This window comes from Aegilops tauschii, chromosome 7 (assembly GCF_002575655.3).
Source record: "Aegilops tauschii subsp. strangulata cultivar AL8/78 chromosome 7, Aet v6.0, whole genome shotgun sequence".
Taxonomy (NCBI): Eukaryota; Viridiplantae; Streptophyta; class Magnoliopsida; order Poales; family Poaceae; genus Aegilops; species Aegilops tauschii.
In genome coordinates, this window is record NC_053041.3 from 43,051,804 (window position 1) to 43,122,712 (window position 70,909).

The 70,909-nt window shown below is 43.8% G+C and overlaps 5 protein-coding genes and 1 pseudogene across 9 annotated transcripts; 4 read left to right on the top strand and 2 right to left on the bottom strand.

Moving 5' to 3' along the window:
• Positions 1-2,442: 2,442 nt before the first annotated feature.
• LOC109749072 (uncharacterized protein At4g22758-like) lies at positions 2,443-3,434 on the top strand. The gene is made up of 2 exons (XM_020308064.4): positions 2,443-2,931; positions 3,032-3,434. Exons 1-2 carry the CDS (start codon positions 2,637-2,639, stop codon positions 3,139-3,141), a joined length of 405 nt encoding a protein of 134 aa, XP_020163653.1. The 5' UTR covers positions 2,443-2,636; the 3' UTR covers positions 3,142-3,434.
• Positions 3,435-6,558: 3,124 nt separating this feature from the next.
• On the top strand, positions 6,559-8,734 carry LOC109749058 (uncharacterized). Its single transcript, XM_020308055.1, has 2 exons — positions 6,559-7,125; positions 8,432-8,734. The coding sequence occupies exons 1-2, from the start codon at positions 6,559-6,561 to the stop codon at positions 8,732-8,734; spliced, it is 870 nt and encodes a 289-aa protein (XP_020163644.1).
• Positions 8,735-20,825: 12,091 nt separating this feature from the next.
• On the top strand, positions 20,826-26,793 carry LOC109749074 (uncharacterized). Its single transcript, XM_073503575.1, has 9 exons — positions 20,826-20,846; positions 23,465-23,920; positions 24,431-24,495; positions 24,994-25,041; positions 25,164-25,267; positions 25,371-25,447; positions 25,561-25,641; positions 25,749-25,863; positions 26,462-26,793. The coding sequence occupies exons 1-5, from the start codon at positions 20,826-20,828 to the stop codon at positions 25,201-25,203; spliced, it is 630 nt and encodes a 209-aa protein (XP_073359676.1). The 3' UTR covers positions 25,204-25,267; positions 25,371-25,447; positions 25,561-25,641; positions 25,749-25,863; positions 26,462-26,793.
• A 25,138-nt stretch (positions 26,794-51,931) lies between these two features.
• Positions 51,932-54,233, bottom strand: LOC109749070 (uncharacterized). Of its 5 annotated transcripts, none has more exons than XM_045230592.2 (5): positions 53,875-54,225; positions 53,509-53,678; positions 52,831-52,950; positions 52,259-52,413; positions 51,932-52,012 (listed from the first exon to the last, which is right to left on the bottom strand). In XM_045230592.2, exons 1-4 carry the CDS (start codon positions 53,995-53,997, stop codon positions 52,371-52,373), a joined length of 456 nt encoding a protein of 151 aa, XP_045086527.1. In that variant the 5' UTR covers positions 53,998-54,225; the 3' UTR covers positions 51,932-52,012; positions 52,259-52,370. The 5 variants fall into 5 exon arrangements, 1 of the variants encoding a protein (XP_045086527.1); XR_006665921.2 differs by having other exon boundaries at positions 51,940-52,012; positions 52,831-52,954; positions 53,875-54,113; XR_002229520.4 differs by having other exon boundaries at positions 51,939-52,012; positions 52,831-52,954; positions 53,509-54,121.
• A 157-nt stretch (positions 54,234-54,390) lies between these two features.
• Positions 54,391-61,687, bottom strand: LOC123493477 (uncharacterized). The gene is made up of 7 exons (XM_073503576.1): positions 61,545-61,687; positions 57,310-57,747; positions 57,131-57,192; positions 55,934-56,057; positions 55,745-55,832; positions 55,169-55,626; positions 54,391-54,854 (listed from the first exon to the last, which is right to left on the bottom strand). The coding sequence occupies exons 1-4, from the start codon at positions 61,685-61,687 to the stop codon at positions 56,041-56,043; spliced, it is 660 nt and encodes a 219-aa protein (XP_073359677.1). The 3' UTR covers positions 54,391-54,854; positions 55,169-55,626; positions 55,745-55,832; positions 55,934-56,040.
• A 7,930-nt stretch (positions 61,688-69,617) lies between these two features.
• Positions 69,618-70,909, top strand: part of LOC109749060 (uncharacterized protein At4g22758-like) — a 1,469-nt pseudogene continuing 177 nt past the window's right edge.

A 70,909-nucleotide genomic window follows, 5' to 3' on the forward strand; every position in this document is an offset into this window, starting at 1 on the left:
TTATGATTTCTTGGAGGTGGACGAACACAGATACGAGTACGGGAAGCCTCTCGTCAAAGATGAAAAATCTCTAACAACGATGATGCGAAGATTGCATAATTGGTACATGAAAACCTGCAGAGAGTCTGGGGGGACGAATACTTTGTATCTGAGAGTTAAAGAGGAGCACGACCTCGTTGGAATTGATCTGTTGCATGTTCCATTTGAGGAGTTCTTCCAGTTCTTCAATCAAAAGGCCCTCGATAAATTAACGGTCACTTGCTACTGTCTGTAAGTACTACTTCTGTCATTAAGTCTCTATATATAGCTCAGCTCTTTCATTGCATGTATTTATAATTATCCTCACTATATTATGCAGATTGAAGATCGTCGAGTGCAGAAAAGCAGAAATGTGTGATATTGGGTTCATTAACACAAATCTCATAGATGAATTTCAGGTTAAAAAGAGCGCCGAAGAGGCCAAGGCCAACTTGCTCAAATCATTGTTAATAAATCAAACCAAAGATTTAATACTCTTTCCTTACAACTTCAAGTGAGTGTTACTGTCGTGTGCATATTCGGTTTCCCTTATTACTCGAGCGAGGTTATAGTAATGTAATTGATGAGTTATGCATGCGTGCGCAGCTTCCACTATATTCTTCTGGAGATTAAGCTTGAGCGGGGACTAGTAACCGTCTTAGACTCGGGACGAAAAGATCCCGAGACCTATGCGTACAGGACTAAAATTCTCAACAAGTAACTTCAATCGATCATTATCGCACCATATCGGCAACTTTTTGTTCATTTCCTAATATCTCAAATAATAATTATTTTCTTTGTCTTGCAGGGTTTGGAAACCGTTCACTGCAGAAGCTCCGGGACTGCCGAAGGAGCTGCGATATACATACCCGAAAGTAAGTACTACTAGCTAGCTAGTTGCGCGCATCTCCCGTTGATTCTAGCTACTTTCATCAATGCCATTTATAATGCTTCATTATCAGTTTGATTGACCTCTATTTCTCGTAAAGTGCTTGTGGCAGGAATAAGGTAATGATTACTGTGGACACTACGTGTGCGAGTTCATCTATAACGCGACTTGCAAAGGTAAGCGGGGCTACTCTAAAAGACAATATGAAGTGCGTAAGCAATAATATTCACAATTTCATTTTATTACACCATCATTTCTGTTGAGTTTCATTCATATATATGTATTAACCCCCTTCTTCAAATTAGACGTGGCAGATGCGGAATGAACTCCTACCACAAGATCGCATGAAAGCAATTCAAGAGGAATTGGCGGGATTCTTTCTTGACCACGTCATCAATAAAGCCGGAGAATACCATGTGGAAGTTGAGTTCAAATACTAGGGGATTGTAAGAGATCTTACATATTGTATATGTATGTAGCCAGTAGCGTCGGATAGATAATACGAAAACTTGTTGTTCGACCAATCTCTCGGAGAAGGGGAGGTCGATCACTTCCCTCGGTATGCATGACGAACTTCTGTACTTAATGGTTTCCTTCATTTTCTTACTAGCTAGCGTGTCGAGGGCCTCTCTATGTATAGTACGTAGCGTCGACCAAGCACGGAGATAAGAGAGGACACTTCTCTCTATTAATTAATTAGCTACCTAACACAATATATGAAACACCTTAATTAACCATACAAAACCCCCAAATCCACCCCTTTTCAGAAGAAAAAACAAAAACCCTAGCCCCTGAACAGCTAACGCGTGGATGCCTATTGGTCACGGTTGGTGCCACCAACCGGGACTAAAGGGCCTCCTGCCTGGGCTCGCAGCACCGGCCACGTGGAGGCCCATCTGTCCCAGTTAGTATAAGAACCGGGACTAAAGGCCTAGGCATTAGTAACGACCCTTTAGTCCAGGTTCCCCAACCGGGATAGATGGACCTTATGAACCGGGACAAATGACCCTTTTTCTACTAGTGACCGGTGCCTATTTCTACAGGAGAGACGCTTAGTTAAGCATCTATCCTGTACAAATAAGCACCAGTGCTTAAGGAAATTTTGATTTATTTCTCTAAGCACCTCCTCTAAGCACCTTTCATTATACAAGGTCTGAGTGTCCTGCGACAAGCTAGCCTACCCTGCCCATTTTGTCAGTTAGGCGATCCATCATGGGCCGTCACCATAGTGGATTCCGTTCGAGTCTTGGGGAAGACGTGGACGTACATTCGTCAACCCGGCCGCCCTGCTCGCGGGCATCCAGCACGTACCCACGATCGTAGCACGTTACAACAGCCGATCACCGCATAGCCAAAGTAAGCTAACGCCTCCCCCGGTTTAACTCCATCGACGCCGTCGTGCATTCCGTCATCCCCCGCCACGTGGCCTCGCATCGTTCGTACGTGCCGCTTCGCTCCCTCCACCTATCACTACCCAGCACCGGTTCAGTCGTCGTCTTCTACCCTGCGACCGCGACCAATGCCATATCGAATTTGCTCACTACCATTACCCAGCACTCAGCAAGCACACATAGTCTCTGTACATATATATAGGTTGCCAGATACAGTGCCAGTGCAAACATCAGTCAGTCAGACAACGGACCACTCTCTCGCGCCTTTAGAAGCCACGTATGTACGCACCGTCGATCGACCTTGATTGATTACTCTCTCTGTCCTGTCCTGGCCGGCCATGCGGAGCTCCGTGCACGTCCCGGCCGCGGTGGAGGCGCTGCTGGGCCACCCGGTGGCGGCGCTGTCGGAGAGGCCCGCGCCACGGCTGACGCGGCTGCTGGTGAACGTGATGGTGGAGCGGAGCCTGTGGCCGGTGCACGTGCTGCTGGGCGCTGACGCCACGGTGGCCGACCTGGCACGTGCCGCGGTCGACGCCTATGCCGCCGAGGGGCGCAGGCCGCCGCTCCCGGCCGATGGCGCGACCGACGCGGCCGCGCGGCTCGAGCTGCATCTCTCCAAGTATGCCCTTGACGGTAAGTAGTAAGATCCAGGCCGCGTTGCGTACGCCTTTCTTCCAGTTTCTCCTTTAAACCTCCCCGGCGGCCTGAATTGATCAAGCTTCCGTTGATGCAGCTCTGGACCCGGACGCAAAGGTGGTGGACCTGGGCTCTCGCAACTTCTTCCTCTGCGCCACCAGGTCGAGCCAGAGATCAGATCATCATCTGCTTGTTCAAGGAAAGTAGTGTGTGCCATGTAAAACGAGTTGGCATGTCGGCATATGTGGAGTATATATAACTGACGTTGGATCCTTCTTTGGTTGATCGGTCTGCGAGATCCTCTGGATGAATGTGTATGTGGTATTAGCTTAGGTATACGTACAGTTAGGCCAAGGAAGAATTTCCAGTTTAATTTGTATGAAAGAGTCCGTGACAAATGGTAAAAAAAATGTTTGATGGAAGCATGAAATTGTAATATTGGAAGTAAGCCGTCTACATGGTGGTTACATGATGCAAAATAAATTGTCATGTTGGACACAGATCACACAAAATTGAAACAACCACCAGTTGATATGGAAGCAAATTTGCTAGACATTAGAAGCAAAATGAATTGATATGATTTTCTATGTTACGAGAATATGCATCAGATCCTCGCAAAAAAAAAAACATGCATCCGATGTTCACAAGGATTGCCAGATGCACAATTTCCGCCATGCTGATTTTGAAGCACGAATGAAGCAGTAAGAACACAATTAGTGCTATTGGCGTGATTTGCTGAGAGTAATTGACAGAAACAAAACGTAGTAATTAGTACACTAGCACATGCAAACTACCAAGGCCCACGTCTCCAATCAGACGCCCAAGACTTCAATCCAACGATGCAGCACTAGTCTGATGAAAGCCAACTACCAGTAGTCTGATTGCTAGCGCTCCCCTTATATATTTAGGCGACATGAACTTTTCTATAGCTATCATATCAAATGGTCATGGGTGGAAAAGGCCAATATTAGAGTAAAAATCTAGATGAGACAAGCGGAAAGTGGATGCAATAGATAAGTTGTAGGGAATAGGAGACGTCAGGAGTCAGAGCATCTCTAGCAAACAGAGACATCCGGCAAAATAACCGCCGGTCCGACAAAAAAACTGCCACATTTTAATTTTCCTAGGCATCTCCAGGTTTTGCTGCATGGGGAGGGTTTTGCTTTGTCCATTGTATACGATTTCATGTCAATTCGTGTGCTTTGTCTTGTGGGGCCAACCATGGACCCTTCATATCTTCGGCTTTTTATTCCCCCACTTTCAAAGCACCAACTCCCAGCAAAATTGCCCCATCCAGCTCATGTTTGTCGAATGTAGCCATTATGTTTCGTGGTAAATGCGCCAATCTGTGTGGTTCAATCTAACTTATCAAAGTTGGACCTGCACGAAGAGAGCTCGAGCGATCAAATTAAACCAATCGCAAAGTTATTTTAAAACCGGTCATCTGCCTTTTTCAATGAAAACAACAAAAAAAAGTTACAAGATCGCAAAAGGACATGTTGAAAGGGAAAAACAGAATGCACCAAGAAATGGGAGTTTAATTGAAGTCCGGGACAAGCTAGGGAAAGGATTTGTGACACGCAGGTGCGGGGGCACCAAGCCCCTCAAGCGTGTTTTTCCTTTTGGCTTTCGATTTTCAACATTGCATATCTTTTGAATGAAAAATCCAAATTAAATTATGTTTTTATATTTGTGTTTCTCGTAACGAAGGCTTTCAAATAAAATCCAATTTGAATACCTTTTGATGACTTTTTAAAAATTCTGTTAAGTTCCAACTTTTAAAACTTAGTACGAGCGACCGCCAAAATCATAACTTTAGTACCCACGGCCGAAAAAACATGTTTAAAGTTTCAACTCTGAAACTTGATATGAGTGGCCGATAAAATTGTAAATTTCAGATGCAAAATTGCACGTCTCAAAAATTAAAACTTAAAATTTATCGTGCCCTCATGCAGGATCCAACTGCTTTAGGGATCAGACAATGGGGCAGCCACCAAGTGGTCAGCTTGATAAGTTATCAACAAAAATATTGCAATCAATCGGGAAGCCAGACTGGACTGGACAGGTTCTTCATGCTCCTAAAACTGCGTGTCCCATTTTGTCAGTTAGGCGATCCATCATGGGCAGTCTCCATATATAGTGGATTCTGTTCGAGTCTTGGGGAAGACGTGGACGTACATTCGTCGTCACGGCCGCCGTGCCCCCGGCCATCCAGCACGTACCCCGATCAATCATGGGCCATTTCCGTAATGAATTCCGTTCGAGTCTTGGGGAGGACGTGGACGTACATTCGCCGCCCCGGCCGCCGTGCCCCCGGCCGTCCAGCACGTACCCCAATCGAAGCACGCTACAACGACCGATCACCGCATAGCCAGAGTCAGCTAACGCCTCCCCCGGTTGAACTCCATCGACGCCGTCGTATTTGCCGTCATCCCGCGCCCCGTAGCCTCGTATCGTTCGTACGTGCCTCTTCGCTCCCTCCACCTATCACGACCCAGCACTGATTCAGTCGTCGTCTTCTACCCTGCGACCGCGACCAATACCATATCGAATTTGCTCACTATCACTACCCACCACGTAGCCACGTAGCCACGTACACAAAGCCTATACATGCATATATATAAGTTGTCAGTGTCAGTGCAAACAACAGTCAGGCAGACAACGGTCCACTCTCTCGCGCCTTTAGAACCCACGAGTACGTACGCACAATCTTAATTGATTTCTCTCTCCGTCCCGGCCGGCCATGAGGAGCTCAGTTGCACGTGCCAGCCGCGGTGGAGGCGCTGCTGGGCCACCCAGTGGCGGCCCTGTCGGAGAGGCCGGCCCCGCGGCTGACGCGGCTGCTGTTAAACGTCACGGTGGAGCGGAGCCTTTGGCCGGTGCACGTGCTGCTGGGCGCCGACGCCACCGTGGCCGACCTCGCGTGTGCCGCCGTCGCCGCCTATGCCGCCGAGGGCGCAGGCCGCCGCTCCCTGCCGATGACACCGCCACAGACGCGGCCGCACGGTTCGAGTTGCACCTCTCCAAATACGCCCTCCACGGTAAGTAAGATCCAGGCCGCGTTGCGTATGCTGTGGCAATAAGCCTCGGCTAGGGTTGGACACGGCGAGCGCGTGCCGCGTCGGGCTCGGGCCGGAGCGAACTTGGGTGCGTACGTGCGCGCCCAAGTGTAGGTGTGCGTGTGTGCGTGGGTTAGCGCGTGTGCGCGGGTTCAGTTAGCGAAGGACCAGGGTGTGGGCCGTGTAGGGCGCGTGGAGTGGCCACGGTAATCGCGTCAGAGCGCGATGGGCGGGCACGAGCCAGAGCGTGCAGGGCGCGGCGAGTGGGAGGTGGGTGAGTCGTGGAGCAGCTCGGGCATGTCCGTGCGCTTGGGTATAAAACCCTCTCCCCGCTGTGTGAGTCACTGAGGAGAACGAGTTCGTGCTCGTGGTGAAATACAGTGAAACCCGTATGTGCCGGGGGGGGGGGGGGGGGGGCGTTCGTGCGCCGGCAAATCCTGTGTGTTCCTTCTCCTCCCTGCCGAGCTTGTCTCCGGTGATCACCGTCGTGTGTCGTAGCCCGCTGCACCAACAATTGGTATCAGAGAGAGGTGATGGAGCGAGGTGAGGGAGATCGCCGGCGTCGATGGCTCTGGTTCCACATGGCAGAGGCAGCGCGGGCGGATCAGTGTCCATGGGGATGCCGGTGCTCGCGCCGGACGGCTACACCGTGTGGGCGATCAAGGCACAGGCGATCCTTGATGCCCACACGCTGCGGGAGGCGGTGGCGCCGGCGGGCGACGCGGCGGTGAATGGCAAAAAGTGCAAGACGGCGCGGGCGATGTTCCTGTCGGGGCTGCCGGAGGACGTGCTGCTCTCGGTGGCGACGAAGCCCACCGCCAGGGAGGTATGGGACTCCCTGAAGGTGAGGTTCGTCGGGGCCGAGCGGGTGCGCGCGACGAGGAGAGCGACGCTGCGCGGCGAGCTTGATCGGCTGAAGATGGAGGACGGCGAGTCGCTGGACGCGTACGCGGGAAGACTTGTAATTCGCTGGCCTAGGCGAGACGTTGGGCGAGACGGAGCTGGTGAAGAAGCTCCGGACACGGTGCCGGACCGACTCTTCCCCGTTGTCGCCGGCATCGAACAGTTCTGCGTCCTCGAGGAGCTGACGTACGACGAGGCGCTCGGGTGGCTGCGCGCATTCGACGAGCGGGTCACTACTAGGAAAAGGCCTGCTAGTGGTGCACATATTTTGCCTACTAATGGCGCACTACAGGTGCGCCACTAGCATCACGCCATTAGAGTTTTTTACTAATGGCGCACCAGGCAGTGCGCCATTAGTACACCACACGGTGCGCCATTACTATCTGACTTAGTAATGACACACCACATAGAAGTGCGCCATTACTAACATTTTTTTTTCAAAAATATTTTTTTCAAATCGTACTCCGTGGTCAAACTTCCCAAAAGGTCACCCATCCTCACACTACTCCAGCCCAAGCACACTTAACTTCAAAGTTCTATCCAACCCCACCACCAGCTCACTTCACAAGCACTTGTTGATATATCTATCATATCAATCCTATTAAACCTTGTTGATGTCTAGGACTTTGTTCATGAGTGTGATGAAATTTTGAAAAAATATTTCAAACTTCCCGGTCATATTACGTATCATATTTTGAAAAAAAATTCCAAAAAAAAAAGTTTTTTTGAAACCAATTTTTTTCTGTTACTAGTGGCGCACCTAGCAAATGGTGCGCCACTAGTAAGTTTGAATTTTTTTTATTTCCCCCCTCTAGATCTTAAAAGCCCCGTATCTTTCGTTATGTTAGGTTTTTGGAGATTTTGAAGATGTTGAATGGGGTTTCCCCGGTTCAATTCGTATGTAACTTTTTGAGTAGATGATTTTTCATATATAAAACTTTTTAATCCGAGTTCGTATGCAAAAGTTATGCCCATTTTACAAATTACAGAGAGATTTTGCAAATAAAGTCGAAATTCATATTTGTAAATTTTCCCAACAACTAGACCACATATCACATGGGAAACTTATTTTATTTTATTTTTTTGACATTTCCATCATTTTCTTTTATTATTTTTAAACTGAAAAGGCGGTCGGGGGTGGGGGGTGTGCATTCGGTGGAATTTTTGGGCAAAGTTAGTAATGACGCACCACACCCATGGTGCGCCATTACTAACTTTGAAAAAAAAATATTAGTAGTGGCGCACGTGGTGCGCCATTACAAGTTTAACTAGTAATGGCGCACTGTCCCCTGGTGCGTCATTACTAGTTTTGAAAAAAATAAAAAAAATTAGTAGTGGCGCACCGAGGGTGTGGTGCGCTAGTAATGGCGCACTATCCCTTGGTGCGCCATTACTAGTTTTGAAAAAAAAAATGTTAGTAGTGGTGCACCGTAGATGTGGTGCGCCATTAGTATTTGGACACTAATGGCGTACCAACACATGGTGCGCCATTAGTATATAGTTGTCCATATTATCTATAGCCCTTTTCCTAGTAGTGGGTGCGGCGCCGTGGGCAAAGCAGCGGCGAGCGGGCGGATGGGCAGCTTCTGTACACGGCGGCGCAGTGGCGAGCGCAGGAGCGGCAGCCAGGCGGAGCGCGGGACGACGACGACACGCGCAGCCAGGCGTTGGGCTTCGGCGGCAACAAACGCGGCCGCTGCTACAAGTGCGGCGAACGGGGCCATTTCAAGCGGGATTGCCCGCAGCTGCGCAAGGCGGCGGCGGCGGAGCATGCGATGATGGCGGACGCCGGCAGTCGAGGACGGTGGCCTCCTCTGAGCCTTGGCTTAAGGGGGTGAAATCTAGGCAATAAGCCTCGGCTAGGGTTGCACACGGCAAGCGCGTGCATGCGCGCAGGGGCCGCGTCGGGCTCGGGCCGGAGCGAACTTGGGTGCGTGCGTGCGCGCCCAAGTGTAGGTGTGCGTGTGTGCGTGAGTTAGCGCGTGTGCGTGGGTTCAGTTAGCGAAGGACCAGGGCGTGGGCCGCGTAGGGCTTGTGGAGTGGCCGCGGCGATCGCGTCAGAGCGCGATGGGTGGGCGCGGCGAGTGGGAGGTGGGTGAGTCGTGGAGCAGCTCAGGCATGTCCGTGCGCTCGGGTATAAAACCCTCTCCCCCTGTGTGAGTCGCTGAGGAGAACGAGTTGGTGCTCGTGGTGAAATACAGTGAAACCCATACATGCGGGGGGCGTTTGTGCGACGGCAAATCCTGTGTGTTAGGCTAGCTCTAGATTTCTTGTTATATCTTTTATTCTGCCTTGTAAGAGAGCCTTCTCATCATATTGTATTGCTCGGCCATGCACTGTATTGTGCCATGTTGCTTTATATATATAAGGGGCGAAAGCCTGTTTTGAAGAGACATCTGGAAAGAAAGGCTTTGAAGGAAGCAGACGCATCGTAACAAAATGTATGTTGCTGCGATGCCACTTCATTTTCTAGTGGCACAGGCTACCATTCCAGCTTCTACGGTGTAAGAATTGTGAGATCTTTGAAGCTATAACATATGTTTAGTCTATTTAGGTAATGAATCTACGTACTAAGGATACACAACCTCCATCTGTTTCGTCTCTTTGCAATTTCCTTTCAGAGTTTAACTATACAAAATTCACGTCGTTGTTGTACTATGTGCGGTATCGACCGCCTAGCCAACGTACTTGCACCCACCCACCAAAGATCGAGCAGGAGATGTGTTCGACACTAAGTGCCCCGCATAATTTCGGAAGTCAAGTTTGGACCAAAGCATGCACCCTCGCATATTTTCCTTACATTTTTTTAGTTTTCTACTACTTTTTCATTGTGTGGCCTTCTTAAGATGTGAATTTTCTTCCTTGCAAACAATTATGAAATCTACACTTGCGAATCGGTTGCACAGAGAGAGTGGATCGGAAGAAAATGGGAGAAGGGAGTGAGAGGGTGTGTTGTGGGGAGAAATGGTATAGGAGGGGACTAAGGGTAAGCTAAAGGAAAATTAGGATAAGTAGGGGTTTTATATGCTATAGGGAGGTGAGGTGGAATCTTTGATTGCAAATAATTCAACACTTGTGAGCCTAATATGCGTCTCATCTCTATCGTGTATTTAACTAGTGAAGGCCTAGTATAGAGTCCGATGGTAATAATGTACACAATTCCAGCTCACGGTGGTGTCTTTTTTGCTAACAATGTTCCATTTGATGATGACAGCACTGATGGGGAGCGAGGTGACCAACACCAACAACAAAGCCTTTAGTCCCAAACAAGTTGGGGTAGGCTAGAGGTGAAACCCATAAGATCTCGTAACCAACTCATGGCTCTGGCACATGGATAGCAAGCTTCCACGCACCCCTGTCCATAGCTAACTCTTTGGTGATACTCCAATCCTTCAGATCTCTCTTAACGGACTCCTCCCATGTCAAATTCGGTCTACCCCGCCCTCTCTTGACATTCTCCGCACGCTTTAGCCGTCCGCTATGCACTGGAGCTTCTGGAGGCCTGCGCTGAATATGCCCAAACCATCTCAGACGATGTTGGACAAGCTTCTCCTCAATTGGTGCTACCCCAACTCTATCTCGTATATCATCATTCCGAACTCGATCCTTCCTCGTGTGGCCACACATCCATCTCAACATACGCATCTCCGCCACACCTAACTGTTGAACATGTTGCCTTTTAGTCGGCCAACACTCCGCGCCATACAACATTGCGGGTCGAACCGCCGTCCTGTAGAACTTGCCTTTTAGCTTTTGTGGCACTCTCTTGTCACAGAGAATGCCAGAAGCTTGGCGCCACTTCATCCATCCGGCTTTGATTCGATGGTTCACATCTTCATCAATACCCCCATCCTCCTGCAACATTGACCCCAAATACCGAAAGGTGTCCTTCCGAGGTACCACCCGGCCATCAAGGCTAACCTCCTCCTCCTCACACCTAGTAGTACTGAAACCGCACATCATGTACTCGGTTTTAGTTCTACTAAGCCTAAACCCTTTCGATTCCAAGGTTTGTCTTCATAACTCTAACTTCGATGGGGAGCAAGGTGACCATTGGTACTAAATAGTACCGGTTTTCCTCTCCCATCTGTGATGATCAATCAACCAGTACTGTTTTTCTAGTAGTGTGCCTTGAGCTTGCATGAACGTAGTAGAATTGTATAGTTTGACAAATAAAGCAAGTCATGCAGCCCACAAACATTAACCTTTATATTATTTGTCAATATCATTCACCCAATTTGTGTTGATTAGGTTACATGTGAGAATCACCCATATCTTGCACCCTAGTACTCGCTATTTTTCAATTTTTCAACTAGCAGTTTGTTAGTTGCAGCGATTGGTTAGACAAGCTGACTAGCGACTTGATATCTGCTTATAAATAGAAGATTTATATCTTTTGGAGCAAAGAATCGAAGAAATCCTTAACCATATCCATGGTTTGATGACGATTCATGCTACACAAATTTTACCATTCTACTGCTAGATAACACTGAATTATATGTAAAAGAGCTTCAATAAAAAAACCGCACGTAATTAATCCGATATAAATGTTCTAGCAACCACACGATTGGCTCACAAATTTATACACCAAGAGCCATACATCGAGTATGTTCTTTGCATGATGAATCATTTGAATTGGCACCTACCTTTTGTCCTGCATCAACTCTTAGATACTATCTCTCTGTTCCGAACTATATGATGTTCCAACTTTTTTGTATCGAATGATAGAGACGTGTTTTGGTGTGTTTGTTCACTCATTTCAGTCTGTATATAGTCCATATTGAAGTATCCAAAACATCTTATAATTAGGACTGGAGGTAGTAGAATGTAAGAAAAAAAAGAGATAGATCAGCTTGAGAATAGGAGACATTAGGAAAGGAAGACATCACACGAAGGAAACCCTCTGTAAACGCTTCGTAACACACAATATGTGCCTTTGGTGCCACTCAGTTTTCTAATGGAGGGGGCTAGCAATCCATCTTCTGAGATCTAGAACGTCATAAGATCTTTGAAATAGACGGAGTTTAGTATCTTTAGATAATGAATGTAACTACTAAGGACACACAATCTTGATTTGTTTCATCTATTTGAAATTTTCTTCTAGAGTTTAACTATACAAAATTTACCTTGTTGTTGTACTTTGTGCGATATTGACTGCCTCGTACTTGCAATCACCCACTGATAGATTGAGTGAGAGATGTGCTCGACACTAAGTTCCCCGCTCCTATCTCCTCTAAGCGCAACTCACTAGTTTTAATTAGTTCCCGGTTAACTACCACATGCTCCCTAAAAATGAGTTACTTAACTAGGACATCAGCACATTTCATGAGTGCAAACTGAATGGGCTATTTCCATCTATAGTAATTAAGCTGGATAAATTTAATCATAAACTAGCTAATTGATTGAAACATGTAAGAAATGATCAGTTCAAAACATTCATTTCATGCATCTTGCAGTGGTAGTCTTGGACGGCTAAAGCTAAACACATATTTAGTAGCCTATCTAGAGGCAGTTACAAACAACAGAAATATGAAGAGTTTCAAGGAATAGAAGGCACTGGGAAAGAGGCAAAATTTTCTCTTGGCCTGATCAACATCAAATCTTATGGAGTTGAACCTGTGCACTCAAGAATACAAGTCATAGAATAGAAATATGTCGATCAACCCAAGAAAGATGGGCTAGTGCTCCATTGACTGGTTGCTTTTCCTAGCCATGTAAGGTAAAGTAAAATAAATGATATAAGAAACATAATTAGTGAAACTTCAAAGTCTAAATGTAGCACCCCTTGTGCGATTATATGAATATCTTCATGTGAAAATTTCCATAAGATACTGGCAGTATCCCACCCATACATTGTTATAACTGGTACAATATGTTTAATATTTAGATGTGTGTCGTTAGGGTAAGAATAAGATCCAGATATGTTGTTTGTACGTGATAATACTTAGTTCATCGAATTCAGGTTCAGAATGCCCATTGGGCATCTACAGGTTAGTTGGCTAGTCTTTTGTCTATGATAATACATTGGTGCGCAAAATTTGGCTTTCATGGCTAACAAGTAGTCACCGTGATACTAGATTAGTTTAGTCCAGCATTTGGATCCTGTGTGAGGTTGACTGCCATTAGATGATGCACTAACTGAAGACAAGTCGACTGTCGAAAGGCAATGTTACATGGAACACTAGATAGAACATCCACATGTAATACATGTTTTCTCTTGAAAGGCAATATGTCGAAAGGCAATATTCCGGGGAACACTAGATAGAACATCCACCAATACATTCTGTGGTTAGGCATTGGCGCCGGAGACGCGGATCCGCGGCGGAGCGGGATAGGTGACGAGGACGACCTGTGACTCCTCATGGCAAAGGTAATTTCTCACATCCCCTCCCTGGCCCCCTTCCTCTCCTTCCCTACTGTCGTAACCCCACCATCCGGCTTGTGGAGAAGTCTCAGTTGAGGAGAGGGTGGCGCTGCCGTATCCATTCTCTCCTCAGACGATATGTTTCCATTTCCATTTCCTCAATATGCCTTCTCCCAGTTGTCCTGGCTTCTTTGAGCATGGGCTGATGTGTAGGCTCGATCTATTATTTTGCAGGTCTTGCTCGCCGTTGGTTGTAACATCATCGCCTCCTAGACAGGTTTGTCTGATTCGAGAGGTGTCGTCGTCTGAGAGGTACGCACCGGTGATTCAATTTTTTTTGCCCGTCCATGCATCTTTAGTTCTATGTGCTAGTCAGTTGTTTTCTCCGAATGGCTACATGTACTTCTATAGCCTGTTAATTCCTTCTCAACTTGTTTTATTTACATGTGTATGGACAAACTAATGTGTCTTTGTGTTGGTTGTTCCTTCCTTGCCGATATGGCAACTATTTTAGATGTTGGCCAGTTAAGGTTTGTTGCACATAATAGTGGTGGGCCGCCTCCACACCTTGGGTGGTTGTCCTCTCCTTTCTTATGAGCTTGCTGCCTGCTGCGCTCGCGTCGTCGCCGTTCTTGCGCCGGTGCTGCTGCTATGTAGGGCTGCTTTGGATGGTTGCTCAGCGCTGGGGTTGCGGTCTCTACCATTGACTTTTTGGTAGTTGCTTACTGATGATTTAAAGTTGTGTCTGTTGCCAAACTTAATTTGAAAACACTGGCTTGTTTGTAGGGTTCTATTTTCTTTGCCAAGAACTTGTGATTTATGGCTGATGTCAATTCCATCTTTTTAGATGCTTGTGGAGTGCATGGGGGAGGCGCACATGGTTGATGCTTATGTTCTAGGTTGGCCATTGAGAGGGACGCCCAAGCAAACTCCGTCAGGTTTCAGGTGCACGCTAAACTTGAGAATCGTACACTCTGGTATATAAAGTTAGTTACTGGGTTTACTAGCAGTTATGAAAGTTAGAGCACATACATGCTTGATTTTACTTCCTTTCATACAGGGCATTCTATAATTACTAAGAACTGATTTGTTGAAGTTTGCCTCCCTATTTTGTCCAGATAACTACTTCTGGTTAGACAGGGGAAATAAAAGGGTAACCACATTTATATGGTCTAGCATCACGAGGTTCAGGTTCCTGCTGTTGATCAACCATTGCTTCGGTCGAGGTGGGTTATGCTTGATTATGTTCTTCTTTGTAATTTTGTTCATGGCCTACACTGGTGTTATCATCTATTCTGTTTTGAAAATTTCAATGGCTTAGTTTCATGTCCCAGTACCACTTGGAGTACAACTAAGTACCTTCTGACAGGAGAATAATGCATGTATTTACCTATGGTTATTGTTTCCTATCAGAAACATATCTGACTTGGGCCCGTTTTATGTGAGATTTGTTTTGCATTTTCTGTGTCTGTAGATGCTTAAGCTTAAGCTTCTGTCATTTGCTTCAGTTAGAGATTAAAGAAGACTGAAATTGAGTCGATGGTGTATATACTTGATATATATAAATGGTCAAAATACGGAAGTGCTTTTATGAAAGTCAAATATGCTGTTGTCTTCCTGTTTGAATCTTCATTGGTGATTCCAAGTTTGCTGCTTCCCAAAAAGTGGATATTTGTAGTATGGACAGAACTTCAACCTATTCAACATAGATCTTACACTGAGCAGACAATAGTATAATATTTCATTTCTTGATGGCCATTTAGAGTTGTCAAAAATCTGGGACTGTGAAGTCCATTTACATTGTCAAAAATCTCGGACTGTTTTCAGAGTTGCTACAACAATGGAATTATGAGTTTGACAAAACCGTTTAAACTGAAAATCTAGGACTTCACATTTGCTACAACAGAGTTGTCAAAAATTCAGTTTACACTGTTAGTTTGACAAAAACTGTCCAAACTGAAAATTCAGTTATAATGGTGTAGGCATTGTTAATCTTTGAGTTCTTTTACTGTACCCCAGAATTAATGTAGACCGTCTATTTTCGCTGATCCAACGGCTAACATAATTGGGTGCTCCATCGGTAGCCCTGCGGAGTACCGACTTGAAAAGTCATGGAGTACCCTGATCTAAGGGGCAACACCGTAATCAATCAACCATGTCATCATTTCTCGTTAGGGTATTTTGGTTTCTTGTTTACCAGGGCATTGACGGCAGATGAGTTCTTCATGTAGCAGCAAATTTAGTAATCATCCGATCAATTGCCATGCTACCACTTTCAGATCATCAAGATTTCATCAGCTATTTTTTTGCTGTGAGAAAATCCAAAGGGGTCGACAGATCCTACTGTCCTCAACAGGGGCAATGATGGAGGGACGTCGATCTCCAGCGGGCAGCGATGACTAGAAGCGATTCGCACTGGGGACGGCGAGGGCAGATCGGTATGATCGCTGTCGGGAGAGGTTTCAGGGTGGGGTGGGGGTGCGAGGAAGGGGGAAGGGGAGCGATCGTGGCGGCGTACAGCAGAAAATGGATCGGGATGAGGCGGCGGCGCCATTCGATCGAGATGCACAAAGAAACCGGGTCCTTGTTTTTTCTCCAGCATGGTAACCCTACTGGGAGAGCTCTTAGCCTCAGTCGGAAATAACAAAGTTGCCCTTCACCCTGGACGGTCAGATCTGTTTGGTACTCCGGGGTATGTTCTGGGAGTACCAGGGTACTGTAAAAAAGCTCTAATCTTTGGGGATAATTGTGGATGTTGTGAAGTGATTTAGATATCTGCTTTGCTGTGCATACTGGCATCAAATAATTCAAACTTAATCAGTAGAAAATTGGTAACTCATGTAGGTTGGCATCAAATTATTGCCAGTAATACATTTATTGGCAATCAGTACATGATCAGTGACTGAATTAGTACATGCATAATCATCCCAGCTCCCTTGTTCCATACAACTGTAGAAATATAGTCCACAATATGTTGATTTCCATCTTGTTTGAGCTAGCTGGCACTGTACGGTTCAGATGTTGTAGGCTGCAAGCATCAAAGTTGAAGAGGCTATTAACAGAAATAATTTTCTCATATTCTTATTTTTCTTCAAGTAATTTGTTTTGTTATCAATGGTCTAAGATTTGGTCCTTGATTAAAACTGTCACGCCTTCTTTTTTTTGCTTGTTCTAATCTGCGAAGTAGTGACTGTTCAGGTTGACCTTTTTTTTCAAAAATGAAAAAAAATTCTACTCCTAGATAATACATTTACAGTACTAAAAAATTGTAAACTGGAACCAGATAGTTTCTTCTTTGATTTATGTGCCGCTTGAAGGTGCATATATGTAACTAATGGCCCGTAGGTTACCATTCTGTGTGATTGTGTCATCCATAGACACACCTTTCTTTTCTTGTATTCCAATCACACCCTGTGGTGACCTTGGTTCAGCCAAGAGCACGTGGTGATAGATGTGTCCTCTTGTTTGACAAAAATTTATTCAAAACTTTGCTTTACTGAATGCAATTTGTCCTGCTTTGTCTGAACTTGGTTCAACCAGGAAAATATACTCCATTCTTACTGAAACTTACTGAACTAACAGTAGGAGCAGGGCAAAATGGAGCTGCAACCAAGCTAACAAGAACCAATCTAAAGTTCTGAAGCTTACTGAATCAAGATGCAAGAAGATGAGGATGCAACCAATGCTATACTCCATTTTTATTTACTGAATCTGAAGTTCTGAAACATACTGAATCGTATCTAATGCAGTTTTCAAGTTTAGTTAGTCAACCCAGTCCATTAATTCTTAGCTTAGACTGAACATTTGGTTACTCCAATTTCCGCGGCGACGGGGGAGACGGTGGCTGGGGCGCGCAGTGCCCGCGGGCAACGGGGTGGAAGACAGGTTGATTAGCAAGAGAAATAAAAGGATAAGGGTTTATTTGCAAAATTATAAATGAACTGAGCTGAGGACAAGTTTTCCCGGACGGATAGAGTATTTGATACATATAAATATTATGGTCATGTTTGTCAATGATAAGTCAAATTATCTACCGCCTGGCTCCCATCGCCACTCCAACCCCACCCCCTCTCAAGGATAAAACATCGACCCATGAAGCCCCTTAGTAGGAGATCTTCCATCGAACGATATTGTGGGACAAGGAAACACTCTATGAAAGATAGGAAAAGCGCTAAACGTGTTGTAAGCCCACACCATGTCTGACTCATATTTCTCTATGCCTAGTAGGGAACGGCGTGATCCTGCGGGATCGAGGACAGTGCAGAAGCTAGAGCACTATGCACGAACGCACCCATAAGCATTCATCTACGTCCACCATATGTTGGAGCGCTCCCATAGCCACACGCTCAGGCACCACCATCAGTGGTGCAGTAGTATGGAAAGTTGGCACCACCGCGCGTCTGATGCACATAACAAGAGAGCGGATGCAAGCGTAAGACTACCTGTCACCAAGGCTAGGGGCACCCAACAAGGAATCTTGTGATGTAGTGCGGTCGAGGAAGGTGCACAAAGCAGTCGACAACCAAGGGAAAGGACACCCTGTCAGGCCACCATGGAAACCAAGAGTGCACGAGAGGTTATGGGAAATGGGGAAAGTTTGAGAGCTAAGACGTCGCCATCCAACCTAGAGAACTTTGCATGATGGCACCCATACGCATTCATCAGCGCCCATAGTCTGGTGCAGCGCCTCCGTAGCCAAACACAGAAGTATAGGCAATCAACACCATCACATCCGACGCACCATCACGTCCATAGTGAGATGAGGCAAGTTGGCGTGCAACTACATTCACCGCATCCATCATGTTGCCTAGTCAGCTACGATCTCCTTATCTAGATAGCAAGTGTCAATGCTGCAAAAAGGCAAGGAATTTAAGTACGGAGTCAGAAGCCCATCGTAAAAAAATCGCTCAATGACCATCTTGTTGTGTGTCGTCCATAGGGGTCCAAGCCAACCTCACGAACACAAACTAGAAGAGGCATATCCTCCTCGCAATTTGGTTGGTCCGGGTTTGGAGAAACCCAGCGAGGTCCACGCCCCCCCCCCCCCCCCCCTGGTCGGGCCCAAAGCCTCACGGACAAAGCACCAAACATGGGTAAAACTCCAAGACTAATCACTAGCTTCAGTAGAGGAGATCAATTCAAATGCTCCAACAGTATCTACCGAGTAAGAAAAACAATCATCGAAAAGATCTCCATTACTTATCTGTGCAAGGCTAAAACGAGGAGGTGGGGGCATGGCAAGGGACAGAGGAGCGGAAAGGCCATTGATCACAAGCTCTAATGGACTAGTAAAAGTTGACGGGAGATTACTGAAGGAAATATGCCCTAAAGGCAATAATAAAGTTGTTATTTTATATTTCCTTATTTCATAGGACTAGGGATAATTTGCATAGAATTCACCACAATCTTGTCATAAGACATTTTTTCAGGTGATAAGTTTTCCCTCTCGTTCAGCTACTCCCTTTCATTTTCTGCAGCTATAGTATCAATGAGAAGTTCATTGTCCCCCTCCTCACTTTCCTCCTCCGAAGGGTCTTCATCACTGTTCACATTTGCATTCATATTCTCCCCAGTTTCTTCTACAGTCCCCAACCTCATAGGTAATTTTTTTGTCCCTCAACCAAATTGGAAGGGGTAGAACAACCACCCATAGTAGATGAAGAGGCCCCCTGTCCCTCAGGTCGCCCACCCGCAATAAGTCTAGCTCTTTTAGGAGAAGCCCCCCCCCCCCCCCCCCCCCATCGGCATCTTGTTGCACAACTACTTTTTCTTTTCGGGGATTTTTCACTAAGATCTTATCCACAGAGTAAAAAAGTCATAAAAATGACCACCCAATACCCCCTCAGCCTTAGCAGGAATATTCTCAGCATCTCTACATCCCAGCTTAATTCTAACAGATTCAGGTCTGCTAACAGTGGATTGATCAATTTCTAGGGTCACCCCAACCAAAGAGCCCACATAAGCGATGTTCTTCTCATGTCTCTTATCCAAAGGAATGTTGCTAACATTGACCCAAGCAATGTTAAGTACACCCTTGGCACCCATAGACTCCGACCACTTTCTCAAGCTCACAACAGCTCCACAACTCTTGATATTCATACTTTCAGCGAAACAAGCTTTATCCACATCTCTGGGTGAAGGAAACCTCATCACAAAAGTATTAGGACCAATTGATCTGGCAGAACACTTCCAATTAGTATTTATGTAAGTGTTAAAAAATTCCTCTAACTGTCTGCGTGAGGCATGCCTAGTGATCACAATAAATCTATTCGTATCAGTGTTCTGATTTGGTGTGCTGGAGTCATATATGTAATAAAAACCCTTCCCCTTAGCATGAAATACACACATTGGTGCCACACATTCCCAAGGAAGCACAGTATTGCAGATTGGGACAAGATGCCTGTGTAAACCACACCTTCCACATATTAGGACAGCATACGGGCAAGTGCCCAGGTTCTTTGCAAGTAACGCAAACCTCAGCACGACCCCCTAGTGGGGAGGCATTCCTCTTGCCGGGAGTTTGATATCGACGGTCCTGTTGCTGGCGAAGATCTTGCTGTTGTTGTCGATGGCCAGCAATCCCAGCTCCCACTGCGCCTTGATTGTTGTCAACCCACTTCTCGTTCCGATGGCCATCACTCTGCGACTCCATGGGCGTGGCCTCCCATCTCCCCTTGTCGAACTGCCCACGCCTGGGGTCCATGTTGGAGGAGTTCTGCCCACCGTTGTCGATGTCGCCCGTCCAGACCAGGTTGCGGCCGCCCCCGCCACCACCGCACTAACATCTAGCGCCCCGGACGAACCGACCAGCGCCTCGCCCCGTGCGCCCTTCTCACGACCACCGTCTCTAGTGGAACGGCGTCAGCATGAGTTGCCGGCAGCGCGGATCGACGGCCATGGTCGGTGTGAGGGGAGGGAGGGGAGAGGGAAGTTAGGAAAGCCATCCTCTGGTACTACTGCTAATCTTCAGTTAGGAGTTTACTAAAAAAATGTAGAAAACTCTGATACAGCATAATTTGAGGTTGAGATTACTTTTTTTTTGCGGGTGAGATTGAGATTACCAATGACAAGGCGGTGCCTTGCCAGAAGAGCTACTGGCAGCTAGGGCTGGAAAAAAAGCTCGAAGCTCGCGAGCTAAACGAGTAGCTCGTGACTCGGCTCGAATCGACTCGAACTCGAAGAATAACGAGCCGAGCCGAGCTTTAGTTTAAGATCGTTTACATACCAAGTTAAACGAGCCGATCTCATGAATACTCGGGTAACTCATTAAGCTCGGTAAAAAAATCAATGACCACACATGCACATGCTAAATTCTCAGTTAATCTTTTTATTGTATTTGTAAGGTCCAATGTTAATATCTTTACGAGCTTAACAAACTAAACGAGGAACCTCGTTAGTTATACGAGTCGAGCCAATCTTGAATTTAAGCTCGTTACAGTAGCGAGTCGAGTCGAGCTAGCTCGTTAATGAAACGAGCTTTAGCGACTCGGCTCGAATTCCACCCCTACTGGCAGCAGTGAAGGCGCTGGTAGCGCCCGCGATGACCACGTGACCTTCTCCCGCCGATGGCCCATGCTGGCTGCCAGGTTGGCCGGAACCGGCTTTCGGGCTGTCGCCGATCGATCCTCTGTAGCGACGGCGACGCGATAGCTCTTGCCTTTTGCGATCGATCCGAGTCCCGACGATCCAGTTTCCTTTTTTTTAGGTGTGACGATCCTGTTTCTGATCGATCGAGCAGCGCTGCAGCGGCCTGGCTCTAGCTTGGATGGCTAGCGGCCTGGAAAAGGTCGGGAGCCGAGACTCACGCGGTCACTAGCGGCCCAGGAAGAGCTCTTTTTTTTTTTTGAGAAATAGATATTAGGCCTATATTAAAATTTCACGGCGACTATTTATTGCGTTAAGCGATCGAACTGGCTGCGCCCGCTGAAGAAACTGGGAATTGTGAGATGTAGGGGTTGAACTCTGGTATCGAGCGGGATCGCAAGTTAAGCTAGCCACCACACCCAAGTTCGTTTCATGTAAATAACTAGGGACGCCCCGTACTTAAAACTACACGAGTGGTTTTATTCGGGATTTTTTTCCTTTTCTAGTTTTATTTGGTTTCTTTCCTTCTCCGGTTTTCATTTTCTTTCTCCGGGTTTTTTCATTTGTTTCTTCTGTATTTTTCATTTTGTTTTTCCTTTGGTTTATTATGTTTCTTTTTCTGTTTTCTTTTTTCTTTCTATTTGTTTTTCTTTTCTTTTGTTTTTCATTCTACATTCTTATATACATGATCCAAAAAAATTCAAACACTTGTTCAATATTTTCTTTCTTTTTTATTCTCCAATTTTTTTATTCTTTTCTTTTTCATTCTCTATTTTGTTTCATTTTTTGGTTTTTTCTTTGTTTTTCTTTGTTTGTCATTCTACTTTTCTATATACATGTTCAACATTTCTTAAAATACTTGGTTAGTGTTTTTGAAGTACCTGTTAAACATTTTTTATATACATGATCAACATTTTCTTTAAATACTTGTTCAACATTTTCCTTTCCTTTTATATTCCATTCTACATTTTTTATGCCTGATCAACATTTTTTAATACCTGATCAATATTTTTTAATAAGCGACCAACATTTCTATATACTTGATCAACATCTGTATATAAGTGATCAGCATTTTTTGTGTACACATTGAACGTTGTCCCAACCCTTATTCAAAAAACTTCAAATATTTGTTCAACATTTAATATTTATGTCAACATTTTTCAAATACATGTTCAAAATTTCTCAAATACTCGTTCAACATTTTTTAACACTTATTCAACATTTTTCATATATCTTTCGCGTGGGATCGATCTCACGATCAGCTGGTTGGGACGCAGTAGCGTTGCCGCTACGCTAGAAGCAAGTTCATGCTCAATAAGCAGGCCGCGAACTACTAGAAGGAGAAAAGCATGATTTTTTGTTTTTCTCTTGATTCTCCGTTTTTTCTTATCCGTTTGTTTCATTTCATTTTATTTTTTCTTTTTTCTTCTCCGAGATTTTCATTTGTTTGTCAGTTTTTTTGCATTTTCCTTTTTCTTTGTTTTTTTATTCTTCTTTGGTTTCCCTTTTTGTTTTCATTCTACATTCGTATATACATGGCCAAAAAAATTCAAATATTTGTTCAACATTTTTCAAATACATGATCAACATTTTTTTCAAATACTTGTTGAACATTTTTTCAAATACTTTGTTCAACATTTTTTCAAATATTTGTTCAACATTTTTCAAATAGTTTTTCAATATTTTTATATACATGATCAACATTTTTTGAAATACTTTGTTCAAAATCTTTTCAAATACTAGTTCTACATTTTTTCAAATACTTAATCAACATTTCTCAAATACTCGTTCAACATTTTAAAATACTTTTTCAACATTTTTCATATACCCGTTCAACATTTTTAGTACTTATTCAACATTTTGTCAAATACGTGTTCAACATTTTAATACTTATTGAACACTTTTTAATACTTGTTCAAAAAAATTCAAATTCTCGTTCAACATTTTTTAATTCCTATGCAACATTTTTCAAAAGTGTTTTTGTAATATATGTATTTAGAATATTTTAAAGTATAAACAACAGTAAAAAAGAAAAGAAAAAACGTGAAAATCGTAAAAAAACAAAACAGGAAATAGGCGGCTGCTTACCCATGCATGTGGGCCGGCCCATATGCTCGCTGGCTTCAGCGAGCTGGAACGCTCGACTCGCTGAACGTGACAAATAGCAATGCCCTTATAATTTGGGGCCCCTAAAATTTATGGGCCCTGTGCGGGCCGCACCTTTTGTACGCCTATGGGCCCGGCCTGGTGCTAGGCTCGAGAGGATACAGCAAAGTAATTTATTAAATCTCATGCAACTTTGAACATTGGCACGGGCTAGATCGATGTATTGTCGGCTCGTGAAAAGCCTGACCCAAAATGATCTCTCTAGTCCAAGGCAAAGTAGTAGAGCAGGCTGATGAACTTAGGCCCAACGTCCGCGCTTGTATCTCGGTGGTAACACCACATCACACAACAGTAGTACTCTATACTACTATTAAACAAGCGAACTTTAATTTTCTTAAGGCAACCTGTCAAACGTACACCGAACAACAAAGCGCAATTACAGCCTCACGATTAGATTCAAGTATATGCATCAAACCGTCAAAACAATAACTTACCCAGATTAAAGTACGTTTAGCGATTTGAGTGCGCGGACGAAACTCTGCCATCCGCGTCGTCAGCCCCACGCCACGCCCAAAAAATAAAAAAAATTACCAGACGCAACTGCGCCTCAATCCGATTCACCCCCATCGACCTCGCCTCGCGCCGCCGCTCGCACCTTGCCTCGCACCCTCCGTCGACGCGGAGCTCCCTGCCGCTAGCTCCCTGCCGGTTCGAGATCCGCACTTGCCGCCGCTCGCCCCTTGCCTCGCCGCCGCACTCCTCAGTTCACCCGCACCGCCACGCCTGCCCTGCAAGAGATCAACTGCTCCGTCCTCCGCCGGGTGGCCGCCGCCGGGGACGTGGATGGACGCGAGGCGGTTGGCCGCCGGCGAACGAGGACGCGCATGCGAGATGCGCGGCGCGGAGTAGCGCTCTCCTCCCTGCCGTCGTCGGGCTCCCTGCTGCCAGCGATGCCTTCTCCGCAACATGGGTATGCTCCCTGACATCTCTCCCTCTCTCTCTCTCTCTCTCTCTCTCAATCTATTCTCTCTATTGTTTCTTTTCTCAATCACACATAGATCAGAAAGCTCTTGATCCACCAAAACGTTGAATCATGTGCATTAGGTTATCCAGGCAGGTTTCTTTCCTTTATCAACTGACTGACAATATAGTACTGTATTGAGGAACATACATTCACCAGAGATGCAATTGTTGTTGTAGAAACATATCAAGTGTTTCCTAGAAATCGTACATCAATGTGGACTGAACATACCATCATTAACCACACAAATAGGGGAAGCGTCGAGGCCTTCATCTAACTTCAGTAAATACATATCAATACAAACTTATGAAGTATCCCAAAGAATCCGCTTACCAGAAGACTGTGTTCTGCTTACCTGAAGGAACCCAAAGAATCCGAGTCCATCAGCAGTCCAGTATCCCCAGGCATCATTGACATGTGTTCTTTTGTACTGTGCTCTCTTGATTGTCGCTCATCCAGGTTGCCGGGGTGCCGGCCAAGATGAGAACAAGGCCAAGCTGCTTGGTTGTCCGTGTTCATCAAAGGTGCTCTCTGTTTTCCATCTTTCTTTTTCTGTACTTAATCCTACATGGGTGACTACTAATTTCCATGTCTACTGGGAGGAAGAAGGTTGGCGGACATATCTTTGTGACTATATCATTCACGTGCTTTGTTTCAACTCATAAAATGGATCCTTTTTAAGCTATATCAAATCATAAGACATAATTTTCAGTTGATTTTTTTCTTCTAATTCCCAGTTTATTGCTTCACATAGACTATTACATATTTATGAAAAATTGAAAGAAATGCAATAATGATGCATCTATGCAGATATATTACATATTTATGCTAGCCAATTCGAAGCTTTGTCCCAAGTGCAAGCATACCGTTGAAAAAATAAATACATGTATGACAGATCAGCCAGCAACTTGTTGATCTCTGATTCTTTGAAACTTGATGCTTATAACTGTCTATATAAGTCATTATTGTTCAGAGCCAAAGATAGCTAACAACCTATTTGGTTAAGTTGGAAACACTTTCAGATCAGGAGTAGTAGAAATTCTTAAGGGCGTTGGGATATTGAACTTCAGGTACTGATGCGTGTGTAGTTCATGTCAATCCATCCTATTATTTCATCCTTGTAGGCATACTGCTCATCTCCTTTTAATACTAATTCTCTTAATTCTTTTGTGATTTTTGTGGAGTTGTGCAGAACTGCAAATAGCTTCAGCAGGTTTGTTAGGCTAATATAAAGTAGGGAGCTTTGCTACATAATGATACAAAGATGATACTGAAGGTTGTTTTGCAACTAGCAAGGTACTTTGTTTACAAGCTGACTGTCAACTTCCTTAGAAAGATACATGGTTGTTGTGTCCTATCAGACAATATTAAACTTTTGCTATGATATTTCCTTATGCAGTTTCAAGGTCACATGGATGCTGATAGCACTCAGGTGTATGGCCTATTTGTTGCTGGGTATTGTTGCCTTTCTTCCTGGTATGCCAATGTATATTGCTTTAGTTTTCATATTGAGATTGATACAAAATCTAGGCTCCGAAGTGCAGAGTGAGAAGAGGTATGCTTATTGTTGCCTTTCTTCGTGATACCAGGTTTATACAGCGGAGGATCCTGAATTGATGCATATATTGGCTCAAAAAGTAACTAGGCTCTGAAGTGCAGATTGACAAGAGGTATGCTTACTGTTGTCTGTATCGGTCTATCTACTTGATCACCTTCATATGAACAAGTACATTGGAGTTGTTTATCTCAGTGCATCAGAATTGTTTCTTTCATGCAGAGTTTCTGCTGCTATTATTTAAATCTTAAAGAAACGTCCGTTCCTGGTTCAGAGGTTTACAAGTCCCCTTGTTCAAATATGAAAATGATTTATTTGCAAACTTCAATGCAAAATGGTTAGTCAGTCTCGAACAACTGCATCTATATATACTTTCTAGCTATGCTATTGATGCCACATCCAGATTACACTTATCTTCTCTTTTTCTTTTCTTGGGAGTAGAAAGGTTTCACTCAAGGATCGAGCAAATGCAGTTGTAATGCTTGTGTCGTCTAATTCTAAGCATGAGGACTTTTAATGTTCATGAAATATTTCTCCTCTTAAATCTAAAAAAACTAATATACATAGAAGCATGAAAATTAGATTTACTGGATTTATTGGATTCTATTTGTTGCATAATTTATTGCATATACAGTATCAAAATTAGACATAACGATGCCAATCTATTATATACAGTATCTTTGAACTAGGTTAGAAGTTGGCATTTCTGTCATGCGAGCTTCAGAGAAGGATTGATCTGATTGTCCTTTGATGTTCTAGAGTTTAGTTTGTTGGTTGCTTCAGTTACAGTGGTGTTATTTGGAATAATAATGACTTCAGGTGCTTGTAACATCGGTAGAATGGTGGAATTCTAGCAGTCATTAGTTTCAGTTTCTGTATAATTATTAGTGAGCTTGTATTGATTTTCTCCGTGTTTACACCTCTCTTGCTCCAAGCCCGGTGATTCGATTCTAACAGAGGAGCTTGCTACAGCCATCCAGGGGTCCAGGGCGATTAGATGCCCATCACTCACGGTGGCAAGAAGCTCCGTGTCGAGTTGATGAACCAACACCAGTTGGGAGCCCGGATGAAGAAGGTTGTCGCTGTTTTGGTCGATTTAGAAACCTTGTTTGGTGTCTGAAGATCCCTTTTTGCCCACTGTTCAAACCATCTCTTCATTTTTTGTGTAAATGGTAACAATACACTTCAAATAATTAAGTTTTCATCCCAAAAAATATTTTGTAAAAGGATGTACTTATCGCCTCAGATAATCCTTAATCATCATGTAGATTGCATTTTCATTTAATTATTTTTGAGAATAGCGTAGATAGTTTTCTTTAGAATTACAGATATTTGATATAGTGCATGTTAATTGAGACGTGTGTTGCACGTGCAAACTTACTAGTAGTAGGTAATAGGAGGCAGCTTGGCAGTGGACCTCCGCAGTCATGGATAACCTCCATGGAGAATCGTTCACATGATTGGACAAGTACAGATGCATCTAATAGACAGTAGGACCAAGTTTATAGATCATGCCATACAGCGCTAGGATTGGTAACAAATTAATCCACCACCCTTGCTCGTGTTCAAAGGTATATGTTTTTGTGATTCTGCTTTTTCCTATTTATACTTTGTTTTATTGAATCCGGGAAATCAGCGAGGCATCCAACGTCCATTGGGCCGCTTTCAATCAGTGACACCCATGATTTTAATCTCAGATTTTTCTGTTTGACATTTATATTGTTACAAATAGATGATCACATCCAAGTAAATGTGAACGCCATCAACGAGCCCAGTGGCAACAAGTGGAGAGAAAATGATTCCATAAGGTAGGCTAAATCCTTGTAAACCAATAAGCAATGATAATGCTGCATTAAAAAATATATGATAACAAATTCTTGCTTTTGTATTCTGGCAATGTTGTTGTTCTTCCACACTATCGACACATAATTGATCAGGATTATCAGTAGTCTCATTCCTCAATTTTTTTATTCATAGCCGCTTATGAGATTCAATGCACCGGTTTGCTCATTTGCTGGTTTTTATTTCCCAACAACTAAATAAATGTTTTCTCAGGTAACATGTTGACAAGAAAGGAGCGAGACCACTTGAACGTGGGAGTAGTTAAGCAACAGTTCACTTGTGATCGTGTTTTCAAGTTACCCCCAAGGCTCTGAACTACAGCCGCAACTTGCATATATCATACAAAACAGAATCAAAACAAATCAGATTGACATTTAAAAAAACACCACAAAAATCCTACATAACTAAATATGTAGTCCGCACTAACATATTTCTTAAAAACCTACATAGCTATGCTTCTGAGAGAGTTTATCCCCAATAATACACTGATACCTATGTGGGGCAGTGATCCACCTAGCATTCCACTAGATTTATTTCATTTGGAAACCTTTTCATACAGGTGCTTGCTTCGTTTCTTCCTACCTACACAAATCCAATTTCAATCCTCCTTCTCTTTGTCCACACCAAAAGCATCCTGTCAGGAGGAGGGCCACATCCATAATTCTCTATATTGACATGCTTATCTGTTTGTGCATGCTTCTCATTTGGTATCTAACGGTTCTCTAATCGTAACACCCACAATGTTGGTCATACGAGTTAAAACTTCTAGATGCAAAACGTAAAAAAGGTTAGGGTTCATAAAAATAAAATTGAGGCACAAATAAGCTAATTCTAGTTTGGGCATATGCTCACAATAATCATTGAATAGCATATATGCTCTGTTTGGATGTTGATATTCAGGGCCATGGAATTGAATTGGCCCCAATATCAAATCTCTGTGACTTTGATATTGACATTGAGCCCGAATTCTATTGTTTGGATGTGCACAGAATTGACACTAAGAATTTGCATGAGAGGCTCAATTCTGAAGCTTGTTTCGATGGTCATTCTCTACATTGGAATTGCTGGTTTGTTATAGGCTGAATATTGTACTTTGATGTAATGTTTAAAACAAAATTATATGCAATAGCAACACTTACACAAATACAACAATAATTAGGCATCAATTACCAACAAACTCTCTCTCTCTCTCCTTCCCACACCCACCCTCTCTCTCTCTCTCCACATGCTCTCGTGTGCTATTCTGTGTCTGAAAAACAACAAAACAACAATACTGACCTACAAAAGGTAAAAAAAAAACAATCTCATATTACTAGGACATACGGGTGAGGATTAGGGGTTTAGGTTTTTGTGTAGGATTAGGGTGTTGGGGAACGTAGTAATTCAAAAAAATTCCTACGATCACGCAAGATCTAACTAGGAGAAGCATAGCAACGAGCGGGGAGAGTGTGTCCACGTACCCTCGTAGACCGAAAGCGGAAGAATTTAGTAACGCGGTTGATGTAGTCGAACGTCTTCACGATCCAACCGATCCAAGTACCGAACGTACGGAACCTCCATGTTCAGCACACGTTCAGCACGATGACGTCCCTCGAGCTCTTGATCCAGTTGAGGACGAGGGAGAGTTTTGTCGGCACGACGGCGTGGCGACGGTGATGATGAAGTTACCGGCGCAGGGCTTCGCCTAAGCACTACGACGATATGACCGAGGTATTAAACTCTGTAGGGGGGCACCCACACGGCTAAGAGATTGTCTGTTGTGCTTTGGGGTGCCCCCCTGCCCCCGTATATAAAGGAGGGGAGGAGTAGGCCGGCGGCCAAGGAGGGTGCGCCATAGGGGGAGTCCAACTAGGATTCCCAATCCTAATTGGAGTCCCCTTCCTTTCCAAGAGGGGGAGAGAGGGAAGGAGGAGGAGAGGGAGAAGGAAAGAGGGGGGGGGGGGGCGCGCTGCCCCCTCTCTAGTCCAATTCGGACTTGCCATGGGGGGGGGCACCCCTTGCGGCCCTTCCTCTACGGTAACCTCCCGGTATTCTGAAAAATGCCCGAATCACTCTGGAACCATTCCGTTGTCCGAATATGACCTTCAAATATATCAATCTTTACCTCTCGACCATTTCCAGACTCCTCGTCATGTCCGTGGTCTCATCTGGGACTCCGAACAAACTTCGGTCATTGATACGTCTCCAACGTATCTATAATTTTTGATTGCTTCATGCTATATTATCTTCTGTTTTGGACATTATTGGGCTTTATTACTCACTTCTATAATATTTTTGGGACTAACCTATTAACCGGAGGCCCAGCCCAGAATTGCTGTTTTTTGCCTATTTCAGAGTTTCGCAGAAAACGAATATCAAACGGAGTCCAAACGGGATGAAACCTTCAGGAACGTGATTTTCGGAACGAATATGATCCAGAGGACTTGGACCCTACGTCAAGAAATCAAGCAGGAAGCCACGAGGTAGGGGGGCACGCCTACCCCCCCAGGCGCGCCCTCCACCCTCGTGGGCCCCATGTTGCTCCACCGACGTACTCCTTCCTCCTATATATACCTACGTACCCCCAAACGATCAGATATGGAGCCAAAAACCTAATTCCACCGCCGCAACCTTCTGTACCCACGAGATCCCATCTTGGGGCCTGTTCCGGAGCTCCGCCGGAGGGGGCATCGATCACGGAGGGCTTCTACATCAACACCATAGCCTCTCCGATTAAGTGTGAGTAGTTTACCTCAGACCTTCGGGTCCATAGTTATTAGCTAGATGGCTTCTTCTCTCTTTTTGGATCTCAATACAATGTTCTCCCCCTCTCTTGTGGAGATCTATTCGATGTAATCTTCTTTTGCGGTGTGTTTGTTGAGACCGATGAATTGTGGGTTTATGATCAAGTTTATCTATGAACAATATTTGAATCTTCTGAATTCTTTTATGTATGATTGGTTATCTTTGCAAGTCTCTTCGAATTATCAGTTTGGTTTGGCCTACTAGATTGATCTTTCTTGCAATGGGAGAAGTGCTTAGCTTTGGGTTCAATCTTGCGGTGTCCTTTCCCAGTGACAGTAGGGGCAACAAGGCACGTATTGTATTGTTGCCATCGAGGATAACAAGATGGGGTTTTTATCATATTGCATGAATTTATCCCTCTACATCATGTCATCTTGCTTAAAGCGTTACTCTGTTCTTATGAACTTAATACTCTAGATGCATGCTGGATAGCGGTCGATGTGTGGAGTAATAGTAGTATATGCAGGCAGGAGTCGGTCTACTTGTCTCGGACGTGATGCCTATATACATGATCATACCTAGATATTCTCATAACTATGCTCAATTATGTCAATTGCTCAACAGTAATTTGTTCACCCACCGTAAAATACTTATGCTCTTGAGAGAAGCCACTAGTGAAACCTATGGCCCCGGGGTCTATTTTCCTTAATATTAATCTCCCGACAACAAGCTATTTCTTTTGCCGTTTTTATTTACTTTATTTACTTTGCATCTTTATCATAAAAATACCAAAAATATTATCTATCATATCTATCAGATCTCACTCTCGTAAGTGACCGTGTAGGGATTGACAACCCCTTATCGCGTTGGTTGCGAGGATTTATTTGTTTGTGTAGGTGCGAGGGACTTGCGTGTAGCCTCCTACTGGATTGATACCGTGGTTCTCAAAAACTGTGGGAAATACTTACGCTACTTTGCTGCATCACCCTTTCCTCTTCAAGGGAAAACCAACGCAGTGCTCAAGAGGTAGCAAGAAGGATTTTTGGCACCGTTGCCGGGGAGGTCTACGCAAAAGTCAACATACCAAGTACCCATCACAAACCCTTATCTCCCGCATTACATTATTTGCCATTTGCCTCTCGTTTTCCTCTTCCGCACTTCACCCTTGCCGTTTTATTCACCCTCTCCTTTCCGTTTGCCTCTTTTTGCCCGTCTCTTGTTTGCTCGTGTGTTGGATTGTTTGTTTGTCACGATGGCTCAAGATAATACCAAATTATGTGACTTTACCAATACCAACAATAATGATTTCCTTAGCACTCCGATTGCTCCTCTTACCGACACTGAATCTTGTGAAATCAATGCTACTTTGTTGAATCTTGTCATGAAAGATCAATTCGCCGGCCTTCCTAGTGAAGATGCCGCTACTCATCTAAATAGCTTTGTTGATTTGTGTGATATGCAAAAGAAGAAAATGTTGACAATGATATTGTTAAATTGAAGCTATTTATTTTTTCGCTTAGAGATCGTGCTAAAGCTTGGTTTTCGTCTTTGCCTAAAAATAGTATTGATTCTTGGAATAAGTGCAAAGATGCTTTTATCTCTAAGTATTTTCCTCCCGCTAAGATTATCTCTCTTAAAACGATATTATGAATTTTAAGCAACTTGATCACGAACATGTTGCACAATCTTGGGAGACGATGAAATTAATGATACGTAATTGCCCTACGCATGGTTTAAATTTGTGGATGATTATACAAAAATTTTATGCCGGATTGAATTTTGCTTCTAGAAATCTTTTAGATTCGGCCGCGGGAGGCACTTTTATGGAAATCACCTTAGGAGAAGCTACTAAACTCCTAGATAATATGATGGTTAATTATTCTCAATGGCACACTGAAAGATCTACTAATAAAAAAGTGCATGCGATAGAAGAAATTAATGTTTTGAGTGGAAAGATGGATGAACTTATGAAATTATTTGCTAGTAAGAGTGTTTCTTCTTATCCTAATGATATGCCTTTGTCTACTTTGATTGAGAATAATAATGAATCTATGGATGTGAATTTTGTTGGTAGGAATAATTTTGGTAACAATGCGTATAGAGGAAACTTTAATCCTAGGCCTTATCCTAGCAATTCCTCTAATAATTATGGTAATTCCTACAACAATTCTTATGGAAATTTTAATAAGATGCCCTCTGAATTTGAGACTAGTGTTAAAGAATTTATGAATTCACAAAAGAATTTCAATGCTTTGCTTGAAGAAAAATATCTTAAAGTTGATGAATTGGCTAGGAACGTTGATAGAATTTCTCTTGATGTTGATTCTTTGAAACTTAGATCTATTCCACCTAAGCATGATATCAATGATTCTCTCAAAGCCATGAGAATTTCCATTGATGAGTGCAAAGAAAGAACCGCTAGGATGCGTGCTAAGAAAGATTGCTTTATAAAAGCGTGTTCTTCTAATTTTTATGAAAACAAAGATGAAGATCTAAAAGTTATTGATGTGTCCCCTATTAAATCTTTGTTTTGCAATATGAATCTTGATAATGATGGGACTGAATATGATCCACCCTTACCTAGAAGGCGTTCCAAAAATTCGGAGTTTTTAGATCTTGATGCTAAAATTGATAAAAGTGGGATTGAAGAGAACAAAACCCTAGATATTAATAAACCGACTATTTTGGATTTCAAGGAATTTAATTATGATAATTGCTCTTTGACAGATTGTATTTCCTTGTTGCAATCCGTGCTAAATTCTCCTCATGCTTATAGTCAAAATAAAGCTTTTACCAAACATATCGTTAATGCTTTGATGCAATCTTATGAAGAAAAGCTTGAGTTGGAAGTTTCTATCCCTAGAAAACTTTATGATGAGTGGGAACCTACTATTAAAATTAAGATTAAAGATCATGAATGCTATGCTTTGTGTGATTTGGGTGCTAGTGTTTCCACGATTCCAAAAACTTTGTGTGATTTCCTAGGTTTCCGTGATTTTGATGATTGCTCTTTAAACTTGCACCTTGCGGATTCCACTATTAAGAAACCTATGGGAAGAATTAATGATGTTCTTATTTTTGCAAATAGGAATTATGTGCCCGTAGATTTTATCGTTCTTGACATAGATTGCAATCCTTCATGTCCTATTATTCTTGGTAGACCTTTCCTTAGAACGATTGGTGCAATCATTGATATGAAGGAAGGGAATATTAGATTCCAATTTCCATTAAAGAAAGGCATGGAACACTTCCCTAGGAAGAAAATAAAATTACCATATCAATCTATCATGAGAGCCACTTATGGATTGCCTACCAACGATGGCAATACCTAGATCTATCCTTGCTTTTATGCCTAGCTAGGGGCGTTAAACGATAGCGCTTGTTGGGAGGCAACCCAAATTTATTTTTAGTTTTTTTGCTTTTTGCTTCTGTTTAGGAATAAATATTTTTTCTAGCCTCTGGCTAGATGTGTTTTTATGTTTTAATTAGTGTTTGTGCCAAGTTAAACCTATAGGATTTTCTTGGATGATAGTTATTTGATCTTGCTGTAATTTCCAGAAACTTTCTGTTCACAAAAATAATTGTTACAAATCACCAGAACGTGATAAAATATTGATTCCAATTGCTGCTGATCAATAAACAAATTGTCTAGGTCTTCCTATTTTGGATGATTTTTTGGAGTTCCAAAAGTTTGCGTTAGTTACAGATTACTACAGACTGTTCTGTTTTTGACAGATTATGTTTTTCGTGTGTTGTTTGCTTATTTTGATGAATCTATGGCTAGTAAAAGAGTTTATAAACCATAGAGAAGTTGGAATACAGTAGTTTTAACACCAATATAAATAAATAATGAGTTCATTACAGTACCTTGAAGTGGTCTTTTGTTTTCTTTCGCTAACGGAGCTCACGAGATTTTTTTGCTGAGTTTCGTGTTGTGAAGTTTTCAAGTTTTGGGTGAAAGATTTGATGGATTATGGAACAAGGAGTGGCAAGAGCCTAAGCTTGGGGATGCCCATGGAACCCCCAAGATAATCTAAGGACACCTAAAAGCCAAAGCTTGGGGATGCCCCGGATGGCATCCCCTCTTTCGTCTACTTCCATCGGTAACTTTACTTGGAGCTATATTTTTATTCACCACATGATATGTGTTTTGCTTGGAGCGTTTTGTATGATTTGAGTCTTTGTTTTTTAGTTTACCGCAATCATCCTTGCTGTACACATCTTTTGAGAGAGACACACATGATTCGGAAATTATTAGAATACTCTATGTGCTTCACTTATATCTTTTGAGTTATATAGTTTTTGCTCTAGTACTTCACTTATATATTTTAGAGCACGGTGGTGGATTTGTTTTATAGAAACTATTGATCTCTCATGCTTCACTTAGATTATTTTGAGAGTCTTAAATAGCATGGTAATTTGCTTAAATAATCCTAATATTCTAGGTATTCAAGAATAGTAAAAACTTTCTTATGAGTGTTTTGAATACTAAGAGAAGTTTGATGCTTGATGATTGTTTTGAGACATGGAGGTAGTGATATTAAAGTTGTGCTAGTTGAGTAGTTGTGAATTTGAGAAATACTTGTGTTGAAGTTTGCAAGTCCCGTAGCATTCACGTATGGTAAACGTTATGTAAAAAATTTGAAACATGAGGTGTTCTTTGATTGTCCTCCTTATGAGTGGCGGTCGGGGACGAGCCATGGTCTTTTCCTACCAATCTATCCCCCTAGGAGCATGCACGTAGTGCTTGGTTTTTGATGACTTGTAGATTTTTTCAATAAGTATGTGAGTTCTTTATGACTAATGATGAGTCCATGGATTATACGCACTCTCACCTTTCCATCATTGCTAGCCTCTTCGGTACCGTGCATTGCCCTTTCTCACATTGAGAGTTGGTGCAAACTTCGCCGGTGCATCCAAACCCCGTGATATGATACGCTCTTTCACACATAAACCTCCTTATATCTTCCTCAAAACAGCCACCATACCTACCTATTATGGCATTTCCATAGCCATTCCGAGATATATTGCCATGCAACTTTCCACCATTCCGTTTATCATGACACATTCATCATTGTCATATTGCTTTGCATGATCATGTAGTTGACATAGTATTTGTGGCAAAGCCACCGTTCATAATTCTTTCATACATGCCACTCTTGGTTCATTGCATATCCCGGTACACCGCCGGAGGCATTCATATAGAGTCATACTTTGTTCTAGTATCGAGTTGTAATCATTGAGTTGTAAATAAATAGAAGTGTGATGATCATCATTTTTCTAGAGCATTGTCCCAAGTGAGGAATAAAAAATGAGAGGAAGTCCATAAAAAAAAGAGAAGGCCAAAAAAAATGAGAGAAAAAGAGAGAAGGGACAATGTTACTATCCTTTACCACACTTGTGCTTCAAAGTAGCACCATAATCTTCATGATAGAGAGTCTCTTGTTTTGTCACTTTCATATACTAGTGGGAATTTTTCATTATAGAACTTGGCTTGTATATTCCAACAATGGGCCTCCTCAAGTGCCCTAGGTCTTCGTGAGCAAGCAAGTTGGATGCACACCCACTTAGTTTCTTTTGTTGAGCTTTCATATATTTATAGCTCTAGTGCATCCGTTGCATGGCAATCCCTACTCCTTGCATTAACATCAATCGATGGGCATCTCCATAGCTCATTGATTAGCCTCATTGATGTGAGACTTTCTCCTTTTTTGTCTTCTCCACATAACCCCCATCATCATATTCTATTCCACCCAAAGTGCTATGTCCATGGCTCACGCTCATGTATTCCGTGAAGGTTGAAAAAGTTTGAGATTACTAAAGTATGAAACAATTGCTTGGCTTGCCATCGGGGTTGTGCATGATGAGAGCATTCTTGTGTGACGAAAATGGAGCATGACTAAACTATATGATTTTGTAGGGATGAACTTTCTTTGGCCATGTTATTTTGAGAGGACATAATTGCTTAGTTAGTATGCTTGAAGTATTATTATTTTTATGTCAATATGAACTTTTATCTTGAATCTTTCGGATCTGAATATACATGCCACAATTAAGAAGAATTACATTGAAATTATGCCTAGTAGCATTCCACATCAAAAATTCTGTTTTTATCATTTACCTACTCGAGGACGAGCAGGAATTAAGCTTGGGGATGCTTGATACGTCTCCAACGTATCTATAATTTTTTATTGCTCCATGCTATATTATCTTCTGTTTTGGACATTATTGGGCTTTATTATTCACTTTTATATTATTTTTGGGACTAACCTATTAACCGGAGGCCCAGCCCAGAATTGTTGTTTTTTGCCTATTTCAGAGTTTCGCAGAAAAAGAATATCAAACGGAGTCCAAACGGGATGAAACCTTCGGGAACGTGATTTTCGGAACAAACATGATCCAGAGGACTTGGACCCTACGTCAAGAAATCAAGCAGGAAGCCACGAGGTAGGGGGGCGTGCCTACCCCCCCCCCCAAGCGCGCCCTCCACCCTCATGGGCCCCACGTTGCTCCACCGACGTACTCCTTCCTCCTATATATACCTACGTACCCCCAAACGATCAGATACGGAGCCAAAAACCTAATTCCACCGCCGCAACCTTCTGTACCCATGAGATCCCATCTTGGGGCCTGTTCCGGAGCTCCGCCGGAGGGGGCATCGATCACGGAGGGCTTCTACATCAACACCATGGCCTCTCCGATGAAGTGTGAGTAGTTTACCTCAGACATTCGGGTCCATAGTTATTAGCTAGATGGCTTCTTCTCTCTTTTTGGATCTCAATACAATGTTCTCCCCCTCTCTTGTGGAGATCTATTCGATGTAATCTTCTTTTGCGGTGTGTTTGTTGAGACCGATGAATTGTGGGTTTATGATCAAGTTTATCTATGAACAATATTTGAATCTTCTGAATTATGATTGGTTATCTTTGCAAGTCTCTTCGAATTATCAGTTTGGTTTGGCCTACTAGATTGATCTTTCTTGCAATGGGAGAAGTGCTTAGCTTTGGGTTCAATCTTGCGGTGTCCTTTCCCAGTGACAGTAGGGGCAGCAAGGCACGTATTGTATTGTTGCCATCGAGGATAACAAGATGGGGTTGTTATCATATTGCATGAATTTATCCCTCTACATCATGTCATCTTGCTTAAAGCGTTACTCTGTTCTTATGAACTTAATACTCTAGATGCATGCTGGATAGCGGTCAATGTGTGGAGTAATAGTAGTAGATGCAGGCAGGAGTCGGTCTACTTGTCTCAGACGTGATGCCTATATACATGATCATACCTAGATATTCTCATAACTATGCTCAATTCTGTCAATTGCTCAACAGTAATTTGTTCACCCACCGTAAAATACTTATGCTCTTGAGAGAAGCCACTAGTGAAACCTATGGCCCCCGGGTCTATTTTCCATCATATTAATCTCCCGACAACAAGCTATTTATTTTGCCATTTTTATTTACTTTATTTACTTTGCATCTTTATCATAAAAATACCAAAAATATTATCTATCATATCTATCAGATCTCACTCTCGTAAGTGACCGTGTAGGGATTGACAACCCCTTATCGCGTTGGTTGCGAGGATTTATTTGTTTGTGTAGGTGCGAGGGACTTGCGTGTAGCCTCCTAGTGGATTGATACCTTGGGTCTCAAAAACCGAGGGAAATACTTACGCTACTTTGCTGCATCACCCTTTCCTCTTCAAGGGAAGACCAACGCAGTGCTCAAGAGGTAGCAGTCATCAAATCACATAACTCATAATACAAATCGTCATCGAACGTTAAGCGTGTGGACCCTACGGGTTCGAGAACTATGTAGACATGACCGAGACACATCTCCGATCAATAACCAATAGCGGAACCTGGATTCTCATATTGGCTCCTACATATTCTACGAAGATCTTTATCGGTCAAACCGCATAACGACATACGTTGTTCCCTTTGTCATCGATATGTTACTTGCCCGAGATTCGATCGTCGGTATCATCATACCTAGTTCAATCTCGTTGCCGGCAAGTCTCTTTACTCGTTCAGTAATGCATCATGCTACAACTAACTCATTAGTCACATTGCTTGTAAGGCTTATAGTGATGTGCATTACCGAGAGGGCCCAGAGATACCTCTCCGATACACGGAGTGACAAATCCTAATCTCGATCTATGCCAACCCAACAAACACCTTCGGAGACACATGTAGAGCATCTTTATAATCACCCAGTTACGTTGTGATGTTTTATAGCACACAAGGTGTTCCTCCGGTATTCGGGAGTTGCATAATCTCATAGTTAGAGGAACATGTATAAGTCATGAAGAAAGCAATAGCAATAAAACTAAACGATCATTATGCTAAGCTAACGGATGGGTCTCTAATGATGTGATCCCGTTCATCAAATGACAACACATATCTATGGCTAGGAAACTTAACCATCTTTGATTAACAAGCTAGTCAAGAAGAGGCATACTAGGGACACTCTATTTGTCTATGTATTCACACATGTAGTAAGTTTCCGGTTAATACAATTCTAGCATGAATAATAAACATTTATCATGATATAAGGAAATATAAATAACAACTTTATTATTGCCTCTAGGGCATATTTCCTTCATAGGGAGGGGCTAGGGGCTGGTGGCTAGAGGAAGAAGTAGCCATGGGCGAAGATGCTGCCGTGCCTTCTGCCATGGGAGGAGGGCGTGCAGTGGTGGGTCAAGCAGACAACGACTACAAGAACTAGGGCACGGTGAGGAGAGCGAGCAGGGAGATGGGAACGCGGGGTGGGTGAGGTAGACACGCCTAAAGGTAGGCGCATGCTTGGGAGAAGGGGACCCGCCGGAGAGAAGAGAGAAGGAAGACGACAGAGAGGGATGACCTACACCGTCGGATGCACCGCGTCGCGCCTGTGTTTCGCTTCCTCTCCCTCTCTCGTATACTTTTCCCACGAGCACGGGCGAACCGGTAAGTGAGCGCTCGATCCCGAATATCAGCCAAAGTCGAGGTCGTGGCCTCCGAATTCGGGAATAGCTACGCGGGCCGAGAGAGTGGGCTAGCCAATATCTCAGGCCAATTCAATAACTCAATTCCCTGACCGTCCAAACAATAACATTCGGGCTGGCCAATGCCAATATTAATTTCTAGGCCTCAATATCAATATCTAAACGGGGTGATAGTATAAAAAACAATATGGAAATAATTGGATTAGTATGAGAGTAGTTGCGCCAACATCATGCACGGCCAGCACCATCGAGCTAGTATGTTCTCTGCCAACCTCCTCCAATCAGATAATAGCATCAAACACCAAAGTACCATAGTTAATTACTAAAAGTCCCAATCTTTCGAGCGCAAAGAGCACCGCCGCTGATGTGGGGGGACAGGGGACAATATGGAGCACCAACAACCACTACTTGACGGTTCGAGGTGATGGTTGCCCAGGGCAAGAAGAGGGAAGCAGACACCTTTGGAGGGGTCCCTCCACTAGTGCAGAACCGGGCTATAGCACCGGTTCTTAAGGGCCTTTAGTGCCGGTTTTGTAACCGGCACTAAAGGGTGCACTACTGGAATCTGACATTTTGCCGTCTGCCAGCTGATGGAAAAGAGGCTCTTTGCCGTCTGTTTTGATAAAGCAGACGACAAAGAACAAGCTGATGGCAAAGAGAGTCTTTGCCATCAGCTGGCTCTTTGCCGTCTGCTAGCTGACGGCAAAGAGGAAAAGGCAGACGACAAAGAGCCTGGTGGGCCCCACGGGGCACGGCGTGGCTAGGTCAATTTCTTTGCCGTCTGCTAGCAGACGGCAAAGAGGTCAACTTCTTTGCCGTCTGCTAGCGGACGGCAATGTCCCTCCTTTGCCGCCTGCTAGCAGACGGCAAATATTCTTTGCCATCTGCTAGCAGACGGCAAAGAGGTGGTCTATCTTTTTTTTGCGGGTAAAGGCATAACACACTGATGTATCAACCTTTTGAATTTTTTGAAAATCTAAACAAGGTCAAAAGAATATGAAATTTGGCACGGTATCGGTTTATAAGTCCTAGAGGACGTGGAAACAGTTTAAGAAAATTTACTAAATTTTTGCATGTCTGTTTTATCAAAAGAAATAGGATGAACAAACACAAATCTTCTGCTGATTTCCTATTGCTTGGAACCTTTTCCCCCTGGATCGATGACATGGCAGGGCATCCACCCCAACCACGCACCGCACGCACCCATCGTGTGTGGGGCCCTCAGCATCGCTCGCACGCATCGCACAAACAGACAAGCCATCGTGCACAGGGCCCTCCCCCTCGTCCCTTATCCACCCACCCCCATGTTCTTTGTGTCTCTATCTCGTCTCGCACCATTCTCTCTCTCGTCGGCGCAACCAACTCGCCCGCGTACCGGTCCTCTTGCCGGAGCCACCAGCCGCAGGTTCTCCGACCGGCGAACCCTCCGCCACCGCCGGCAGACCTCCGGCCTCCCCTTCCTCTGCTCTGCCTCCTTCGGCTCCCTTCTTCTCCCGCTACAACGCGCCACAAGGTCGGATCCACTCGCCGGTCACCAGCCTTGGTCCTCCGGCCAGCGAACCCTCTGCCGGCACCGGCAGGCCCCTGGCCTCCCCTTCCTCTCCTCTACCCCCTCTCCGAATCATCTCTCTCCAGGAACCAGCGGGGCGGACAGCGGGAGCAGGGCACGGCCGCTGCGGGCCTGTGCGGGCAGGGCGACCGGCACGGGAGGCTGCTACGAGCGACGCGCAGGCGAGCGGCGGTAGCAGGCACTAGTAGAAAAAGGGTCATCTGTCCCGGTTGGTAAGGGCCTTTTGTCCCGGTTGTTGAACCGGGACTAAAGGGTCGTTACTAATGCCCTAGCCCTTTAGTCCCGGTTCTTACACGAACCGGGACAGATGGGCCTCCACGTGGCCGCTGCGGCCAGCCCAGGCAGGAGGGCCTTTGGTCCCGGTTGGTGACACCAACCGAGACCAAAAGGCATCCACGCGTCAGCATTTCAGTGGCTGGGGTTTTTGTTTTTTTTGAAAGGGGGAGGGTTTAGGGGGTAATTTAGGGTGTGTAAGCTAGCTAACAGAGAGAACTGTCCTCTCTTATTTCCGTGCTTGATTTACCAACGCTACTGCTATGCCTAAACATGGCTTGGATTAAAGTGAAGGCAACATGTGGTGCATGTCGAAAGTAATATTAATCCTAACTTGATCAAGTTTGGATTAGTACTACTTTTGACATGCACCACATGCTTGTTGCCTTCACTTCATTCCAATCCATGTTCATTTCACCCACTGATATATAATAACTCTTCATGCCTGCATCATGCATCATCATAATAACAAGTCCTACTAATCATCATCATACAACTTCTACTCGTTATTAATAACAAGTCATACGATCATCATCCTCATAGTCATTGAACCAACCCCACTTAATTGTTCTTAGCACATGATCATCAGTATTAGGTACGACCTAAATACCCTCTTTAAGGTAAAATAGCATAAAACAATATAGACCCCGACTCTCCATTATGGAGAATGGAGATCATCCTGTCTCCAATTTTTGCGCTTTGCTTCCTTTTGCTTCCAAGAACCTCCTTGCGACTGTCCATACATTTTTTCCATTCTTTGATTTTCATGTCTCCACTTCTTTTAGAAATCCGGTATGGACAGTTGAGATTCTTAGGATGACCTGGTTGTATGTTCAAAACATCAAGGCTACCATTCTGACACATCAAATGAGGCACACAATCCTCTGAGATTATCTGTTAAAAACATAGTAATAACTTCATAGTTAGCAATGATGTACTAGTTTTAGAAGTATCAAAAAGATGCACGGATGTCGTAATAGTAAGAAATCTTGCCAGGGTATCTCCATAGTAGTTACCGTAGTTCAACACGTGCACTAGTGGCACGTATTGACCATAATGTGGAGGAGTTTTACAATAGATATTGTAATTTTCAAGATCAGTACAAAATCCGACCAGATGAGTTTTCTCCTTATAAGTTAACTCAGAGCCATCGGTGTAGTAGGTTCTGTCTACCATGTTTCGCACATTGTTTGAACAGTCAAAATAAGCTGTCAATGAAAATAAGCTGTCAACTATTTTGAAATGAACAATATAAATTAGCTAATAACTATGTTTGAGAAACTCACATAGCGGTAGAATTGGAGCGTATCAACAAGGACCCAAATGTCCATATTGTCTTGCTCGATGTCAGGATCACCAAGATCCATGGTGACAAGCATAGCCTCATCAAAACCATACATCTTGCAAAATGCTTCCTAATTTTTGCAACCAAAATGGGTTACGCTCTCAGAATTATACAGATTTACTTCAAAATCTATATCATGATGGGTCCTTAGGTGAATTTTCTTTGTTTCCATACTTTAATGGTCTTCAAAACCCATCCTCTCCAAGACGTAGCGTCTTGCATGGCATGGGATAAGCTAGTCGAATTGTAAAAGATGAAAAGTACACGTTGAAATAGTTGAAGTCGTGCTTAATTACGAAAAAATAACACTTGTCGTCGTTGCGTACCGTTTTAACATCGAAGGTCTCCTCCAGCTTAATACTGAAGCGCCAATCTTCGTCCAGGTGAGGCCTGTCGCACAGACCTCGGTCGTCGTGGCACCAGTCGCACTCCCCCGAGAGACTTTCGTCGTCCGAGTACGACATTTCCTATGTTCATAATTCAAATATTAAACGTCTATAATTAAATATATGTACTAAAAAAGCTAAGTTAGATCATTATTATTCATCACGGGTTGACTATCGGTTTGTCGAGTCTTTTCTTGAAAACTCTCAGCTCAAGTGGTGTATACATTCGACCGTTGGTGATGGTCGCTCCTCCTTTCATCCCCGAGTGCATTACACCAAAATTTCTAGCACACGGGAATGAAGGAGAAGCGACCACCACGACAACAGTCGGGATTCTTCGTCCTCATATATATATATATATGAAGGAGAAGCGACCCCCACGACAACAGTCGGGATTCTTCGTCCTCATATATATATATATATATGGTGGAACTCTCCCTCACTGATTCCTCTCAGACATTTGCGACCGTCGGTGATGGTAGCTCCTTTCTTTCGTTCCCGAGTGCATTACACCAAATTGTCTAGCACACGGTTACGAAGGAGAAGCTACCCCCACGAGTACAGTCGGGATTCATCGTCCTCTCATATATGGTGGACACTCAATAGACTTAAAGTCAACCCGAAATATCGTTTAATTATCTTTCTAAAACCGGTTCGTGGCTTGTCTCACCTCGAGGTCGGAGGGGGTCGGTGACGGGGACGACAGCGGGGATGATGGAGGGGGGCTCCTAGATTTCTGCGAAAACAAAAACCCTATAAGCTATCAACTAATCATACGCATACGCCTTGCATAGTGCTCTCCAATTTTAACATTCAAAGTAGGAGTAGTTTTCCAATTTGAGCATTCAATAAGCAAAATCAAATCACAAAATAAAGTAGTATTCAAATTAGGATGCATTCAATTATAAGCAAAACTACATCATCTCCATGCGTCTGTACATCATCGAATATTATCACTAATACACCTCTAATACTATCATACATATCGCCAGTACAGCTAGAACCGTAGCGCCCGACGGGTATCGGCGCGAGCGGTGGACACCCAAAGGGAAGGAACCATCACAGGATCATAGCTCCAGTGAGATCCCTGAAGAACCTGCCAGGTATTGTCGAACCTGCCCTCCAACGCAACCATGTAGCGACGGACGGGCTGGTCCTCCTCGCTGACACGGTGACGTACTACCTCCGCGGTGTCCGAAAGCCTCGGCACCGTCACTGGCCCACGCGACCGCCACCAAACAAGGATCGGGTCAACGACGGGCTGACTCCTCACCAACCTACGCCCCCCGGAAGGTAGCACCTCCCAAAACCAGCCCGGCGGAGCCCAGTCCCGGACATGGCCCCTCTGATCAAGCCGGCCTCCTCCGCCGAGTCGACGACAAGGATGCGGGATTGGCATCGTCGACGTCGATGCGGGAATAATTGCTTTAACTAAAAAAATAAACTAGTTCTATTAATTTTCTTGCTAAAAATAAACTACTTCTATATATAGTAAAATAAAGTAGTTTTATTAAATCAACTGGTTCAACTAGCTACTAAGCACTTACTATAAATAAAATAAAGTAGTACTTACTAAAAACAAACTGCTTCAACATATAGTAAAATAAAGTAGTTTTTATTAAATAGACTAGTTCAACTACTAAGCACTAACTATAAATAAAATAAAGTAGTACTTACTAAAAATAAACTACTTCTATATAATAAAATAAAGTAGTTTTATTAAATCAACTAGTTCAACTACTAAGCGCTAACCTAAAATCAAGTAGTACTTACTAATTTTACTTTTTCCTCTACACTAACCTAAAATCGATATCTACTAACAACCTAAATAAAAAATTAATACATATATGAAAAAAACATATATAAACAAAAAAAATGCTATGAACATTATATTCATACATACATAACCACATCCATTCATCATACAGCTACCACATACATATATACATTATATATATATATATATATATATATATATATAATGCAATGAACCAAAAAATAATACACATTATATGAAAACAAAAGCACTGAACAGAGCCGTGGCGGCGGCGGCTCACATCGGGGGCGGCCGGCGGGGGCGGCGAGGGCGATGGCGGGGGCGGCGACGGCGACGGTGGGGGCGGGTCGTGGCGCAGGGGCGCGGCCGGGCGTCCTCGGGGGCGGCAGAGGGCGACGGCGTGGGTGGCGGACGGCGTCGGCGTGGGCTCGGGGGCGGCGGACGGCTTCGGCGTGGGCTCGGGGGCACGGGCGACGGCGACGGCGGCGGGGCAGCCTTGCGGCGTCGAGGAGATCGGCGTCGTCGGGGGCAACTGGCGATGAAATTCTGAATTTTCGCCAAGTGTTTCTTATATAGGAAAGGCTTTGGTCCCGATTCGTCGCACCAACCAGGACCAACGCCACCTTTAGTCTCGGTTGGTGCCACCAACCGGGACCAACAGCCTCTTTTCAGTAGCCCAAAGGGTGGGAAGTGGCGGCCTTTGGTCCCGGTTGGTGGCACCAACCGGGACCAAAGGCCTTGTGCTGCTGCGCCCGCGACGAAAGTTTAGTCCCACCTCGCTAGTTGAGAGGGGCGCGCAGTGGTTTATATGCCCCACTGCCGCACCCCTCTCGAGCTCCTCTCCATTGCAGGCTTACGGGCCTAATTGTCACTGCTATGCCTGATGGGCTTACTGGGCCTTCTACGGGCCTGAATCCTGGCCCATCGATGGGTTTCTAGTCGTATTCAAGCCGTGGTGGCCCAGTAGGTGGCATATTTTTTATTTTTTGCCTGTTTTTTTGTTATCTTTCTTGCTTTATTTATTTTGTTTTGTTTCTACTTAAAAAAAACTTATTTATTTTATTTTATTTTGTTTCTAATTACTTATTTATTTTACTTTATGATAATTCTTTTTGCTATTAAAGTTTCAAATGAACTCTGAAAAGGTTGAAAGTTGGCATGGTATCATCATTTCATCCACATAGCATGTGCAAAAAGTTGAGAGGTTTACGGCAAAAACTGGATGCACTTCGTGTACAAAACGGACAATCTCTTTCAAAGTATCAGGATTTCATACGGAAACTCGTCTGTTACAAAGGCATTTCATTTTTTAAAACTTATTTGAACTCCCGACTTTTTGTGTATTCAAAATGCACCATTCAAAGCCACATCATCATTTTTCAATCCTTTCTTACTTCATTTGTTATTTTTCATGCATTTACTAATTATTTTGAGCTATAAGACCCTAAAATTGAAAAGCATTTCAAATGAACTCTGAAAAGGTTGAAAGTTGGCATGGTATCATCATTTCATCCACATAGCATGTGCAAGAAAGTTTAGAGGGTTACGGCAAAAACTGGATGCACTTCGTGTACAAAACGGACAATCTCTTTCAAAGTATCAGGATTTCATACGGAAACTCGTCTGTTACAAAGGTATTTCATTTTTTAAAACTTATTTGAACTCCCGACTTTTTGTGTATTCAAAATGCACCATTCAAAGCCACATCATCATTTTTCAATCCTTTCTTACTTCATTTGTTATTTTTCATGCATTTACTAATTATTTTGAGCTATAAGACCCTAAAATTGAAAAGCATTTCAAATGAACTCTGAAAAGGTTGAAAGTTGGCATGGTATCATCATTTCATCCACATAGCATGTGCAAGAAAGTTTAGAGGGTTACGGCAAAAACTGGATGCACTTCGTGTACAAAACGGACAATCTCTTTCAAAGTATCATGATTTCATACGGAAACTCGTCTGTTACAAAGGGATTTCATTTTTTTAAACTTATTTGAACTCCTGAATTTTTGTGTGTTCAAAATGCACCATTCGAAGCCACATCGTCATTTTTCAATCCTTTCTGACTTCATTTGTTATTTTCGTGCATTTACTAATTATTTTGAGCTATAAGACCCTAAAATTGAAAAGCATTTCAAATGAACTCTGAAAAGGTTGAAAGTTGGCATGGTATCATCATTTCATCCACATAGCATGTGCAAGAAAGTTGAGAGGGTTACGGCAAAAACTGGTTGCACTTCGTGTACAAAACGGACAATCTCTTTCAAAGTATCAGGATTTCATACGGAAACTCGTCTGTTACAAAGGGATTTCATTTTTTAAAACTTATTTGAACTCCTGACTTTTTGTGTGTTCAAAATGCACCATTCAAAGCCACATCATCATTTTTCAGTCCTTTTTGACTTCATTTGTTATTTTTCATGCATTTACTAATTATTTTGAGCTATAAGACCCTAAAATTGAAAAGCATTCCAAATGAACTCTGAAAAGATTGAAAGTTGGCATGGTATCATCATTTCATCCACATAGCATGTGCAAGAAAGTTGAGAGGGTTACGGCAAAAACTGGATGCACTTCGTGTACAAAACGGACAATCTCTTTTAAAGTATCAGGATTTCATACGGAAACTCGTCTGTCACAAAGGCATTTCATTTTTTAAAACTTATTTGAACTCCTGACTTTTTGTGTGGTCAAAATGCACCATTCAAAGCCACATCATCATTTTTCAATCCTTTCTGACTTCATTTGTTATTTTTCATGCATTTACTAATTATTTTGAGCTATAAGACCCTAAAATTGGAAATCATTTCAAATGAACTCTGAAAAGGTTGAAAGTTGGCATGGTATCATCATTTCATCCACATAGCATGTGTAAGAACGTTGAGAGGGTTACGGCAAAAACTGGATGCACTTCGTGTACAAAACGGACAATCTCTTTCAAAGTATCATGATTTCATACGGAAACTCGTCTGTTACAAAGGGATTTCATTTTTTAAAACTTATTTGAACTCCTGAGTTTTTGTGTGTTCAAAATGCACCATTCAAAGCCACATCGTCATTTTTCAATCCTTTCTGACTTCATTTGTTATTTTCATGCATTTACTAATTATTTTGAGCTATAAGACCCTAAAATTGAAAAGCATTTCAAATGAACTCTGAAAAGGTTGAAAGTTGGCATGGTATCATCATTTTATCCACATAGCATGTGCAATAAAGTTGAGAGGGTTACGGCAAAAACTGGATGCACTTCATGTACAAAACGGACAATCTCTTTCAAAGTATCATGATTTCATACGGAAACTCGTCTGTTACAAAGGGATTTCATTTTTTAAAACTTATTTGAACTCCTGACTTTTTGTGTGTTCAAAATACACCATTCAAAGCCACATCATCATTTTTCAATACTTTCTGACTTCATTTGTTATTTTTCATGCATTACTAATTATTTTGAGCTATAAGACCCTAAAATTGAAAAACATTTCAAATGAACTCTGAAAAGGTTGAAAGTTGGCATGGTATCATCATTTCATCCACATAGCATGTGCAAGAAAGTTGAGAGGGTTAGGCAAAAACTGGATGCACTTCGTGTACAAAACGGACAATCTCTTTCAAAGTATCAGGATTTCATACGGAAACTCATCTGTTACAAAGGGATTTTATTTTCTTGAACTTATTTGAACTCCAGACTTTTTGTGTGTTCAAAATGAACCATTCAAAGCAGGGACTGATTTTGAATGGTGCATATTCAACACACAAAAAGTCTGTAAAGATCGCCAACCCCAACATAAAAAATGAGCATAGATGCGCCTATAGAGAGAATTCAACCTAAATTCATAATATATTTCTATGAATTTCATAGAAATTCACGCTAAATTTAGGTCAAAAATTCCCTGTATAAGGGCATCTATTTTTATTTTGAGAGGAGCTCAACAAGGCAGAGAGGGACGGGCTTATAAACCGGTGTGAGCGCCCTTCGGTTGGCGAGGTGGGACTAAACTCTGAACGCAACGAGGACCAACCCTTTAGTCCCGGTTTGTGGCACAAACCGGGACTAATGGTCATGGGCCAGGGGCGAGGCGCATTGGTCCCGGTTCGTGCGTGGAACCGGGACCAAAAGGTCCAGACGAACCGGGACCAGTGACCCACGTGGCCCGGCCGGCCCCCTGGGCTCACGAACCGGGACAGTTGCCTCCTTTGGTCCCGGTCCGTGAGCGAACCGGGATTAATGGTATTACGAGGGCCGAAGCAATGCCCCGTTTTCTACTAGTGAGGGCGCGTGCGGGCGGCGCGAGCAGGGCACGGCGGGCGCGTACAGGGCGGCCAATGTCCTCCGTTCGGCTCCGATTGCTGCTGTGGACACGACCAACAAACATGAAACTAATGATGAACGGACGGGGATGAACTGGACACAAACACGAAACGGACAAACATGAATGACGAACGGCGACGTGGCTTTGTACCGCATTATTTTTATTTTTTAATTTTAATCCCGTTCGGCGGACGGCAAAGGCCGGATGCTCTTTGCCGTCAGCGGCGGACGGCAAAGGCTGCCGTTAGCCGCCTAACGGACTAACAGCGCATTTATGCCGTCGGCTTTCTTTGCCGTCAGCCGCTGATAGCAAAGGCCCCTTTGCCGTCCGCTTCAAAAAGCAGACGGCAAAGAAGCTCTTTACCGATTCCTACTTTGCCGGAGCTTTTTGCCGTCCACGGCAGGCGGCAAAGGCATTTGCCGTCCGCCATCCTTGCCTTTGCCGTCTGCCGTGGCAGACGGCAAAGTAGCTGATTCCTGTAGTGGTGGGGACTAAAGGTCCCCCCTTTAGTACTGGTTTTGCACGAACCGCCGCTAAAGGGCCACCATGTGGCACGAGCCTGCGCCGGGGCGGGGAGCCTTTAGTACCGGTTGGTAACATCAACCGGTACTAAAAGGTTTGGGTGGTTTTGGGTACAGGGTTTATTTTTCCTTTAATTTTGTGTTTTTTATTTAATTCTTTTTCGTTTGCTGGTATTTTACGATACTACATATTGTACACGTTATGCACATATATATATATATATATATATATATTGTACGGTGGCGCTAAACTATGCGGGAGCGCAAATCTTCTAATCCTGCGCGCTGGTCGTAATTGCTCGCTCGGTTCGGACGACACCACTTCTGCAGCGCAATAGAGTAACCGATTTAATTTTCGTTACCGCTCCCCACCCGCCCCACCTTCGCCCCGTAGCATATTTCCTAGTCATAGTAAAAACTGCTAGTCTATGTGGTAACGGAATACACAATGCATTACTAGAGTTCACGCACCACACTAAGTGCCATGGCCCCTACCACTGACGATGGTAAAAATACTAGCATACATGGTAATGGAGTTAAAAGCATTGCTGGTTGTTGTGCGTCACTGTTCCATCATCGAATGGTAAATAATTTAACATGACAGTAACACTAAATTAAACATGCGTTGGAAAGAGTTTATTCATCATTGGTGTACCGTATGTTGGGAATGCAATTACCATGCATAGCGTAACCTAGTTTAAAACCAATAAACCAAGATCGGTATTTTGTAAAAGAGTACATCATTGGTAAAGTGCAAAAACAACAGGTGTTAGAGTATTTACCATAGTAATTGGTGTTGTTTTCTATAGTAAATGCTTGGAAATAGTTCATATAGGTTTATCGTATATTGGAAACACAATTACCATGTATAATGTGTCCTAGTAAAAAGCAAACAAAAGTTAAAGATCGGTATTTGACATCGTAACAGAGTAGACCAATGGTAAAAATGTGAATACATCACTAGTGCGAGTATTTTGTTGTAGTAATTGGCCTTCTTCCGTAGTAAATGCTTGAAATAGTTCCTCTAGTAATTGGTTTATTGTATGTTAGCAATATAATTACCACACATAGTGCATCCTAGTAAAAAGTAACAAAAATAAAGACCAACATTTGACATTTAGAATTAGAAAGTCTGATCGTGACATCGCTAGTTACTCCCTCCGTCAAGAAATATAAGATCATTTCATCTAGACTATCTTATATTTCTCTACAGAAGGGGCGTACGATCTAAATTAACCACAAGGCAAAACAAAATTTACTACGGACCTTGTTTCTATTTACTATAATCGTATACAATCTATCGCCATAATAGATATTATTTCATTACTAGATTCCTTCCTCTAATTACGTTAGACTTATCACATAGCTAGTTACTACCAGCTTTGGATCTACAACGTAAAAATCTAACCTGTCATTACCATATAGTCGCCCTGGATTACCCTCGGCTAGGCTGAGGACTTGTTAATAAAGGCTAGTAACCAATTACTACTAGTACAATGCCCGTGCGTTGCTACGGCCTTTTAACATTAATCTAATCCTACGTAAATTTATGGTGCGGAGGAGACGTATCAGACAACGCCATCACATTCAAAAACAAAGCGCCGAGGTAAATTTACATTGCACATTTACGTCAATTGGTCAACATGCTTGCCTTGACTCCAGGAATACCTCCGGCTGATGGAGGTCGCCAGGTAGGGTTACGCTAATAGAAATATTTTGATTAGAAATCGATAGAAACTTTATGAAAAATAACGCCTAGCTTGGAGCCTTGGACTTGCAAAGCCAAAGACGTGGTCCACGTCCATGGGCGAGGAAGGGAATCGTAGGAAAAATTGGATACACTTATATTAGTATTTCAGGTCTGCCCAATACATAGTGTTCCTGATATTTTGGATATTTTACGCCAAGTTTCTTACTAAACACAACAGGCCTCTCGCAATCTAAGAGGCTTATTTGGTTTTGGGTGGTTCAACAAGAGGTATTGCTTCAACACGCTGTTTCCCAGTCGAAGCTCTCTTCTTCCGACTGTCCTAGATAGGGGCAAGAATATGTTGAGAGATAAGAATAAATGCTAGTAGTAAATAGGACAAAACCGTAGTTAATCCAACAAGTTTCTTGGCAAAATTTCTGATCACAAAAACGGAAAATTCATGTTGTGTAATTACAGCGGCAGTACACATAGGAGTGACTCCATTCAAGATGTGAAGTTACATCAATATACTTGCAAACATAAGACAGAGCACAGACTTCATATCTTTGCTATCGGCTAGAGCTTCAGCTCCGATCCGTAAGTTAATATTCACATCTTCTCAGTAACAATGCAGTTATGCCCAACTTCTGGTCACACAAGGATCATGGACTGATTACAGGTCACGATTACAACATGAGCACAAGAGCAAGCATACACATGCCAAAAGAGAGAATATGTGTTGACTGAATAACCTGCACGGAAGGCATTAGCACTACATTAATGTCCCTAAAATCTACACCAAAAATGTAGCAAAAATCCCGACAATTAGAATATATTGCAAAACAGAATGCCAAAGACAGTTCAGTATATATTACCAATATTGCAACTCAGTTATCAACAAAATGAGCTAACTAATTTAACTGGGAAAAAATGGATTTGATTGTGGTAACCAGTTAGAACACAAGGTAACAATGTCTCACGTGCTTGAGGCTGGTGCAGGGTAGGTTGGACCTAGCGAAGGACTAGATCCATCGGTGCGATTTATGCGGCCATATCTATCTGCAAGGGCGAACGGCAAGATGGTCATCGAAGAAGCATTAGAGCAACAAAAGTCCTCGTGAACCTTTGGTTCTGTGGAGGGCAGGTAAAAGTAAAATTTTGTTCCAAAATTATTTGATAACAAGTTAAGTTCGAATGTGAAATTTGAGATTACAACAGTACAAAAAATAACTATTAAATGCTGAGGATCATCTCCCTTCAGAAATGTCATCAATTAAGAATGCTAAAAAGATCATCACAAATTACCTGAAGGCCTTGTCTCTGCTGTAAAGAGATGATTGTAGGGGCACTTATACAAAGACAATGTCTTCTCCTCAAAGTGCACGGCCAACGCGGAATTTGCTGCCTTCAGTCTGTCCTAATTTTGCCATGCACCCCATGTCTGATTATCCACAAGAGCTCTGACAAACAACAAATCAGCTGGACCATGAAACAGAAGGACAATAAATTTACGAGGAAGGTAATTTTCTGTTATTGGCAAAACATTTGATAATTGATTAAACCAAACACCAACCACTACTTTGTCGCGCATCTATTGCCAAAATCGCAGCTTCTCTTATAGATCATAAGTGTGTGTGTGTGTGCGTTTGTGCGTGCGCATGCGCGTGTGGGTGCGTGTGTGCGCGCGCGTGTGTGTGTGTGTGTGTGTGTGTGTGTGTGTGTGTGTGTGTGTGTGTGTGTGTGTGTGTGTGTGTGTGTGTGTTTGTGATATCTCTAAATCGAATAAACCTCCAAGTATGCAATTCATGAGCACAAAACGGAAATTATAGTTCATTATCTCTAAAAAATGAAGCGGGAGGAGAGAAATCATGACTCACCTCACCCAACAACAAGGTGGAAACTGCAACCCAAGAAAAAGATGCCCTTCCCTCTCTCGGTGAAGAGCATGCATGCCTTCAGGAGGTGCCAACCTCAATCTCCTTCCTTCCTTGGATGTGCTATCTAAGTACAAATTCCAGAAAAAAATACAAATCATCCAAAGGAGATTACTTTCCAGTAGTCAGGGGCCGCAAAATGTAGCCATGACACACCTATTATACACATGCATTCACCTTTAAGAGTGACTAATCAGTAAACACTAAAAGGGAGTAGGAAATAAACAAAATACTCATATTACTGTTAAGAGGTGAATAAAACATATCATTTTTTAGGCTTTTGCAACCAGTGGCAAGAAACAAATACATGTGCATCCTACTGCTGATTCCTCACAATAATAACCTACTTGATCAACACTAGTACAAAAATAAATATTATATAAACGAACTAATCTTGAAAAATGGTAGTTGGATTAAGAAGAAATTAATTTGAAGAGACCAAGAATATTTGTGGAGATGGAAAAATGACTCCTCGTTGGCGTTCCAGCAAATAGGCTGTGAGCAACTCAGTCTGCTACGGAATAAAAGAAATTACGGAGCTAACCAACGTGCAAGATTGATTTCTATAAAACAGATTCACTTATATGCAATGGCATATGAGTGGTGGCAGGGTTATCTCACCACGGAAAAGGATTCTGAATCCCATCTCGCCGCAGAGTCCACACACCACAGCTCGCTGCAAAGGCTATCTCGGCGCCTGCCTTGAAGACACGAAGCAGGGGCGCTTGGAGCGGCCGGCATGGAGTTGACGAGCACGTGCTCGGAGGCTTGTTCTCCTCTCCGGGATCAGTCTGGACAAGGAGTAGCGTGAACCTCAGAGGAAGATCCCATTGTTGGTCGGGCTCAGGGAGCTTTTCGAGGAGCGGATGTAATGGAGTAGCAGCTATAATGATTGGTCCTCACCGTCCACCACCTCTTCATCCAACTTTCCGGGTGGGCCGAGATCGTGGTACGATGGTGGCCGAGGCTGAACGCCGCGAAGCCTACCTTCCAACCACCATGTGGTCGCGCCCACCCGCCGCCGCTCACTGGTCTGCCGTGAACAACTGCCTTCCACACGTACAAGCCAGCAGCAGCCAGCCAGTCACTGTCGAAACCGCCGCTCACCATGCGTGATTAGAATATGAACGGAAGAGACCTGGGAGTGGGCTAAAAGAAAAGGAAAATTACATCGGTGCGAAAAGAAAAATTACCTCGCTGCCTTTGCCGTGGAGCAACAATGTGGCGTCCTGGTGCGATCGGTATAATCTCACACAAAATCTTACTTGAAAACAACATCTCTGGTAAAATCTCCACATCATTGACCTCATCGGGTTTCAAGTATATCTTTCTCTCCTGGCATATACTCTGTATTAAATTAAGATGAATGAGCATCAACCACTCTAGTCTCAAGTAAAAGAATGAAACATTACTTCTGAAAGAACTACAAAAGAATGGTGTGCAGGAGCTTACTTCAAAACAACATCTTTGGTATAATCTCCACTGAAATAGCCATTTATTGAGTTTCCTTGATGACCCCTAGCAAGAATCAGTGCTAGATTGTTGGCCACTAAAAAATTAGGTACGCAACATTCAAGTAGAGACCGAAAAGTATCAAAACACCTAGCAGAAGTCATGCAACCTTCAACCATGATAAAAGAACACCCTTTCACTAAGACCGCATTTAATGGACTAAAATTATTGATAATAGCTAGGTCTTACCATAAGCGATCTGCTGTCAAATATTTTGCACTCTTATGTTGTCAATTATCAAGATAAAACGTCTCTAGACAGTCATTTCTGCAAAACCCACCAAGTGACATTACAAAGAGCACCGCAAGTGATGCTCCAACGGGTAGCCAATGGATAAACGTACACCTGCCAGGGCACCTTGGGTGCTAGCTAGTCTTGCTTCAGAAAAGGTAATGGTTTCAAGAATCGAGTGAATGGATCGTCCAAGGCTGAGAGCATTTTCTTTGGTGCGGCATCTGAAACAAAATGTGGGATAAGAAAATTCAATCAGACAACATAAGAACTGTAAAAACACAACATCTCTCAGTTCTGCACAGATCAATGCTTTATATATCTAAGTGGTTCGTTATGTTTCTGACAAAATTTCAGATTCAACCAAAGCAAGTACAAGACATATAACTGCATTTGATCCAATTATCAAATTCAGTCGTATTTTCTAAAATATGAAGACTTGCAAAAGTGTGAGCCGTTGAGGCAGCTGATAAATTATATGATTCGTTATATGATAAATTAAGTGAATTTTTGTATGAATCACCGTGATTCTTCCTACCATTCTATTAGTAATGTGATTTCCTGTATCCGTTGAACTCACACCTCATGTAGACATTAGGGTCGAGGAACGTAAGAAACGAAATCCCAGAACAATAGTACAATCGTGTGCCTTTTAATTCCTACAACAATTATCCGATTTGCAAGAGAATAGTTTCTCCTCAAATCACACAACTCCTGCATAATAACAGAACCATATTTATCAATCTTCAAGTCGATGACCTGAAGCAAATTAGTGGTAGCAGTGTCAATGAGTTTTGATCAAGGAATATATGTCTATATACTTGAAGCAAACAAAACACAAATATATCCAGTTTAAGGAGTTTAGCTATCACCTCATTAATTTGACCTCAACTACTTTGGTGCTATAGCACATGTTTTCGCCAACAAGTGTTGTGAGGTGAATGTATTGAGATCAAGTAGTTTTAGTGCCATGGATAACCGTTAATGGCCAACAATCTGGTGCAAAAACAACTCAACAAAATGTTTAGATCATACTTTTATATAGGAATTATTAAGAGGGCTATTACTATGTACTACTTGTGTATTGTGGAAAAAAATGTTCAGATCATTTTACCTTTAAAGCTGCTGTAATCTGCTCTAATCTGCTATACACTCTGATAGTTTCGAATATAGTTCAGTAGGCATAAGCCCGCCGTAGTTCCCTGTCAAGAAAAAAAGTGTGTTGGCAATGGAATCTTATCAAAACTGTAAAGTAAAACACACACCACTGAAGAAATCAATCTTTAAGAAAGAAAAATAGTACCTTAGTCAATACAGCTATCACTGAAAAGTAGTTCCCAAGTATAAGTGATGGCCATGCCTCATTTATTTACAACGGGCCATCATATTGACAAGTAGCGGAAATATAAATCAAGTCGCTGCCGACTCTGTATGGAGAAAATATCAGATATAGCCTGCTCTTATGGATTTGGAGTATCCCATATTAAGTGTAAGCGCCATTTGCTGAAGGACTATTTGCAGAACAGAATATTTCAATACTATGGGAATATTATATTGCATAGCTGACCATCTAATTATTCGGAAATCTATAATTCTAGAAGCACAATAAATTCAAGAATATTAACACCGTGCCGAATGCTGAAAACTTTTGTTGACCAATGACCACCAACATGTTTTCAGAAAATTGTGTCACAAGCAGTATATGCAAATACAATGGTAGTTTTTCGACCTGCTATGTGTATGGCACACAAGTTCATATCATTTTACTAAGCTGACAATGTTCACATAGTTCAGGCATCAAGACCGAGTGGTAAAGTAACTGAAAAAAGACAAACTGAAAGGCTTCACAAAGTTCTGTTGTCAGTTTTGAACAGGAAATGATAGACAAAGAATCTTGGAGCCTTTTGAGCCGACTAAAATTACTTAAATACTTTACCATAAGGTCCATAAGAACTTGAAATCAGGTAAATGTGGTTTTTTTTTCAGATGGCAGATGTGAAATTTAGTGGGAAAGAGAGCACTTAATGATAAACCAACTCATGTACATGTGAGGCCAGGCACAACACTTTCTGTAACATATCCCCACTATCTAGATTATCATACTACAAGCATTTCACAAATTGTTAAACAACCATACAAAGGAACGGAGATATGGCCCCGCACACGGTACACTCCCCTTGAGAAAACTATGAAAGGGTCTTTCCGTCCTATGTGTTGACTCGCTTAAACTAATCAGCATTAGATGAGAATTAGATGGACTGCCGGTAATCAAGCTAATTGCTACGGAATTCAACTATGCGATGTGTGGTTGGATCACACCTACTGTACCTTGTGGATATGTCAAGCGAATCATCAACTGAACATACAACAAACAGAACAACACAATTCATCTCCCCACCAAAGTGACAGACATTGATCACCGAGATTGAAAAATCATCAGAGATACACACTAAAAGGGACAACAAAAACAAGCACCAATTGGCATACATATTTGACGCACCTCTGCCTTTGAACTGCATGTATGTGGCGCACACGACGCCCACCGGAAGTTTGGCGAAGTTCCTATAGACAGAGGGGAAGCAAAGAGTAAGCCCAATTTGAGCGATTTCAAGAGGAAATTCATCGTTTATTACTTTTTCTGATGGAGCGAGACTCAAAAGAACAAAATCTTGCACTCACTGTATCACGAGGTCGTGTGTGGATGCCATCCGCGGCGACCAACGCATCCACCTCCCGAAGCGCCGCGCCTGGAGCGCGCCCATGTAGGCGGCCGCATCGTAGCCCGCGTCCCCGCTGGCGTCGAGCGCGAGGGAGACGGCGAGCTCGCCCCGGCCCTCCTCCGCCAGAGAGAGCTCGCCGGCGGCGGAGGCGAGGAGCTGCTGGTCCTGAGCGGACTTGCCGGAGAGCAGGAGGAACGTGGTGGCGGCTGGGGCTCCGCCGCTGCTGCTATGCTCGGCTGCGGGAGCGGGAGCGGCGACCCGGCGCGCACATCGGTGGGGAGGCTGGCCAGCGCCGGCGGCGGCTCCAATCGGTCCTCGGCAGCGGCGGATCGTATTGGAGTAGAGATGGGATCGAGAGGAGTCGGCAATGAAGGATAGGATCGATGGAGCGTTTTTTCTGCCGGGTGTGGGGTTTTTTTTGGCTTGCGTGGGGTGGGGTGGGGGAGAGGACGAAAAAAACCGAACGAAAATGATGGAACGAAAATAAACCCGGAACGGAGTCTACCAACTGAGACATTAGGAGTAGAGACTAGATTTACCAACGCACCGGAAGGAAGATGTGCGCGCCAGGAAGGCAGTTGATTAGCACCCGAACCAGTTGGCTTGGTTTGGTCGGGCGCAGCGCGCTGGGCGGAGCGTAGGATTCCTTATAATACGCTCGGGCTGATTCATCGAATGTCTCGCACCACCATTCACACATTACACACACACACACACACACACACACACACACACACACACACACACATATATATATATATATATATATATATATATATATATATATACACACACACAATTTGGTATATACAATTTCTTTTACATGGAGGCATTACTGCGCTAGCGGATAGTGGAATTCTCCTGTGGGATCTATGGTCTGGTCAAGCAAAAATCCCGCTATTTCCTCTGCAATTGCCCGTACGCGATCCATTGGTAGGAGCTTCTCCCGCACCTCATTGAACTGTTAAGAAGGAGATTTATATAGGACGACCTTTAGTAACCGGTACTAAAGGTGCTGGAGGGGCCCCAGACTGACAACATCCTGCCACCACTTTCTTTAGTACCGGTTCGTGGCACGAACCGGTGCTGAAAGTTAGGCACGAACCGGTACTAATGAGAGCGGCCCGCCTAGCCGTTGGAACCGACACTAATGGTCACATTAATGCCGGCTCAAATACAAACCGGGACTAATGAGCTGAACATTTGACCCTTTTTCTACTAGTTCTCCTTCCACCATACCGTATAATCCACTCTTGGTTTTCCTTTCAGATGTAGAGAGAGAAATGGGGAGACTTGGGAGAGAGCATTCACAAGTATAGGAAAAGCAAGGGGCGACCACATATAAGCCACCATGTGGCGAAGACGAGGTCCAGTGTAGATGTTGTTGGGGTGGGGTGGGTGTGTGTGTGTGTGTGTGGGGGGGGGGGGGGGGTGACATTGTCGGTCATGGAGGTGTCGGGTGAGTGGTGAAGGGCACGGGGAAGGAAGGTGGCATGTCAGCTGAGAGAAGAGAAAACAACGAGGGAAGGTCACGCTGGCTTGTCAGGGTGTTGAGATGAGGTTGACCACGGAGAACATGGTGAGACGAGAGGGGAGGCGCTGGCAACTAGGCGCTAGATATTGAGAAGAGAATGAGGAGGAGAGAAGCAGAAAGGGGGTGGAGAAGCATGAGGCTCTAGGACAGGAGGGATTGGTAACTATGCTTTACTACTTGGGTCGTGCACACAACATTATCACCCAGTAAAACGGAAGCAAACTCATCTCATTTCCTAGACCCATGCTTAACGAGCCCAATTGCCATTCACCCGTGAACCTTCTTCGAACGTGTCAAATGATTAACAGCTGACCGAATGCCAACAACCAAAAGCGTACACCAGTAAATTATAAAGGGTAGTGCACAAGTGCTGTGAAAATGCGGCTACTCTAGCATCTTATAAAGCAGTAATGTTTTTTTGGACAGGAACCAATGCATAATTGTAGTTTTTGTACTTATCCAGCAACCTATCCCCACGTTTGTGCACCCACATACACTATTGCTTGATCTTTACCCGAGTATACCCATGCTTGGCATAAAACTCTCTCCATAAATGTGCTGCACGAAACACTGATTTCTGCTACTATCATTTGAACAATCCACAAATAAGAGGAGGGGGAGGGTGCTAGCTAGCGGGATGGAGAGACAAGAGAAGTACAAAATAATAGTGTGTGTGGAACATTATGGAATAAGTGGCACCCAGAATGAGAGGGTGGGTCGAAGAAATTATGAAACATCGTGCTTTGATGGCAATCCCATATGAAGTTGTCGTTCATTACAATGCTATAGTCAGCTTCATCCCCTCGAGCCTTTATCAGCAAGGATACCATCACTACCCTTCCAATTCTAACATTGCCATCTACACTGTCAGGAGTACTGACGGCCTAGATCAAATCGGCTTCCACCACCACAAAATTGGCTACAAGTGCCCGTTTTTCCAGTAGTGTGTGTTGAACCAAGAGAAGCCCACTATTGATTTAGCTAGAGCTAATGAGCTCTTGCCTTGATCTTGCAGGACCGTAGTAGAGTTTTGTTGAAGGTGGACTTGCGGGTTGTTTTGTCGGCCCAGCTCATAGGTTATATTCTTACCACTACTTGTATATTCTTGCGTTCTCACAAGGTAAAAATCACCACGAACAATAGGAGGCCCTGACCTATTTAGAAACATGACATGTTATTCAGAAATAAAAGATTGCTTTTCTTCTTCAATAAGGGGAGCCATATACAGATGTAATCGCATTGACAAAGTCATTTTGTTTGTTTATAACTATTCCAGTAGCAAAGAAGGTTATGATCACCCAACTAATTGTTTCTAATACATTAATATTCACTCCAGTCAAAATGCCACATATTAATCTTCCTAGGGATCTCCAGGTTTTGCTGCATGGTGAGGGTTTTTGCTTTGTCCATTGTATACGTTCATGTCAATTCTTGTGCTTTGTCTTGTGGGCCCAACCACGGACCTTTCATATCTTCAGTTTTTTATTCCCTCACTTTCAAAGCACCAACTGCAAAATTGCCCCATTGAGCTCAAGTTTGTCGAAGGTAGCCATTATGTTTTGGCGTCAATGCGCCAATTTGTGTGCTTCAATCTAACTTATCAAAGCCGAACCTGCACGAAGAGAGCTTGAGCGTTCAAATTAAACCAATCGTAAAGTTATTTAAAAACCGGTCATCTGCCTTCCTCATGAATTTTTCAATGAAAACTACAAAAAAATTACAAGATAGCAAAAGGACATGTTGAAAGGGGAAAACACAACACGCCCAGAAGTGGGAGTTTAATTGAAGTCCGAGACAAGCTAGGGAGAGAATTTGTGACACGCAAGTGCGGGTACCAAGACCCTCACGCGTGTTTTTAACTTTGGCTTCCGTTTTTCAACATTGCATATCTTTTGAATGAAAAATCCAAATTAAATTCTATTTTCGTATTCGTGTTTCTCGTAACGAGGGCTTTCAAATAAGCTCCAATTTGAATACATTTTGATTAGTTTTTAAGAATTTTATTAAGCTCCACCTTTTAAAACTTAGTACAAACGACCGACAAAATCACAACTTTAGTACATGCGACCGGAAAAAAACCCGTTAATGTTTCAACTCTGATACTTGATACAAGCGACCAATAAAATTGTACCTTTTAGATGCAAAATCGCACGTCTCAAAAATTAATACTTAAAATATATTGTGCCCTCGTGTGCATGATCTAACTGCTTTATGGATGACGAGGCAATCGGGCAGACATGACTGGATAGGTTCATGCTCCTGGAGCGAACCAATTTATGGTTGGATGATTAGGTCAACAGTGCTATTTTTTTTGTGAAAAGATAGTGGTATTCCGTGTCCACCAGAGTTCAAGTCCTGCTGCTCGCATTTATCCTGGATTTATTACAGGATTTCTGGTGATGCGCGAGAAGACATCCTCGTTGACTACGAGGCGCCTACAATGACTTCGTAAAATCTGAAAATGATATGCCAGCCCAGTCTCTCGGATATACTCATAGGGATAGGGTGTGGCCAAATTCACTATTCTACCCTTGTCAGAAATCTTCAGCATAAAATAACCTCTCCTAGAAATTATTTCACAATCTGACCCTTTCTGAAACGCCAAACCTTGTGGAATTTCTGTCTAAAGTAGAAACGCCATACTATTCAGTGTTGCTAACCGGCTACGTGGCAAGTCGGAAACGCCAAAGTTGGCCGCGTTGGTAGAAACGCCAGACCTGTTGGCGTTGCTGTTGCACGTCAAAACGCCAAAGTCTGTGGTGTTAGCATCAAGAGAATATGGTTGTAGGAGGGCTGCTGCCATATCGATAATGCTTGGCCATGGAAGAGGTTAGCATTGCTATTTGTTTTGCAGTCCATGTGCTAAATATGTTAATTTAATTAAGTACTAAAAAAGGTTCGTTTTCTTCTCTGTGTTCCTGGAGGTGACGCGGTAGTCACTTACAGGAACGGCGAGAGGTCGGCCAAGTTTCTGCGAAACTCAGGCTTTTCATGCCTGAAGGTCAAAGCCTACAACGGGTACTACACTCTACTAGGAGAAACCTTATAAGTAGAACCTTAATAGTAGCGCGGGGTAAAGGTACAACGCTACTGCTATATAGCAGTAGCGCGGGGCCTGTACTAGTAGGTAAGTTTGTAGCAGTAGCGCGCGCTCGCGAACCCCCGCTGGTGCTAAGTGGTCCCCTCCTCACTCACTGAGGGGCTACGCGTAGTAGCAGCGTTGGTCATGAGCTTACATGCGCTGCTACTACGACCAGCCAAGGCCCAGCTCACCGGCCCCACTTAGCAGCGACGTGGGATATGGACCCGCGCTACAGCTAAATGGTCTAGCAGCAGCGTGGGTTGGTGGCCCGCGTTACTGCTAATACCACCTTATCTTCTCCGCGCGCACGGCCTCACTCTCCCTCTCCAGTCTCTCTAATGGTGTCATGGGCTAGGAGGTACCAACCAAGCCCGTCTGTACATTCCGGGCTGGGCCAAAAGGCCCTCATTCTTTACCAGACTCCAGGGGCTGCATGCGGGAGAGGAGATCGAGGCTACATCTACCGAAGACGTGCCGTACAATCCAAGACCTCTTCCACCGCCTCCATGCCGACCTTGTAACCCTAGATGCCGTAGTCGGCGTGTATATAAGCCGAGGGGTTTAGCCTGTAGAGGGGAGATCAACGCAAAATCATTCTCCTAGCCCTAGAGTTAGACCACATTCATAGATCTCGAGGTAGATCAACTCTATACTTATAACATCTTCGTCAATATAAACAAGAGCAAGACATAGGGTTTTACCCCATTAAGAGTGTCCGAACCTGGGTAAATATCGTCTCCCCTGTTCTGGTTATCATCTGTCCAAGATCCACAGCTCGGGACCCCCTACCACGAGGTCTACCGGTTTTTACACTGACACTCTCCGTCCTCTCCATCTCCCCCCACGCCGCCCCCGCATCGCCTTGCTCCGCCGTCGCCGCCCGCTGCCACCATTGCCCCTCGGTATGTCTACCTCCCACCCTCTCCCTCCGACCCTCTCCCTCCATCCCTCCCTCCTGCATTGCAGAAGTTGGTGGGTACATAGATAGATAGATGCATAGACAGATGGATGGAACTAGTTTTATTTTAGTAATGCTTAGATAGAAAGATGGATGGATGGATAGATGTTAGGGTTAGAACTAGGGTATTTTTGGTAATATAAATTTTTAGTAAAAAAAACTAGAAATATATTTTTTAGTAAATGTAGGTCTTTTAAATAGAATAGAATAGTAAGTGTAGAATAGAGTAGCAAAATTAGAAAATGTTCAGTAAATTTAGGTCCTTTGAACCAAATGTCTTTAAGTAAAAAATAGTAATAGAATATAAAAATGTTGTTGCCAATTATATTGATGATATAATTTTTCAATCGGTGGACTATGCAGGATTTCTCGTGTCATGTCACCCTCTCCCGCTCGGTCCCGTCGCGCCACCGTGAGCACCTCCCTCTCCTCTCTGTTTAGTTTTTGGTTTAGTTTTATTTTAGTATAGATGTAGATGTATGTATGTTTGCTAGAATGGATGGTTAGGTGGATGGATACATTATTGATTGTTGCACTTTTGTTTCATAACTGATTTTGAAAAAAATCCGACAAAATGGATGCATGGATGCATTTTGCAGGGAACACCTCAGAGTGGCCTATGTTTTGCCGGAATGTTGATTAATTTCCATTCCGGCAAATTTTAGGCGCTCGATATGTCCTGTTTTAGCAAAGGTCATGCCAAAATTTTCCGTGAATTTTAGCACGACTTGTGCTATAAAATAGGAAATATCGAGTGCCCGTGATTTGCCAGAACAGGAATTAAATGACATTCCAGCAACCCATAGGTCATTTTTTATGGCATTACTCGATATTTGTAACGGGTTGACTGTCATTCTGTCGGGGCTCCTTGTGTAACTTTCAGTCTGCTCTTGAAGGACTGATGCCGACCGTTGTCGTGAGGGTCGCTTTCTTTCCTTCTTCTCGTGATATACTTTGGTAATGCACGAGAGAAGGAGGGGAAGCGACTATCACCGACGGTCGAAATATATGTAAGGGAGAGTCCACCATATACTGATGAATTATGAGAGAGGAAGAATGCCCACTGTTGTCGTGGGGGTCACTTTCATTCCTTCTTCCCATGATATACCTTGGTAATGCAGGAGAGGATGAGGGGAAGCGACCAGTAGCACGAGGCTGGGGCGCGCTGCTAGTAATTAACAGTAGCGCCGGTAGCTACAAACGCTACTGCTATCTGTATTAGCAGTAGCGGGGGAAAGGTCGCGCTACTACTACACTTTTGTTGTAGCGCCCTAATAGTAGCGCGGGTACCCGCTCTACTGATAGGCCAAAAACCAGCGCTATTGCTAGGGTTTTCTCTAGTAGCGACAGATGGACATGCACAATTTTCCATATGATCATTATTTTTCTTCTAAATTTACTACTAACATAATGCCATTTGTGCAGACAGGGCCATCACACTATCCCTGACGAAATGGATGATGTCTCCAAGTGGCTCAGGGCAGGGCTCGTACTTTATCGCTCTAAGTGGACAAGGTTGTGCCTTGGTGGCTGACACATGACATGAGAGATTGGCGTTTTCAAGATCCAGTGGGTGGACGAGGAGGGCAACGTCTATGACTTTGGCGTTTTGACTTGCAACAGCAATGCCAAGACGTCTGGCTTTTCTACCAACGCGGCCAACTTTGGCGTTTCGACTTGCCATGTGGCCGGCTAGCAACGCTGAATAGTATGCCGTTTCTACTTTGGACTGTAACATCACGAGCTTTGGCGTTCCAGAAAGGGTCAGATCGTGAAATAATTTCTGGGAGAGGTCATTTTGTGTTGATGATTTCTGACAAGATCAGAACAGTGATTTTGGGCTAGGGTGTGCATGTGTGAATTTACAGGGGTACGTATATGCATATATATGAGCCCTTGTGTCTGTACGGTGTTAAAAAAGTTCATGCTCCTGGAACAGTGTGCCCTGCCCATTTTGTCAGTTAGGCGATCCATCATGGGTCGTCTCCATAGTGGATTCGATTCCGTTCGAGTCTTGGGGAAGACGTGGACGTACATTCGTCGCCGCGGCCGCCGTGCCCCCGGCCATCCAGCACGTGCCCTCGAACGTAGCACATAACGACCACCAATCACCGCATAGCCAGAGTCAGCTAGCGCCTCCCCCGGTTGAGCTCCATGGACTTCGTCGTGCATGCCGTCATCCCCCACCATGTGGCCTCGCATCGTTCGTACGTGCCTCTTCGCTTCCTCCACCTATCACTACCCAGCACCGGTTCGATCGTCGTCTTCCACCCTCGACCGCGACCAACACCATATTGAATTTGCTCACTACGACTACCCAGCAGTCAGCACGCACTCACGCCGGCAATGGTTAACCGTTACCCGTGTCCCCACGGGTAAATAATCTATTAGGGGACGGGTAAATGCCAATTGTGATACCCATGGGGAAGCTATTGGGTGAACTACCTTACCCAGTGGGTAAACGGGGATGGGGACGGCATGGCATTACCCATACCCGATACCCGGCTTATCCGTAATATTCCCACCAATAGATACCCGAAACTTCAACTTCCCGCCCAAGTGTCCGAATTTGGGCCAAAAAGCCCAACAATTCCTAACCTAACCGCACCCCACACGGCCACACCCCCTCACAGCACCACTCCACCTGCAGTCCCGCACCCACTCTAACCTAGCCGCCACCCCCTGTTCCCCCTCCCTCACTCACGCACGCGGCCACGCCCAGAACAGAGCCCCCTCCCCCTCCTCGCTCCAACCCCCCAATCCAGATCCAGCCCGGCGCCGCCCTGCTCGCTGCAAGCTCCGTCGCCGGCTCGCCGCCCTACGCCGCTGCAGCCTCCATCTAGTGACCTGCATCGCCGCTGCTACCGGCGGCCCCTCCATCTTCTCCCCGTTCCACCCCCAGCGGCGCAAAATGGCGCCCACACGAGCTTCTGTCCGTCCGTCTCCTCCCACGGGCGAAGCAGTGCGGGGTGGCGGACGAGCTGGTCGTGGGGGTGGGAGAGGAGGAGGACGCCCCCCCCCCCCCCCCCCCAACCAAAGCCCCCATCGAGCACTATCCCGTTCCCATCCGTCACCGGCAACGGCAAGACTCCACCGAGTCCATCCTCATTCATCACCGGCAAGTCTCCACCGAGTCCAATCACTTTTTTGTTAGTATATATTGCTGTTAGTATATAGTTCATCACTTTTTTGTTAGTATATAGTGCTGCCTAGTATATATTGTTGTTAGCTCATCACTTTTTTGTTAGTATATATTGTTGTCTAGTATATATTGTTGTTAGTTCATCACTTTTTTGTTAGTATATATTGCTGTCTAGTTCATCACTTTTTTTGTTAGTATATATTGCTGTCTAGTTCATCACTTGTTTGTTTCCTAATGCATGATCATTGCAATTGCAGCATGTCCAGTGGCAGCATGTCGACACCACCAACAGAAAGTGGTGACCAAGTTGTAGTTGCATATTCTGGGACAGGAAGTGTACCTCAAATTGACCACATGGAAGAGGAAGAGGATGACTTCGACGAGTCCGTTCATTATCATGAGTTTGCAGATCCTATTTTTGTTTCTGATGAAGAGGAAGATGGGGCTGGAGGGGAAGAGGTCGGAAAAGATGGGGCTGAAGAGGAGGAGGAGGAGGAGAACGTGGAAGTTGCTTCCAAAAGAAAACTTACCTCAACTGTGTGGGCTGAGTTCAAGAGAGTGAAAGTTGCTGGAAAATGGAAGGAAAAGTGTGTTTATTGCAATAAGGAGCTTGGAGGAGAACCAAAGAATGGGACCAAGCATCTTTATTACCACTTAGGTATTTGTGTTCTGAAAAAGATCAAGACCAAGGGTAAAACCCTTAGTCAATCTTCTTTTAGGTTTGGTTCTACAAGCCAAGGAAAAGTAAACGTGGAGAATTACACATTCGATCAAGATCTTGCTAGAAAGGAGCTAGCTTCCATGATTGTGGTGCATGAGTATCCCTTATCTATAGTCGATCATGCAGGTTTTCGAAGATTTGTTAGTGCCCTTCAGCCCTTATTTAAAATGGTGACAAGAAACACTATTAGGTATATTTATGTTAGTGCTCTTATATTGTTTGATATGCATTTCCATATTGTCAACCTTCAATATATGACTAGTGTGTAATTCATTCATAGAAAGGATATTGTGAATGCATACAAAGCTGAAAGGAAGAAGGCCATTGAGTATATGGCTGGAAATAAATCAAGAGTGGCTATTACTACTGATATGTGGACGGCCGACAACCAAAAGAAGGGTTACATGGCAATCACAGGCCATTTCATTGATGATTCTTGGAAGCTTAGGAGTGTTATAATGAGGTATATGCTGCTGTTTTATTAGTATATAGTGTTGTAGTTCCGTATATAGTGTTGTAGTTCCATATATAGTGATGTAGTGCATGTTCTTGTCAATATAAGCTCATGTTCTTGTGAATACATGTAGGTTTATTTATGTGCCAGCTCCTCACACCGGAGAAGTTATAGCTGAAGAACTTCATGAAACTTTGATATCCTGGAATCTTGATGAGAAGCTATCAGCTGTGACGGTTGACAATTGCACCACCAATGACAAGACGGTTGAGTTGTTGGTGACCAAGATAGGAAAAACAATGCTGTCAGGTACTTTGCTTCACATGCGTTGTTGTGCACATATTTTGAATCTGATTGTCAAAGATGGCTTAGATGCTATGAAACCAGCCATAGGAAAGATTAGAGATAGTGTGGCCTTTTGGACTGCTACACCAAAAAGAGTAGAGAAGTTTGAGGAAATTGCAAAATATCAAAAGGTCAAAATTACAAGAAGATTAACACTTGATTGCAAAACTAGGTGGAATTCAACTTTCACAATGCTTAGTGTGGCCCTGCCATATAGATCTGTTTTTGCGAGATTAAAGAAGGTTGAGAAACAATATGAGAGTCTCCCTAGTGAGGAAGAGTGGGATTTTGCCACTCATGTTGTCGAGAGGTTGCGCTTGTTCTTTGACATCACCGCACTATTTTCTGGAACTGATTATGTAACAGCCAACATATATTTCCCCAAGATTTGCGAGATCAAAATGAACATGAGACAATGGTCAACATGTGGCAATGCTGTGATAGAAGCCATGTCTGCTAGCATGACAGAGAAGTTTAATAAATATTGGACTGATATCCAAAGTCTAATGGGCATGGCTACAATTCTTGATCCTCGGTACAAAAACGAGATGTTGCTTGTTTGCTTTGCAATGTTACATGGTGTCAACGTTTCATCTACCGAGTGTGAAGGGTATGTGGCAGAATTAGTTGCCAAGTTATGCAAATTGTTAGAGGAATACAGTTTTGAGAAGGATGATGATGAACCAGCCCCTTCTTCCTCTTGTTCTTCTATGCAAGCCCCAGCTCTTATGTCACTCTTCAATGAGTGTGTTGCTCAGAAAAGGCCATCAGCTTCTAGGATGCAATCTGAGTTAGACCGCTACTTAGAAGATGAGCTAGTTCCAGTTTCCCAAGAAAAATTTAATGTGTTAGATTGGTGGAAAGTGGCAGGAACACGCTATCCTACTTTACGGATGCTAGCCCGTGACATCTTTGCTATTCCAGTCAGCACCGTTGCTTCAGAATCTGCATTCAGTACAAGTGGTAGAGTTCTTTGTCACCATCGTTGTAGTCTTACTCCAGAAATGTTAGAGACTCTAATGTGCTCTCAAGATTGGATACGGAACAAATATAAAGGTGTGTGTGCTGCTGTTTATATTCATGTTGATCTTGCTGCCATGTTTCTTTACATGTTCATATGTACTAACTTGTTTTCTCGTAGATGGCAACAATGCAAACTCACCAAGTTTCTGGACTTGTCTCCAAGACAATCAAGAGGTGAAGCACTTCCTCATTGCTACTAACTAATGTTCATAATTTCCAAGTTTCAAATTATGTGTGTGATCTCATTGTAGGTTCTCTTGTAGGTTCTGCCCCCACCTGATCTGGAAAGCTGCGCTTGACGCTTCATGAAGAATGGAGATTTGGAGGCTGCCATGTTGAACCATTGATGGCTTTCAACTGTTCTTTTGGTTGCAAAGACTTATTTGCTTAAATTTGTGTGTGAACCTATTAATTGTAATGCCCTTATTGTAAGATTGTGAACTACTATGTGTTGGTGTGTGAAAACTGAGATTTGGGTACTGATTATGTGCTGAATTGCCGCTATTTACTATGAAACCTGGATGTTTATTATGCTGAAGTACTACTATTTGTTGAGCTGAGATACTGTTGTATTTATGTTTAAATGCTGCTGTTTATTGAGATGAAATGCTACTGTTTTTTAGTGGAAATGTTATTATTTATTGCAATGAAATGCTGCTGTTTATTGCAATGAAATGCCGTTGTTTTTTGGTTGAAATGCTGTTGTTTTTTGGTAGAAATCATGTTATTTTTATGTTGAAATACTCCTGTTTTTATGTACAGATTGTGGGTGTGAGTGGGGATGGGGATGGGGATGATATGCCCATGGGGATGATATGCCCGATGGGGACGGGGATGGGAAAATTTCTTTCCCGCGGGTGGGGATGGGGATGGGGATGGGGCTGAGATGATCTCACGGGCACGGGGATGGGAGGGCAATACCCGCCTGGGTATTCCCACAGCCATATATAGGTTGCCAGACTCAGTGCCAGTGCAAACATCAGTCAGTCAGACAACGGGCCACTCTCTCGCGCCTTTAGAAGCCACGTACGTACGCACCGTCGATCAACCTTGATTGATCACTCTCTCCGTCCCGGCCGGCCATGCGGAGCTCCGTGCACGTCCCAGCCGCGGTGGAGGCGCTGCTGGGCCACCCGGTGGCGGCCCTGTCGGAGTGGCCGGCGCCGCTGCTGTCGCGGCTGCTGGTGAACGTGACAGTGGAGCGGAGCCTGTGGCCGGTGCACGTGCTGCTGGGCGCCGACGCTACGGTGGCCGACCTGGCACGCGCCGCCGTCGCGGTCTATGCCGCCGAGGGCCGCAGGCCGCCGCTCCCCGCCGACGACGGCGCCACCGACACGGCCGCGCGGTTCGAGCTGCACCTCTCCAAGTACGCCCTCGACGGTAAGCAGGAAGTCGCCCACCAGAAGATAAATCTCCCCACCTGGATTAAACAAGCTTCCATTGATGCAGCTCTTGACCCGGAGGAGAAGGTGCTGGACCTGGGCTCTCGCAACTTCTTCCTCTGCAGCAGGAAGACGCAGAGATCAGATCATCCTCTGCTTCTTCACTCAGCACTGCCATGTCTTGATGTCTGAAAGAGTGAAAAGAGTGCTGTAAAAATGGTGGGAATCACTCAGAAGTCAGAACCTGGCGCATGTAATTATTTTGTACTTACCTTTGTAGTGTACCTAACGTCCGATCCTGTGCGTACTGTGAGGTTATGTGCAGTTCGGACAAGGGACAATGCATATCAGTACTTGTCCGATAGTCGTACGAGCTCGAGATATGTACATGTAACTGTTTGTACGCATGCACTTGCTAGCTTCTAACGAGTCAATTTAGATGCTTCAGGAGTATAACAAAAAAGGGTTTCCCCGCCTTGTATTACAAAGCAACCATCCGAGACAACTAACGATAGGTATCTGGGACGGAAGCAACACAGTCACGTTCAAAAGAAATGAAAGAGAAAATATAAAAGAGAAAAAAATGCCGATAACGGCGGATCGAGAAAAACGGCGAAGCCTCGCGACCGTTGCGTCCACGAAAGATCGCTCACCAAGCTCCGAGACTCCCAAGCACCGGTATCAAACAACATCTCCAGGAAGATCCGGCGGCACCCTCACGCGCCACCGCGTCGGTGTTGGTCAAGCCAACAGAGATTTCTCCCGATCCCAACCTTCACCTCAGGCACTCTGGAGCTCGCCACCAAAGCGATCATCGCCCTGCGCCAACACGGTCATGAAGTTTCTCACGCTGTCTCACCACAGCACCACGAAGTATGGCCTGCACAACAAAGAAGAGGAACCGAGACTAGGGCAGCA

Coding starts and splice junctions, on each gene's coding strand:
- LOC109749072 (XM_020308064.4), top strand. CDS start 2,637: ATGCGGAGCTCCGTGCACGTCCCGGCCGCGGTGGAGGCGCTGCTGGGC. Junction 2,932..3,031: donor CTCCAAGTATGCCCTTGACG/GTAAGTAGTAAG, acceptor CCGTTGATGCAG/CTCTGGACCCGGACGCAAAG.
- LOC109749058 (XM_020308055.1), top strand. CDS start 6,559: ATGGCTCTGGTTCCACATGGCAGAGGCAGCGCGGGCGGATCAGTGTCC. Junction 7,126..8,431: donor TGCGCGCATTCGACGAGCGG/GTCACTACTAGG, acceptor TTTTCCTAGTAG/TGGGTGCGGCGCCGTGGGCA.
- LOC109749074 (XM_073503575.1), top strand. CDS start 20,826: ATGGCCCATGCTGGCTGCCAG. Junction 23,921..24,430: donor ATGCCTTCTCCGCAACATGG/GTATGCTCCCTG, acceptor TCGCTCATCCAG/GTTGCCGGGGTGCCGGCCAA. Junction 25,042..25,163: donor GTTGGGATATTGAACTTCAG/GTACTGATGCGT, acceptor GGAGTTGTGCAG/AACTGCAAATAGCTTCAGCA.
- LOC109749070 (XM_045230592.2), bottom strand. CDS start 53,997: ATGGTGAGCGGCGGTTTCGACAGTGACTGGCTGGCTGCTGCTGGCTTG. Junction 53,679..53,874: donor GACCACATGGTGGTTGGAAG/GTAGGCTTCGCG, acceptor CTCCTTGTCCAG/ACTGATCCCGGAGAGGAGAA. Junction 52,414..52,830: donor CCACCTTGTTGTTGGGTGAG/GTGAGTCATGAT, acceptor GTTGTTTGTCAG/AGCTCTTGTGGATAATCAGA.
- LOC123493477 (XM_073503576.1), bottom strand. CDS start 61,687: ATGGCAGCAGCCCTCCTACAACCATATTCTCTTGATGCTAACACCACA. Junction 57,748..61,544: donor TCCGACTTGCCACGTAGCCG/GTTAGCAACACT, acceptor CACACCCGGCAG/AAAAAACGCTCCATCGATCC. Junction 57,193..57,309: donor ACACACGACCTCGTGATACA/GTGAGTGCAAGA, acceptor CTCTGTCTATAG/GAACTTCGCCAAACTTCCGG.